The sequence below is a fragment of the Saccostrea echinata genome, unplaced genomic scaffold, assembly GCF_033153115.1.
Source record: "Saccostrea echinata isolate AGI-Se365-2 ecotype Australia unplaced genomic scaffold, CSIRO_AGI_Sech_v1 ptg000014l, whole genome shotgun sequence".
NCBI lineage: Eukaryota > Metazoa > Mollusca > Bivalvia > Ostreida > Ostreidae > Saccostrea > Saccostrea echinata.
Genome location: NW_026889763.1, coordinates 16,534,181 through 16,591,418, shown reverse-complemented (window position 1 = coordinate 16,591,418; position 57,238 = coordinate 16,534,181). Strand labels below are relative to the sequence as shown.

Here is a 57,238-nt window from a genome sequence, read left to right as displayed (position 1 = left end):
TCAAATTGGAGTGCACGTGCACGCGCGTGTTTTCAAGAATTTTCGTATATATTGTATTGTAGAATTGTATTGTAGAACCTTGTAATATATACCTATATTTTAAATATCAAAGTATTTTGTCAAAAAACAATATATTTGTTTTAACCAATCAGAGCAAAGCACACGTGCATGCGCGTGAGTTCATGCTAATTTGACATTTTCATTTTGTCAACACTACTAAATAAATATATCTTTATGTTATGAGTTTGAAAGCATTTTATCAAAAACTATAAAAGTTTCGGCTATATCAAGTACATCAGTCATTTCACTCATTGCACGGCTCGCACGTGCATGCATGTGCGCGCAAAATGACCTTCGTTCCGCACATCTATACACAACATGCCTGTTAACCCTAAAAAGATTTCATCCCCAACAGATGAGTAGTTTCCGAGAACACTCGCGGACAAAAAAGTACCGGAGAAGAAATCTAGAAAAAAGAAAGTAAAAACAATATGTTCCCAAACTTCGTTTGGGGAACATAATTATGTACAAACGACAGACAACGGACATTGAAACAGACTGTGACAAATTACGCTGTTACTTTTGATTAGAACCTTTGTCTTAGAGGAAATAAAAACTTTCAATATTCTTAATTCAGTATAAGCAGTTAACTCTTTGTGCAATTTTTTTTTTCATTCTAAGGAAATGTAAAAATTTTAGTTTTTGACATAATTTCGTAATAAATAAATCAGTCATTCAGGAAATTAAAAAGTGGGATTGAAGCTAGTTCACATGAAAAAAAAAACCCAGGTTCGTAGGAACGGTTTCAAAGGGAAGCCTCGCTAAAAAATCAGACAAGTAAAGAAAAAAAACTTAGTGTCCAAAGAGTAAAAGTTGGGAGGGGGCAACTTAATTTTCCAGAATAATCTGACGAAAACCTAAACTTTCTTAAACCTGGGATTTCCCAGTGCTCGACCTTACAACAAGAAAAAATGGGGGGGGGGAGCATCTAAATGAAAATTTACCAATTTGCTGTAGCAAAATATACTGATGAAAAAAGGGAGGGCGGGCTACGGGTCTGAAAAAGAAGATAAGCAATGATACATGTATTGGTTTCATCATAAGCTTTTGGGAAAAAAAGTAGTATTTCTTTAGATTATCCAATGCGCTGTCCCTTCTACTGTCCCTTCCCAAATATACAAACAAGTGGAAATAAGAAGTGATTGTTTTTTATGCAAAGTCCTACCTCATCTATAAAGGCCGATATTCCGTTTAAGTGATATGAACTAAACTTGGATATATTTACAGCAGTCAATAAATAATTTTCTTTAATTTTTTATGCCCCCGTAATCGAAGATTCGGGTACACAAAGTTTTTGGTCTGTCCATCCGTCCGTCCGTCTGATTGTCTGTTAATCTGTTTGTCCGCGAAAACTTTAACCTTACCCAAAGCTTTTGAATAGTTGGTTTGAACATATTTTATTGTAATTAATAAATACAATGGGATTGGGCACAAGTTCTGAAAACTTATTACGCCCTCTCCCTACATGTAAATTACATATTTAAATCGTCACAGTTAAACATGAAGTTTTAAAGTATACAATAATTGCAAAAGTTTACAAAACGATGCATTTTGCTGATATATAGATACACTTAATTTTGTACCAATGCATATACTGATACATTAGTTAATGCTAACAAGGAAATCTACCAGAATGTTTAATAAATAATTGAACAAAAGAAAAGAGACGTTCATTTTCTGCAGCATTCAATGAATCTACCCCCCCATAATAAGACATGAGTATCTAGAATGTGGATCTTGTCAAATTGTAAAAATTTATTTAAGAATTCTTTTCTGGCTTTCTCATACTTTGGACATACAAAAAAATAATGATATGTATCCTCAACTTTACCACAGGAGCATAAAGGACTTGATATTAAATTGCATCTATAAAGGTCGCTATTCAATACGCAATTATGCCGTAGTCTGGTTTGCAGAACATTTAGTCGTCTGTTACCGTAATCAAAGTATGATGGTGGAGCAGATTTTTTAGTACTAATTTTAGATTTGAATTTTGACATTGACTGTAAATTTCGAATTTCGAGTGGAATTGAGTTCCATTCATTAACTACTGTCGGAATAAATGTAGACTTATAAGTTTGTAATCGACATTTTGGAATATCATAATTTTGAGAATTTCTTGTAGAGTATATAGATGTGTTACAGCGCATATCTGGAAGTAAGTCCATTAAGTATTCAGGCACTAAATTATTATGAAGCTTGAACATAGTTTTTATTCTAGCTTCTTGTCTTCTACAACTAAGAGGTTCCCATCCCGTTTCAAAGTATAGTGAATCTTTAGAAGCTATAGTTGTTAACCCTGTTACAATTCTAGCAGCATAAAGTTGCAGTTTTTCTAACTTATCGTTATCACTATATTGACAGCATCCCCATACCACTGAAGCATATTCAAGTTGCGGTCTTATAAATGACGTATACATGAGTGAGAGAGTTTTTCGATTTACTTTAAATTTTAATTTTTTCAAAAGAGATAATTTTTTGTAGGCATTAGACAGTAGATTTTCAATATGCAGTGACCAACTAGCGTCGTGTGAAAAAAATACTCCGAGGTGTTTGTGTTCAGAGATGAAGTCCAATTGACATTGTTGAAAAAGAAGCTTAGGATATTCTATGTTTTTCTTTGTACTAAACATTATTGCTTTAGTTTTAGAGGGATTAAATTTCAATAACCATTTTTTAGACCAAAGTTCCAGAGCATTTAGATCTTTGTTTAAGTCTCTTTCAATAATTTTCATATTATGAGAAGAATGCTGCAAAGAATTGTCATCAGCAAATAATCTACAAAAAGTAACCATATTATCAGCAACATCATTCACATAAATTAAAAACAAAAGTGGTCCTAAAACGGAGCCCTGAGGAACACCAGCAAATAAGGGTTTGGGTGTTGATAACAAGTTACGATACATCACCCGTTGATATCTACATTCAAGATAATTCTCAAGCCATTTGTACAGACTACCAGAAATTCCATATGTTTTAAGTTTAAATAAAATACCTTTATGCCAAACACGATCAAACGCTTTTGAAAGATCACAAAATACCATACAACAAAATTTTCCATCATCAATAGCTTTTACAATGTTGTCATATGTTTCTATTAACTGGTACACTGTTGAGTGACCAGGTAAAAAACCAGCCTGATATTTATAAAAAAGATTATTGTCATGAAAATAATTATAAATATATTTAAACACAACTCTTTCCATGATTTTTCCAACACAGCTCAACAATGAAACTGGTCTATAATTAGACATTACAGAAGGATCTTCTTTTTTAAAAAGAGGAAGTACATTTGCTAATTTCCAACCGGAGGGAAAAATACATTCATTCAGAGATCTATTGAACAATAAACAAAGCGGTTTAGCAATAGTAAACTTTGCTGATTTTAACATCTTGTGGCTTATATTATCAGGACCAATAGCTTTGTTTGTAGGAAGTATTGATACAATATCAATTATTTCTTGCTCAGTAATACATATACTACTAATTTCACTGTTACATACATGATATACCTCAGGTAATTCTGAGCCACTATCATCAACACATGATACAGATGTAAAATAATTATTGAGTACATCTATTTTCTCTTCATTTGAATAAGCAATATTTGTACAACCAGTATCTGTTATATATTGTAATGGTGGAATATCAGAGGTAACTTTAGTTTTAAAAACATATTTCAATAATTTCCAGTATAGTTTCGAGTTGTTTTTGCTAGCGTCAGTAAGATGTAATTCTAGATTATTCTTGTAATTTTCAATTGCATGTTTTTTCATATTATTAAACTTATTTCTCACTTGTTTAAAATTTGTCCAATCAGAGTCTTTTTTGCTTTTTTGGGCTTTTCGTTTAAGTCTATTTTTTATACGAAGAGTTTTGCGCAATGCGGAATCAAACCATGGTTTATCTTTCGGCCGTATAATAACAGATCTTTCAGGTATACATTGTCTAACTATATTCATGAATGCCAAAGAAAAGTTTTCAGTTGCCTGATTAACATTTTGTGCATTACAAATGAGGTTTGCCCAGTCGGTATTTTCGATAAGTAAATTTAGTTTGTCTATGTCTGCATTTTTATATACCCACACCTTACGTTCATAAGATTGGTCTAGATTAACGCTTGATTTAAGAAAAATATATGTCCCTTTGTGATCGCTTATTGCACTGTCTGTGTGTAACACGCCTGAGTGAAGAACTGAAATATCTGGATTGACTAGAATTGGGTCAATAAGTGTGTTCGATGAGCTCGTGATACGAGTGGCTTCATTGATAGTGTTTGTGAGATTGTATTTTAACAGAATTTCATTCATGATGTGTGTTCGAGGAATGTTAAAGAAATATACATTAAGGTCTCCAACTAAAATTATTTTACTGGAAATATCAGAAGCTTTTTCTATAGACCACATAAGATTATTCCAAAAGGATTTGTTGCTATTTGGTGGACGGTAGACACAGCAGAGAAAAAAATTACAGGTAGGTACACACACTTCTAACCAGATACATTCTAATAAATAGAATTGAATAGTTGGTGGTAGGACTTTCATATTTTACATGTGTATTCCTTGTGGAAGGTTATTTCTTCGGGCACCAGCATATTTTATCTCTTTACTTTGACCTTGGAGTTTGACCTACCTTTGCAAAAAATTACCAAACTTCAACGTTGGTCATAACTTTTGAATGGTTGAAGCTACCGTTTTTTATACTTCACAAGTGTATTCCATGTGTCCAGATCTTTCTTTGGAAACCAACACTTTTTATCTTTCAACCTTGACCTTGGAGTTTAACCTACTTTTTCAAAAGTTTACCAAACTTTAACCTTGGCCATAAAATTTGAATGGTGGGTGCCAGGACTCTTATACATTAATAGGTCTATTCCTTGTGACAAGACCTTTCTTTGGGTACCAACATATTTGATCTCTTGGCCTTGACTTACATTTGAAAAATAACCTTTGTCCTTGCCTATAACTTTTGAAAGCTTGCTGCTAGATTTTTCATATTTCACGTATGCATTATTTGTTACAAGACCTTTCTTTGGTGCCATTATTTTTTTTTTTACCTCATGACATTGACCTTGCGGTATGACCTTCTTTTTGAAAAAACGTTAACCTTGGCCATATATTTTTTTTTTGAATAAATGGTACTAGGGCTATTATACTTCACATGTGTATGCTTTGTGACAAGACCTTTCTTTGGGTATCAATATTTTTTAACTCTTGACCTTGACCTTAGATTGTAACCTTCATATGAAAAAAATTAATCTTGGCCTTGAGCTGTCATTAGGGGGCATCAAATCTTTTTTTTCCTTTTCTAAATAACACCATGCTATGAATGTTACTGGTAAATGTACGAAGTAAAAATAATTGAATGTACTATTATATCCTTATTGGAAAAGGGAGGATAAATAAATATACGAACGACTAGAATTTTTATAGGATTTGATTTAACATTAACTCTGATCGGGATCGGAATCCCTAATATTGAAAAATATTATTGCGTAAGGTAAATAGTCCACGAGGAAAATCGAGAATGAATCCACCTAGGCCACCCTCCCCCTGTTGGATGAAGGCACGGATAACCTTTGCAGTCATTGGATTGTTAGTGGGTGTGTCCGTTTTATTTGTTTTTGGAGTCAATTTTCACAACTGGAACGTGGCTTTGTGGGGACTTTTGTCAGGTATGTCATTGTCAAGAATGTTCCATATGTTGACCCCACATCTAGAATCTGTCAGTAAATTTCTAAACATCACTGACATCACGCTTAGTATATATTACATAACTCTCTTAATGAGATTAACTTATTTGTCCCTACTTCTCTACACATTTTTGTATGCACTCTTCTCTCTATTGTCAGTGATTGTCATTGAGGTCACTGTTTCTTTGCTTTCCCAGATGTCCTATTTTATGTCCCTCCCCTCTTTCTTACATGGACACTGTATTTAACGTTTCCAACTCTGGCGTAGGTGCCTGTCTCCCCTGCTATTCTCCTGTCATTGTCACCTGTATCCTACTATTGCCTACCACCTGACTTCCATATCCATTCTATTCTTGCTGGCACTGTTCCTCAGTCAATCCTTTAGGACCAATATCTTACCCTGTCAAACTCCTTTGTAAAATAAATGTATTTTTTTTTTCATCATGGTAAGTATGCCTTCCAAACCAGAGACCTTCGAGTTTGACCTGGGACCTTATTTGGTTCCTGGCCAATCATCTGCATCCAGTTTGGATTATTTTGCAAAATTGAGAAGAATAGATTGATTATTTACATGTCTGATTTGTAAAGACAATTTTGCTTGGGTTTGATTTTGTAAAAATATTTCCAATTGTGAAAATTAACCTTCCCAAATTAACATTTCCACGGTATCAGTATGCACAGTACCAGAGACCTACATGAAATTAATAAGAAGTTCATATACATTCCTGGTAGTACTGACTGTTCCCCCCCATTCCTCTCCTGTTCACTTTCTTTTGTCTCCTCTTCCTTAACAAAGTTTTGTCCCTCCACTACTGTCACAATTTATTACCTCTGATTTTTCTCTGTATCAGATACTGCCTCCATTCATGAATGATTTTACTGATTTTTTAGATGCTTCCTTCAATACATTTACTTCTCATGATAAATTTGACCAAAAAACTTATCAGAAATATTATAAGCCAAGTTTTTGTAATTGCAGTAAAAACATAACTAACATATATTAAAGCAAAATTGTAAAAAGAGTATTGTTTTGTTTCTTTCCAGGAATAGCAGCAGGGTTGTCATTATTTATACACATAGCATACATAAAACGTTACTGGGAGACAAATCCTTATCCACTGAAGAAATGGATGCTGAGTGGTTGTTTCATACAGCTGGCGGGAGTGTGCGGATTTGTGACATACCTTACTCTAGCAATTGTAAATAAACAGGGTACGACAAAATTCCTTCAGCTGGACTACCATTCTTTTTGCTGTTCAGATATTAATCTCACGACAGCTTTCATGTGTTCCACATACATGTAAACACTTGATTTTATTAATAAACTTTATAGATTTGTCAAACTATGTAGGAAAAAACATGTATGCAAAATTAAACAAATAGAATCATAATAGGAAGGAACAAGATATGTCTTATCATAATATGTCGTCTTTTGTGACCTAGTGTACTCTTAATTATTGTTGTTTACTATTTGACTTTAGTGCACTTTTGATTATTGTTGTGTACCATTTTACATTTCAGGGTTAATTATTGAGGGTCCTGGCTACTATCTGACCTGTGTTTGGTGCTTTATGACATGGAAATGGGGATTCTATGTGTTCTACTTCTCCCGGTCCTATAAACGTTTGTATCAACAAGTTTATACCATACTACCAAAGAATGATGATGATACAGACTACCGATATTATACTTAAGTTAATGAATAGTCAACATATTGATTTTACTTTCATTTAAAAACAGTTTATTTCTCATGCATTTTTATTTCATATTGTACATATCCATAAAAATTTGGTTGATGTAATTTCAGTGTTACAAACAGGTATCAGCTAAATTTGATTCAAAGCATTCTATTTCTTGATGCATGGGTTTATGATTGTCCATGTATTCTAATTGTCGTTGAATCCTTAGATAAGGTGATATATACTGTTTGGTCTACAATTCATAGTGTTCAATATTCTAGGCATTTTTTTTATTAGCTTTGAAACTTTACATTTTATATTGTCTGTGTAATGTTTGCAAACAATTTTAATATTTTATGAAGCTTAAGTACAAGCAGACCAATTTTTATGCCCCCGGATCGAAAGATCCTGGGGGTATATTGTTTTTGTCCTGTCTGTCTGTTTGTCTGTCTGTTGTCAACTTTAACCTTGCCCATAACTTTTGATTGGTTGGAGCTATGACTTTCATATTTCAGATGTGTATTCCTTGTGATAAGACCTTTCTTTGGGTACCATCATATTTGACCTTTTGACCTTGACCTTGGAGTTTGACCCACTTTTGCAAAATTTTATGAGAATTTAACCTTGGCCATAACTTCTGAACAGTTGGTGCTTGGGGTTTCAAACTTCACATGTGTATTCTTTGTGACAAGGCCTTTCTTTGGATACCAACAACTTTGACCTTTTGACCTTGACCTTGGAGTTTGACCTACTTTTGAAAAACTTTATCCTTGGCCATAACTTTTGAACAGTTGGTGCTTGGGGTTTCAAACTTCACATGTGTATTCCTTGTGACAAGACCTTTCTCTGGATATGAACCTCTTTGACCCTTTGACCTTGACCTAGGAGTTCGACCTACTTTTGAAAAACTTTAACCTTGGCCATAACTTTTGAACGGTTGGAGCTAGGGCTTTCATACTTCACATATGTAATCCTTGTGACATCGCCTTTCTTTTGGATACCAACCACTTTGACCCTTTGACCTTGACATAGGAGTTTGACCTACTTTTGAAAAACTTAAACCTTGGTCATAACTTTTAAATGGTTAATGCTAGGGCTTTCATACTTCACATATGTAATCCTTGTGACAAGACCTTCCTTTGGATACCAACCACTTTGACCTTGACCTTGACATTTTACTTACTTTTAAAAAACTTTAACCTTCGCCATAACTTTTGAACAGTTGCAGCTAGGGCTTTCAAATTTCACAGGTATATTCCTTGAGACATGACCTTTCTTTGGGTACAAACATTTTTTATCTTTTGGCCTGGATTTTGACTTGCATTTGAGAAACTTTAACCTTCACCATAAGCTGCCATATGGGGGCATCAGTGTTTCACAAACACATCTTGTAATACATGTATATAAATCAAAAGAAACCCCACATTCAGGGCATTGTAAAATAAAATATCAGAACATTGATGTCTTAACAATCTAGAAAATTTGCATGCTATTACAAAAACCTTTAGTTATGAGGTTGTAAGCATGGAATTGTCTTCACTAGCATCTGTGTGATACACTTCTCACATTTCTTTTGCGAGGAGTAGAATGGATCAGAAGCCTTTAACTAGAGAAGAGCTAGTGAACAGACATTTTCCCTTTTCAAAATGAATTCAAAAAAATATACCAAAGACACACTCACACACAAAAAACAAAACAAAAAAGTTGTTTAAAGATCTTTTCAGTTTCTCACACATATTCTTGTTTTTACATTTTACATAATTTTAAACAATCAGGGAGAAAATATTGCACATACTTATCTTCACATTTTCACACTTTAGCTCAATGCACTGGTTTGTGACAAGTTTTGAATGTTTCACTCTTCTGTCTTTTCAGGCTTGTATTTGAGTGAGAGTGATTATAAGCCCCAGATAGATGAAAATTAAACTGTGAATAGTGCCAAAATTCCATAACAGAATCCCACAATTCTTACTTTGTACTTATCAGCATTATGTGATTGTCTCACACTTGTCTATGTTTCATTTATCACACATTTATGGGCTGTGCAGAAATACAGTAAATTAAAATATGCTAATTATATATGGCAATGGCAAATGGCAATTTTGAGCTGATTTGATCAAAATTTAATTGATGTACATACATTATGTAAAAAGCGACTGTGATATAATTGACTTCTAAGTTATGTTCATACAGTGTGCATCTTCTTGTTTGTAATATATGTGTTGCAGATTGTGGCATATTCAACTACTACATGTATCACAATAATTGTTATTTAAATTATAGAGATTTTCAAAATATAATATATGTTAATTTGTATTTTCTTGTTTTTTTTTGATAACGTCACAAAGTATTGGAAATTTCATGCAGTTAAATTAACAGGGGGCCCTTTGGCCTCGATGGTTAGTCAAGTATTCTTAATTTCTCAGGCCCTTTGGCCTTGATGGTTAGTCGTCTTAATTTCTCAGGCCATCCCAGTCTAAACTGGAACTTTATCCAAATATGATATTAATATTACTATTTGTTTGAGGACTTTCTGTTCACTTAGCAATCGCATGATTTTTTCTCCAAAAAATGCTCAAGAATAATTATTTTTAGGATGGTTTGCAAACATAGCCATGCAGTGGGGTCTGAGCCGTGGAGACACAAAATTAACATTTTGGTAGAGGGCCCATAGCGTAGTCAAAGGGAAATGTTAGTCAAAAATCAATGAATGAAGATTTTCATAGCTGTAATTAATTTCTAATGTGTCCAACTTAGCCCCAGCTTGGGTCCTTATCCCAGAAGATATTAATTCCACAGTTAATGCTGACTAGAAATTCTAAGAGATAAGGGGAAATAAAGCACTTCAAAAATAAATTAAGCTTTAGCCTAAATCCTGAACCAAGGGGACACATTTCAAAGATCATTGAAATCATGTGAACAGTTTGTCTACTAGATATCTATGAATAAAATTTTTCAAAGGTATAATCAACATAGCCTCACCCTTGCGCATGCATCGTGCAAGTAAGGGACATGAATTTTACAATCTTTCATTCAACTCGGAATTCTGTATGTGAATTAAATTAATTCACTTTATTTAATTTTTTTAATTTCTTAAGACATTCATGAATTATCAGTTTTCTTATGGATTAGCTTACTGCATTTCAATACTTCAAAGTGGAGAAGCAATGGACAGTTTGTTTTTTTGGTCCTGAACACCAAGTAAATATAACAAAGAGGATAAAAATTTATTTGTTTAATGAACTGAACGATTTAAAAGCAAACACATAAAATGTATAACAGCATGTATTTAAACAGTAACAAAAATAAATAATATAAATAAAATTAAAAAAAAAAAATTCACAGAAAGTTTGACTTTCCACTGATGAAACAATCCACTGTACAAACATGTAGACCCTGTGAGTACCTGTGTACTTAGCTTTATCCCATCTTAATAACATCTTCAAAGTAATCACCTCCTCTAAATATTAGAGTCTTCATCAGATTAATTAGGAATATTACGTGGACAGAAAAGGATAATGACTAGAATAATAAATAAAGATAGGAGACGTGTACATTTACAGATATATAATGATTTCTTACTCATTATAGGTCTATGGATAAGAGGATTTCCTTAATTACAAAGCATCAAATTTCCACAGCATTGTTGTTAATGATTTCCTCTTAAGCCGATTAAAAAAATAATATTGCACACACTGTTGAAAAAAATAATAATTGTAAAGACTTGAATAAATTACCCAGATTAATACATTAACAAGAGGCCCACGGGCCTTATAGGTCACCTGAGTATCATGCAATAACTTCGCCACAATGGATTCATGTTTTAAACCAGAGGCCATGAAATTCACAATTTTGAAAGAGGCACACTTGCTCATCATAATTTTACATTTAGTAAGCTTACTTAATACCCAGAAAGAGAGCAGAGGATTATCAAAGAATTAATGCATTTTCACTATGTAATCATTAGAGCTCTGCCCTAACACCAGAACCATGATGCATGGGCCATAAAATTCACAATTTTGGAAGAGGCATCCTTACATATCATAACAATACTCTTAGTTCATCAGCTTAATACCCAGGAGAAAAGAAGAAGATTTTCAAAGAATTATTGCATTTTTACTATGTAATCATTAGAGCCCCACCCTAACACAAGAACCCCTGATCCAGGGGCCATGAAATTCATAATTTTGGAAGAGGCACCTTTACTCATCATAACTATGCATCAGTTTGTTTGTTAAATACCCAGGATCAAAGAAAAAGATTTTTAAAGAAATAATGCATTATCACTATATATTCAACAGAGCCCCACCCTAACACCAGAACCCCTGACCTAGGGGCCATGAATTTCACAATTTTGGAACAGGCACCCTTACATATCATAACTATACTCGTAGTTCATTGGATTATTACCCAGGAGAAAAGGAGAAGATTGTCAAAGAATTATTGCATTTTTACTATGTAATCATTAGAGCCCCACCCTAAAACCAGAACCCCTGACCAGGGGGGCATGAAATTCACAAGATAGGAATAGGCACCCTTATTCATCATAACTATGCCTTCAGTTTGTTTGCCCTGGATCAGAGAAGATTTTTAAAAGAAATAATGCATTTTCACTATACATGTATATTCAACAGAACGCTGCCCTAACACCAGAACCTCTGACCCTGGGGCCATGAAATTCACAATTTTGGAAGAGGCACCTTTCATCATCATAACTATTTATTTATTTTGTTTTCATAATATCCAAAAGCACAGAAGAAGCTTTTTAAAGAAATAATGCATTATCACTATATATTCAACAGAGCCCCACCCTAACACCAGAACCCCTGACCCCTGGGCCATGAAATTCACAATTTTGGAAGAGGCACTCTTTCTCATCATAACTATGTACTTAGTTCATCGGCTTAATACCCAGGAGCAGAGGAGAAGATTTTTGAATAATTAATGCATTTTCACTATATAATCATTAGATACCCGCCCTAACACCAGAACCCCTGACCCAGGGGCCATGAAATTCACAATTATAGAAGAGACACCTTTCCTCATCATAACTATGCATATTGTTTGTTTTCTAAATACTAAAGAGCAGAGGAGAAGATTTTTTAAGAATAATGCTTTTCACTACATATTCAACAGAGCCCCACCCTAGCACCAGAACCCCTGACCCTGGGGCCATAAATTTCACAATTTAGGTAGAGGTCTCAATGCTTATTACATTCATGCCAACAGTTTGCCTGCTTGATGCCCAGGAGTAAAGAAGAAGATTTTTAAAGATTGCATTAATTCTGATGGTTTTAGCCCCACCCCTCAGGCCCCAGGGGGGTAGGGGTCATGAATTTCACAATTTTTACTCCCCTTCACATCTAGATGCTATGTGCCAAATTTGGTTGAAATTGGTTCAGTGGTTCCAGAGAAGAAGCTGAAAATGTTCAAATGTTAACGCACGACGGACGACGCACGACGACGGACGAAAACAGATAGCAATAGCTCACCTGAGTAAACTCAGGTGACCTAAAAATATGATAGAAAAATATAAATTGTGTGTCATTAAGTGCGAACACTTTTTGGCAAAACTTAAAAGGATGGGCAACCAAAATTTGAGAAAATTACATCAGAATGCAATTTTTAGGTTGATCTGATAAAAAAAAAAAAAACATAGGTAATCAGAGATTACAAAGCTCACCTCAACGAATGTTGTCTTTAAGTAAGGCAAAGTCCCACACTAAACTAATAATCTAGGAGTGTGCATCCCTAGATGCAACATTTATGCAATTTTGGTCTAATAGGGCTTGCAGTTACTTGGGAATAGACTTATCGAAAACTTAAAACTAGTCACTCATTCAGAAAATGTAAGTCAAATCCAGCATCCGAAGCAAGTTTTGAGATTGTTCATCCCTTGATGCATCATCCGTGCAAGTTTGGTTCAGATAGGCCTTATAGTTACTTGGAGATGAGATCTGCTCCAAAAACTTTAATCTGGTCACTCATCCGGAAAATGTAGGTCAGATCCAGCATCTGAAGCAAGTCCACTAGTGTGAATCCTTAGATGTATCATCCATGCAAGTTTGGTCAATATAGGGTTTATAGTTACTTGGATATGACATCTGCTTCAAAAACTTTAACCTGGTCACTCATCCAGAAAATATAGGTCAGATCCAGCATCCGAAACAAGTCCACTAGTGTACATCCTTATATGTATCATCCATGCAAGTTTGGTCAATATAGGGCTTTTAGTTACTTGGAAATGAGATCTGCTCCAAAAACCTTAACCTGGTCACTCATCCGGAAAATATAGGTCAGATCTAGCATCCGAAGCAAGTCCAGTAGTGTGCATCCTTAGATGTATCATCCATGCAAGTTTGGTCAATATAGGGCTTATAGTTACTTGGAAATGAGATCTACTCCAAAAACCTTAGGCTAGTCACTCATCCGGAAAATGTAGGTCAGATCCAGCATCCGAAGCAAGTTCAGTAGTGTGCATCCTTAGATGTATCATCCATGCAAGTTCAGTCAATATAGGGCTTATAGTTAATTGGAAATGAGACCTGCTCCAAAAACTTTAACCTGCTCCAAAAACTTTAACCTGCTCCAAAAACATTAACCTGGTCATTCTTTAGCTGAAATTGTAGCATCTGAAACCTTGACTGGTACAATGAAACACACTAGAAGCATCCTCCATGCATCTCTGACTAATATAGGCCATAGAAGTACTTGAAAAGAAAACTGCTCCAAAAACCTTAACCTGGGACGCCGAGGGTATTACATAAGCTCCCCCAACTTCGTTGAGGTGAGCTAAAAATGATGCATACACTATAGGCAAGAGTCATTGTGAAGACTTAGGTACATCACCAATCTAAATCAATCATTAAAAGGACTGAATAAAAACTTATTCCTCATGAAGACTTGAAAATTACCCATTTTAAGAAAAACATTAAAAATAAATTTTCTGTCAATAAGTGCGAACACTTTTTTGGCAAAACTTTTAAGAGGTGGGGCTGACCAAATCAGGGAAAATGACATCTGATGACAATGTCCTTAACAGGTTGTTGTTTGATAGGAGATCTATCCAGCTGTCTATTCTCCAACTTTTAAAATGGCACAAAAGGCATCTGTGAACTAACTTTTAGTCCTGAATACCCAAGCATCATTATGTCACATCACTTGGCAAGGAAGAAAAGTGTTCACTCACAGATCTGTAAAAGTATGGAGAACACAGATAATGCTGGAACAGTATAGTTAAAAACAATACATCATATAGCTGTCAGACATTTAAAGAGTACAGTTGATCTTTTGTGTCTCAAATATTGATCAAATACCAAGAATATGTTGAAGTGACTTGGAAGTCCCAACCTTTTTTCTTTTATATGTTTTAACCTAAACATCTCAAATCATTGGATATTTTGCTTTTTCTCAGTCCCATCGAGCTCTGTCAAATTGAGTTTAAGAAAACATAGTTTAAGTGTAAACAGATGTAAGTAAAGTTACTAAATATAAACATTACTCTGATAGACTACCTATCAAGTCTATCCCACCTGTGGATTATGAAATATTCTGAAAATTGTAGACTATTGATTTTTTTTTCTACATTTCTGAGACATTGTCAATAATTTCATGTTTAATGTGAACTACCAATGCTAACTTGATCTTGGAGGCCTTATTGAGCTGTAACGGGGACTGGGTACGTCGGCCCTGTAGCTCAGTGGTTAGAGCACCCGCATGGTTAGTGGGAGGTCCTGGGTTCGAGTCCCAGCCTGGCCGACATTTTTCCCCGCCCGTTACAGAGCAAATTCATATACAGTTTAACTTTGGTATCTCGAACACTGATATCTCAAATACCTTAGATATGTCAAATTGAATTTGGAAGTCCAAACCACTTATTCTTTAAGTGATTAACCCTTGATATCTTGAATATTCGGATATCACGAAGTTTTTTCTCGGTCTCAATGAGTTCGAGATAAAGAGGTTTGACTGTAATGAACTGATTTTTTAAAAATCAGTTACAATGTACAGTGTATTATCATTAGACTTTTATCTCATTCTGTGCTTAGGTTCTTAATGGCGACTAATTTAGTCGCCATGGTGCCTGAAAATTTTGATTGGCGCGTAAAATTTCGCTATAAGTCGCCAAATTGGCAACCATTTTAAATTGACTTGGTAATCATCAAATTCTGAAACTATAAATATTTTCAACATTTTTTTTTCCCAAAGAGGAAAAAAGAAGTTTTAAAGTTGGCAATGGAACACATCTTGTGTTTTCCTTGTCACCTTCTTTGTTTTGACTAACCAAATCGGTCTGCATATCTACATTGGTGCCTAAGATAATTTTGTCTGGCGACTAAAAATTTGCATTGGCGACTAAATTTTTTTTTATTAGGAGCAAGCTGGCACCTAAATTTTAATGGTCACTTAGAGGCCTGATTGTTCTCAAAACAATTTTAAATTGAAATGTTTTCTCCATTTCTTCATATTCACGGTAACAGTTTAAAAACATTCCTTTTTTGAAGGGGATTCATTTCCCTTCATTAGAGCAAAAATGTGTTGTGCCTTAGGTTTATAATAAATACCACAATGAATCTGGAGTAGTCAGAATTGTTAATGTAGATTTTAAAAATATCAACGAATACAATACATGTACAAACTTTGATCAGAGAAGAGAGTTTGAGCTTTCAGCACTGATGATCTGATTATGGAAGATTAGGTATGTACATGTATATGGAAACTAGTTACATAAGAGAGATTAAGCATTATTTATTACATATACTGAGCTAAGTTTATAAATATGAAAATCTAATAAACACCACTGATATTGCAGGTTTCCAGATAAATAGGTTTGATTCTTACTTGAGTATGCATGCATTTAAATGCAAAGAATCAAAAGAAAGAGACAAAAATATTGACCAATTTTAATAATTTTTAAGAAAAAGCTGGAATTATTTTCAACAATATCACCCTCACTGTAGTGGTGTCCATGACAAATTCACAGTAGATTCAGCTAACAAAATAAATCTTATCACAGCCATCATAGACTTTTTATAGAAAATAGTAATTTCAGTACTTTTTTACTGGTAAATTAAAATTAAGTTTTCTCTGGGTATATTTGAGTGTATACATATTACAAGAATGCTCCAGTATTGATATATATATATATTTTTTTTTTTATCTCATATCAGATTTTCATTGTGAATAAATCATATTATGAATTCATACAACTCTTTACATTTTCACATGCATTTTTCAAAGAAAATTTCAAAACAGTATATGAATATCTAAATTAACAAATGAAATAAAAGTGTGTGCTAGAAGTGTAGTGCAAGGACATTCAGCAAAAGGAGTGAATAAAGTGGATATAAATGTGCATGAGATAGCCAATATATATTGAGATAGTACTGGTTAGGATAAATGTGTGCGAGATAGACAGCTGATATAATACTGTTATATTAAGATATGGTAGCAGTTTAGGATTAATGTGTGTGAGATGGAGAGCTGATACAAAATCATTAGCCAATACTATTATATTGAGATGGTGCTGGTTTAGGATAAATGTGTGCGAGATAGACAGCTGATAAAATACTGTTATATTAAGATATGGTAGCACTTTAGGATTAATGCGTGCGAGATGGAGAGCTGATACAATATCACTAGCCAATACTGTTATATTGAGATGGTACTGGTTTAGGATTAATGTGTGTGAGATAGAGAGCTGATATAATATCATTAGTCAATACTGTTAAATTAAGATGGTATTGGTTTAGGATTAATCTGAGCGAGATAGAGAGCTGATACAATATCAGTTGCCAATACTGTTATATTGAGATGGTGCTGGTTTAGGATTAATGTGTGTGAGATAGAGAGCTGATATAATATCATTAGCCAATACTGTTATATTGAGATGGTACTGGTTTAGGATTAATATGTGTGAGATAGAGAGCTGATACAATATCATTAGCCAATACTGTTATATTGAGATGGTAATGGTTTAGGATTAATGTGTGTGAGATAGAGAGCTGATACAATATCATTAGCCAATACTGTTATATTAAGATGGTACTGGTTTAGGATTAATGTGTGTGAGATAGAGAGCTGATACAATATCACTAGCCAATACTATTATATTGAGATGGTAATGGTTTAGGATTAATGTTTTTGAGATAGAGAGCTGATACAATATCATTAGCCAATACTGTTATATTGAGATGGTAATGGTTTAGGATTAATGTGTGCGAGATAGAGAGCTGATATAATATCATTAGCCAATACTGTTATATTGAGATGGTGTTGGTTTAAGATTAACATGTGCAAGATAGAGAGCTGATACAATATCAGTTGCCAATACTGTTATATTAAGATGGTACTGGTTTAGGATTAATGTGTGTGAGATAGAGAGCTGATACAATATCATTAGCCAATACTATTATATTGAGATGGTAATGGTTTAGGATTAATGTTTTTGAGATAGACAGCTGATACAATATCATTAGCCAATACTGTTATATTGAGATGGTACTGGTTTAGGATTAATGTTTTTGAGATAGAGAGCTGATACAATATCATTAGCCAATACTGTTATATTGAGATGGTAATGGTTTAGGATTAATGTGTGCGAGATAGACAGCTGATATAATATCATTAGCCAATACTGTTATATTGAGATGGTGTTGGTTTAAGATTAACGTGTGCAAGATAGAGAGCTGATACAATATCATTAGCCAATCTGTTATATTGAGATGGTGTTGGTTTAAGATTAATGTGTGCAAGACAGAGAGCTGATACAATATCATTAGCCAATCTGTTATATTGAGATGGTACTGGTTTAGAATTAATGTGTGCGAGATAGACAGCTGATACAATATCATTCGCCAATACTGTAATATTGAGATGGTACTGGTTTAGGATTAATGTGTGCGAGATAGGGAGCTGATACAATATCATTAGCCAATACTGTTATATTGAGATGGTACTGGTTTAGGATTAATGTGTGCAAGATAGAGAGCTGATACAATATCATTGGCCAATACTGTTATATTGAGATGGTAATGGTTTAGGATTAATGTGTGCCAGATAGAGAGCTGATACAATATCATTAGCCAATACTTTTATATTGAGATGGTACTGGTTTAGGATTAATGTGTGCGAGATAGAGAGCTGATACAATATCACTAGCCAATACTGTTATATTGAGATGGTACTGGTTTAGGATCAATGTGTGTGAGATAGAGAGCTGATAAAATATCATTAGCCAATACTCTTATATTGAGATGGTAATGGTTTAGGATTAATGTGTGCGAGATAGAGGGCTGATACAATATCATTAGCCAATACTGTTATATTGAGATGGTGTTGGTTTAAGATTAAAGTGTGCAAGATAGAGAGCTGATACAATATCATTAGCCAATACTGTTATATTGAGATGGTGTTGGTTTAAGATTAAAGTGTGCAAGATAGAGAGCTGATACAATATCATTGGCCAATACTCTAATATTGAGATGGTAATGGTTTAGAATTAATGTGTGCGAGATAGACAGCTGATACAATATCATTAGCCAATACTGTAATATTGAGATGGTACTGGTTTAGGATTAATGTGTGCGAGATAGGGAGCTGATACAATATCATTAGCCAATACTGTTATATTGAGATGGTACTGGTTTAGGATTAATGTGTGCAAGATAGAGAGCTGATACAATATCATTGGCCAATACTGTTACATTGAGATGGTAATGGTTTAGGATTAATGTGTGCCAGATAGAGAGCTGATACAATATCATTAGCCAATACTTTTATATTGAGATGGTACTGGTTTAGGATTAATGTGTGCGAGATAGAGAGCTGATACAATATCACTAGCCAATACTGTTATATTGAGATGGTACTGGTTTAGGATCAATGTGTGTGAGATAGAGAGCTGATACAATATCATTAGCCAATACTCTTATATTGAGATACGGTAACAGTTTAGGATTAATGTGTGTGAGATAGAGAGCTGATATAATATCATTAGCCAATACTGTTATATTGAGATATGGTAAAAGTTTAGGATTAATGTGTATGAGATAGAGAGCTGATATAATATCATTAGCCAATACTGTTATATTGAGATATGGTAAAAGTTTAGGATTAATGTGTGTGAGATCGAGAGCTGATATACAGGTAAACTTCGTTATCTCGACATCGACGGGACCATCGGAAAATGTCGAGATATCCGAGGTGTCGAGATATCAGAGTTGAGACTTGACGTCCAAGATTTCACTGCATAACCAAACACATACATGTGTATAAGCTTATTATACGTACATGACTTCAATATAGACTCTAGGTCAACTTATTTCAGCAATCCCTCTATTTTTATTAAAAATCTAAGAAGTTATTTTTAAAAATCTTATTTATAAAACCTGTTCTTTCTCTTTATCGAAATCGTTCTAAATTTTTGTAGTTTTCCATCCAGCATTCGCGTGTTACTTGCATGCTTTTTTGTCGGAACAGGATACGAAATGCGCTCTATAAACTTCGAACCGAACCGTATAAACATGATAAATTCGAGATACGAAAACATATTAAATACGTAATAATTTTTTTTTCTTATTTCATTCAGGAAGAATGTGCATTGATATTAATTTTTTAAGAGATTTGTGTATCTAAACTAACGTAGTGATATTGCAGATACATGAATTACGGATGATTCGGTTAATCGTGTTGTTAATCGGATTATTTCCTGTTGAATGCATTTTAACTACAAAATATTATTAGAACATCGTTTAATTCTTTAGTTTGAATTCATTCAATATGTTTATTATTCTTTGTAATTTAGTTATATTTTTCAATTTTAAAAGTTATGTTAGGTTTCAACATAAATAAACGCCTGTAAATTTAAGCAGAATCGTGTAGATTTATCAGTGATATTACCTAAGCTGAACATTAAGCAATTAACGTCTCAAAGACGCCGAGGGGGCTTTGGATTCACCTACAAACACAGTCTATAAAATTAATTAAGCAGCATGCAGTCAAAACATGGGTGTGAAAGGTGTGAATTTTTGACGACGTCGAGATACCCGGAGCCGTCCGTGCGTGACGAGCGACCCTATCTGACAAACAGTTAGGTTCAGTGGAGCAGAAAATTGCCGATGTCGACATATACCAGGTAAATTTTGCTATTGGGACTGTGAATATACGTCGAGGTAACCAGGGTTGTCGAGATTACCGAGGTCGACATATCAGAGTTTTTGCAAATCATTTATGTAGTAAATACTGCCGGGACCGCGGACGGACATCGACATATCCCAGGTTGTCGACATATCCGATGTCGAGATACCGAAGATTACCTGTAATATGATTAGCCAATACTATTATATTGAGATATGGTAACAGTTTAGGATAAATGTGCATAGGATAGACAGCTGATATCACTAGCTGATATACATATATTGAGATATGGTACCGGTTTAGGCTTCCTGTGGTTCTTGAATGGCTAACTGTGACTTTATCCCCTAACAAACAACACACAACAAACACAGAATACAACACCATCTACCACAGAGTACATAATGTAAGTAAAACACAATAAATTCTATCTATGTTTTAAAAAAAATTGAATTCAGGTATAATATACAAATAATAAAATGTGATGATTGACATTTGTGGATACTTGTATGTCTTGTCAATACTTCAGTGAAATGAGGGTTATAGAGAGTTATCTTCCTTACCTGGGAGTCCTCCTGGAAATGCAGCACCACCTGGTGTCAACATAGAGCCATAAACATTGTAAGCCACAATACAACAGCACAGGAGAATGGGACCGATGATGGCTCCCTCTAACCCTAACCAGTAAATACCCCCTGCAATAGCCAGACCAGTCATATAGGGATGACCACTAAAACGGAAAGTATACATGTACATCGGGAAGAGTGCAATATGAATAAATGTCATTACAACACTGAAAATAGATATTTTAACAAAAATTAAGTAACATGTTTGCTGGTTTGACAACATTTCTCATTCAACATATTATTATACTGGGTACTGAAACTGCACTTTCCAGATGTAGGTATGAATTAAATGTAAATATCACTAATGATTGAGAATAATGGCTTCATTACATTATTATACTGAAAAAAAAATCTTAAAATCATGTAATTTAGATACTGCACCCTTTAATTTCTCCTAGAATACTGGTGTCTACAAAGTATGATGGCAGGATATGGCAGATAAAAAGACTCAGTCCTTTAATTCCCTGTCCTTGAATCAACCAGAGTTCTAACACGGCAGGAAGAGTGGCCCAATACGGACCCAGAAACGGGACAGCCCCTAACACAGCTGCCAGGGCTAGATAGAACAAACAGAAATCAAGATTATAAATCTCTACAAAACTAATACTACTATGGTTATTGCAAAGATAAAAAAAATGCTATGGCCATTATTCTCCAATATATCTCTCAGTCTTGAGATTTTGCTTGAGAATAAAAAAAAAAATCATCCCTTTAATTGTTTCCCCCCCCCATCTAATCTTTTGACTATCAGGGAATATTCTCCTTCAATGCCTCCAATGTGGGAACTATTTCTTAAATAATGTGCATTCTATTTTTGAACAATTTAATATTTACACTAAAATATTTACACTTGCCATGTTTTTTCATGTATTTTCATGTCATTTTCCTGTATACTCACGCGTAGAAATATGCACGGAGAAACCTGCGCTAAAGTGACGTCACAATGAGCTACAGAGATGTTAATAAAAATGTCACGATATAGGGCAGCAAATAATTCAAATACTGAGTATATTTTTTGTGCTTTTGAACATGTAAAATGTAAATATAAGGAATGTTTTTAAGTTTAGTGTGAATTATTGGTGTGTAAATCACACAGACTTGCACATAGGCATATTTTTCATGAAGCGCTAGCGCGTTTCATGAAATATGCCTACGTGACAAGTCTGTGTGATTTACACACCAATATCTCACACAGAACTTAAAAACATTCCTTAATTATATTCTTGATCTGTTTTGTAAATAAAATTCATGAACATTTATGCATGTAAAAATATTAAGCAAATTATCAAGTAAACAAATATGCACAGATGTACGTTATATACTGTAAAATCAGAAATATTCCTTGGAGACTTACCAGTAATTTCATTTATTTCCTTGTTAACAATTATCAACGAAATTAAATTCTAGACAAAATTTTTATATGACTATATTAGTATATTTAGAATAGGGTTTCTTTTGAAACAATGAAATTTAATGGCCATGAAACCTTCTCAGATGACAAAACGAAATTCTATCCCCACAAAATTTTGTGCATCTACAGTATACTTGATAGACAATAACTTACTGGATGGGATAAACACCATGTTGATACCAAATAGTGTGTGTGTCAACCATGTGTAGAGTCCATAGAAGGCAGCCATCTTAAGGGATGCCATGAATACACCACTGTGTGACAAGATTCATAGTAAATAAATGATTATACAGGTAAGACTATAAACCAATTATTTCTCATAACAACTTTTATTTGTGATTTTGTTTCAAATTCATCCATGAGTATCAATTTTCTTAGGTAAAAATCTACATATATACACAATAAAAGAAATGGTCTGTGGCAAGAAATATTTGTACGAAAAATAAGGTAGTGAAATTTACAGATATTTCTAGAATATGTTAGTTTATGATATACACAGCTAATTGTGCCACGTACGTGTAACGTATGGTAGCACATACCATATGTTACATGTATGTGAAACATACGTAACACATACGTGTATTCCAACCGTATGTTACACGTACGTGGTATAACGTATGGATAACATGCGTGTAACAACATACGTTTCACATAACGTACGTGAAACGTGCGGTTGGAATACACGTACGTGTTATGTACGTTTCACATACGTGTCACATATGGTATGTGCTACCACGCGTTACACGTACGTTTATAAACGCATGGTTTACATGTGTATTGTCAACCACACGTTACACATACGTTAATGAACACGTGGTTTACATATGTATTGTCAACCATACGTTACACATACGTTAATAAATGCACGGTTTACATGTGTATTATAAACCACACATTACACATATTTCACACACAGGGTTTACATTTATTATCAACCACACGTTACACATACGTTAATATATGCATGATTTACATGTATTAAAAACCACACATTACATGTACATTAATGACAAGTATGAGTGTTATCAGCTATGTTACATGTAGGTTAATAAAAATTTTTTTACATGTGTGTGAAAAGCTGGCTGTGTTTGAGAAGGCTGTATATTTCCTATATTAATGGTACTTTTACATACATGTACAATAAATGTAGGTCAACTATAATTAAATTCAATCCTTTTTAATTCATTTAATTAATTAGTAAAATTATTAATTTTTGTCAACAAGTGAAAAAAATCCCTAAAAGTTTTATTGTTGCTGGGACTATATAATATTCATAAATTGGTGACATTTTCAAATACTGTAACAGGAACTTTTTGTACAAAAGTACACCTCAGACCAAATACTTTTTTTTACTTAATAGTTCAGAGTGAATTTGGAGAACTAATCAAGATAATGTTTAACAATCAACTGGTCTGGCACAATCTCTTGATTAAGCTTTATAGCTTGAAATAGCTATATAGCTTTATTAAGCTATTCAAAATAGCTTGATAAAGCTATTTATATGCAGGTTTTCACAAAAATGTTATTTGTACAAAATAGACAAAAAGTAGCAAGTATTTGACTATTCATATATGTAATATGGGTTATCAAATCAACAACCCAAATCATAGATAGTTCTAACATTGCAGCATTTGAATACTTTTAAGCAAAAGATGAATTTCCATTGTTTGGGTAACTGCACACTACCTTGTGTGAGTTGAGGCATGGATAAGTATGATTGCTTCTCATTGTACTGAATTATTACCAATCAATTATCTTGTTGACCATAATTGGCCTCCTTTATAATTTCATTGAAGAGGTAACTGTATCAATTGCTTTATATAGCCCCCAAAACTTATAGAACTTTGAGTACAAAGTCTCTTAAGGAGACCCAATTTGATGAGTGATTTTTACATGCATTATTTTCATAAGAGTTCAAGGTTGAATATCATCACTGCACCAAGGTGCGACTTTTTGTACATACTTGGAAAATAACACATTTGAGAAAACAGTGTGATAAAATAGCTAAATCAAGCTATTCTGAATAGCTTAATAAAGCTATATAGCTAAATCAAGCTATATAGCTTAATCAGGAGATTGTGCCGGACCTGATCAATAACCTGTAATTCATGAAACAGAGTATTGCGACCAACTTGGTCCAAGTATAAAATCCCTCTTAAAACGGGACCCTAGATCATAAGTTGCGTGGATTTTAATCATTATACTGTAATATATTTTAAAGATTTAACTATTTTTTTTTTCAAAAAAATAATATCATATCATGATCTATGATAATGATGATTAAAACCCAATCACCTCTGAAAGCTCACAGGTGTGTGCATTGTTGACTTGTGCGTGTTTTGCGTCTTTAATGTTCCAATTTATTTCACATTGTTTACCTTACGTCCACTTGCATGTCTGACATGGAGTAATCAGTTCGCATTGGTGTATAATTTACTCTTAGAGCAGTAAAACATAGTCTACATACAAGTACACCAATCTCGTAATATGTATATCGGATATCGGTAGAGGCACATAAAATTGAACTCGATCATCGGTAGATATAAACATTCCGAATTCAGGAGCAAAAGCTGAATTTGAAAAAAAAAGAAAATCACGATAATTTCACAACAGAACTCAAATGGAATTCACCTAAATAGGTATTACATAATTATACAGTTGGTAGCGTCCGTATAACACTAAATATGTAAAATGTACGTTCCGGAATTTTCACCTCCGATTATTATTTACGTTAACGGGTGACGTCACTGGTAAGAAGTCTGACGTCTGCAAGACAGTGTCTGGAGTTAGGATAGGAGTAACGGTGAGGAATATACAGAACATCTACAGTTATTTATTTACTTTATATTTCAGACTGTGTTGCATGTAAACTAACGGGTGTGTTCCTTTTATTTTAGTGTATAACATAATGTAAACTTAGTTTACCAAATAAGTAAGAAAATATTGACGCAGTCAACTGTCTTGGTCAGCACCCCAGCCCAGGTGTGAATCAACACTGGCACATTATATCAAAATTAAGGTGAGGTATAAAACATACTGTTATAAAAAATATTTATTGTAAGATTTTTTTAGCCTACCAATAAGATGCAATAAACCACTTGATTGAAAAAGTTCCACCCACCCAATGTATTTCTTTACAAAACATGTAGAGGAAATATAAATTATCTTTTAGGGCAATAAGGGTGTAACACTTTTTTTTCAGATGTCTTTTTCATACAGTCCTTATGAGTACATGTATAAATAATGTATTTTGAGATTGTGATTTTTTTATGTGATTTTAAATGTACACTCCAGGATGGTGGCTGAAGCTCATCTCCTATGTAAACACCTAAATGCCAAGTCTGGACTTCAAAAACAGATTCTGAAAGTTTAACCAGCATTATGGTAATACTCTTAAAAAAGAAATCAAATTTTCTGATCCCATTGCTTTTAGACTTGCAATTTAATACATATAATATCATGTAATGATGTGCATTACATTTCAATCACAAGAGGAGAAAATGTTAAATGTTATCAGTAAAATAAGTAATTTTTCATATTGTTTGTTTTGCTTTACAAGTCTGAAATGCAATTTTTTTAAACATATATTTTCTTTTTTCCCCAAGGACAAAAAGTATACACTTCGAACAGACACAAAAACATATAGGTCCATGCCAAGCTATGAAAGATTTATGCTGAGGGTAAGTTCTATTATTATATAGAATTTAATTGTCAGACATATGGTTATGTCTAAAATTTTACTGTTGTATTTATATCAGTGATAAGCAATATTTTGCACCTGAGCTGACTTACATGTAATCACAAAAAAATGTTATAACTAATTAGATAACCTGAGTCAGTCATGACCTATTGCTATCTGTTTTTAGCTCACCTGAGCTGAAAGCTCAAGTGAGCTTTTGCTGATCACATTTTGTCTGTAGTCTGTCTAGCTGTCCGTCTGTCTGTAAACTTTCACATTTTCGACTTCTTCTCCAGAACCACTGGCCTATTTGAACCAAACTTGCCACAAACCATCCTTGGGTAAAGGGGATTCAAGTTTGTTCAAATAAAGGGCCACACCCTCAATAAAAGGGAGATAATTAAGAAATAGTGAAAATTTAGTGGGATGTTTTAAAAATCTTCTTCTCAAGAACCACTGGGCCAAAAAAGTTGAAACTTATAGGAAACCTTGTATGTCAAAGTGTAAATTCAAATTTGTTTAAATCACGAGCCCCAGGGATAGGTTGGGGCCACAATGGGGGATCAAAGTTTTACATAGGAATATATAAGAAAAATTTTTAAAAAATCTTCTTCTCAAGAACAGCAAAGCCTTGTTTAGTCATATTGATAAGGAAGTATCATCAAGTAGTGTAGATTCAAGTTTGTTCAAATCATGACCCCCCAGGGGTAGGGAGGGGCCACAATGGGGGATCAATATTTATACATAGGAATACATAGAAAAAAAAACTTTAAAATTCTTCTTCTCAAGAATAGCAAAGCCATGAATAGTCATTTTGAAATGGAAGCATCCTCAGGCTGTGTAGATTCAAGTTTGTTTAAATCATGATCCTCTGGGGGTAGGATTGGACCATAATGGGAGATCAAAGTTTTACATAGAATATATAGGAAAAAAAATCTTCTTCTCAAGAACAGAAAAGCCATGATTAGTCATGTTTATATGAAAGCATCATCAGGTAGTGTAGATTCAATTTTGTTCAAATCATGAACCCTGGGGTAGGGAGAGGCCACAACTGGGGATCAAGTTTTTACAAAGGCATATGTAGAGAAAAATCTTTAAAAAATCTCTGCTCAAGAACAACAAAACCATATGTTATATTAATATTTCTTATGGCCTGCGGGTGTGTCATCACCTTGACCCAAGGTCATTTGGGCAAGTTCAAGGTCACTGACAGAAAAAAATCATAATTCGTGTTTACACAAAGATTGCTTATGACCTGAAGGTGTGTCATGACCTGACCCAAGGTCATTTGGACAAGTTCAAGGTCACTGACAGAAAAAGTTCATAATTCGTGTTCGGTCTGTATCTTTCCTATGGAGGATAATTTGGATGTTGGGAGTATCCACTTCACACAAAGATTGCTTATGACCTGAGGGTGTGTCATGATCCTGACCTATAGTCACATACTGTAGAAAAAATGGATAAATAATGCACCCATACTTTCCAACAGAGAAATACTTGAAAAAAGTGTTATTAATTTTTCAATGTAATAAAAAACAATATTATTATTAGTATTGCTGTTTTACTAGGCTATGCCAAAGTTTCATTCATTAAAAAAATATAATGAGCAATTACTGGTAAATTTTCTCTCTAAATGTATAAACAATTTTTGAACACCTTTTAGATCCTAAAATACTAGTATTAGTGACTTGGCATCTTCTCTGAAAAACCCAGTGGGGGGTATTTGTTCATATTGGACAGTTCTAGTTTAGTTCTAAAGGGAGTCAACCAGGAGTAATTATATGTAGAAAATAATGTTCTGAAAAAAAAAACTATGTGTTTTTCCATATGCAAATTCATTTAATATTTTCTTTTTCTTTACAGATGAAAGAGAACTGCAGAAGAATGAATTGATGTTAACATCTCAACATTAAAATTGGCTTAAATTTGATTATGTCTTTTGTTGTGATTGCCTAAAGAGCAATTAGGATCAGGAAATTTGAGGTGAAGGATATCCAGATATGTACCTTCAAAATGTGGATCATTCAACAGATGAAAAGAAAATAAGCCCCTGAAGAAAATTATGTCAAATGCATGAAATGAATATTTTAATTGCACATCATTTTTGTTTCACGTATGTTTACAATATATATGTGAAAAAGAATATTCGGTGGTCAAAACATATGTTTAACCATGGTTTGGCACATGTATGGTACTTATACATTTATCATATGAGCAGTGCATTTAACAAACATGTTAAACGCATGTTTCTAAAAACATACATTACACACACGTTGCACGTACGTTATTCATACGTGAACCATATGAATAACGTACGTGTACAACATGTGTGTAACGTATGGTAGTCAATACGTATGTTTAACGTACGTGTCACGCATGATATTCATACGTGTGAAAACGTGCGTTTAACATACGTGGTGCTTTTTTCATGTGATGCGTACGTGAAGTCACGTACGTATCACATACGTTTAACGTACGTGATACGTACGTGGCACATTTTGCTGTGTAAACCAGACTGACAAAATGGCATTGATGATTTAATAATAATAAAAAAAAGGTACATAAATAATTCTCCCTACCCTATAGCCTCCTCTACAGCCAGGCTGAATTTACTGCCTGAGGGGTGAGGGTTAAGGCCAGAAATCCACTCCATTGGTTTAAACTGCTTCCCACTTGATGCCAGCAGATAAAAGAGAGTGGTCAGGAAAATAGCCTGTAAAAAAGGGAGTTAACCTGATCAGACAGCTTAAAAGGGAGTTAACCTGATCTGACAGCTTAAAAGGGAGTTAACCTGATCTGACAGCTGATCAGGAAAATAGTCTATAGCAAAGGGAGTTAACCTGATCAGACAGCTTCCAAGGGAGTTAACCTGATCAGACAGCTTAAAAGGGAGTTAACCTGATCTGGCAGCTTACAAGGGAGTTAACCTGATCTGACAGCTTAAAAGGGAGTTAACTTGATCTGGAAGCTTATAGAAAGGGGCGGTCCTTCCTAGAGGGGTCATGACTTTACCAAACTTCTCTTTTCACCTGACTGGACTGTGCTAGAACTTACAGCTGAGATGATAAAGTTCAGTATGGCTGTCCCTCCACCTAAGATGATTGACAAGGCTGCCGTGGCAATACTGAGCATCAAACTCATGTTACCCTTAAGTACCATCCAAACATTCTCCAAAACCTGCAATATCATTTCCTTTTTACAAAAAATCTCTATGTAAAGAGAGAGAACTTTAAATTATTAAAACCATTATAATTAGCTAGTTTTCTTTACATAATTTACATTTTCAGTGATGTTTAAAGTTTGCAGAATATTATTCTAAACTTTCAAGATTGTTCTAAATTTTTGATGTGCATATCATTCTTGTATTTCTTGACTTTTATTTCTATATTCATCTTCTGTAGATATTCCATCATATTTACAGAAAAATTTCATTTTAGCCAGCTGAAGATCATTTTTCATTTTACGTGTTATGATGTAAATATGTATTCGATTTTGACCATTCTCTTATAGTCATCCCATAATGCAATGCAAACAATGACACCGATCATTTTTAAAGAGAAGATTTTCCTCCTATATTTTCTTACAGATACAAACGTTCCAATGTTGTCTTTAACAAATTCCATCACTTGGGAATAATTGAAACTTTTTCCCTGCATCCCAAACTCATAAATTGACCTCCAGTCTGGCATCTCAGTAGGGACGATTTGAAAGCTTGGTTTTGCCACACTGTGATTGGACGCACCCTGTTATGTAAAAAAAAAAAAAAATCAAATCAGTTCAACTAGCCAACCAGAAAGAAAGCAACATATAACAGGTAATTTCTGCTGTTCTAAATTTTTTGTAAATTCATACTTTATTGGCAGCATTCAAAATTGTTATGTTTGTGATTCATTTGCATCTAAAATGCCAAAGCTATGAAAATTAAATATTTTGCTAATCAAGCTTTTGGTGTGGTAGTTTCAACTACAATGCTATTTTGCAAAAATTAAAGAACTGCAAAAAATTATCCAAAAACACTACAAAAGTAATGCAAAATCTTTCATTATAGTTAAGTAAATTATGCATATATATATATATATATATATATATATATATATATATATATATATATATATATATATATATATATATATATATAAAACATTTGTTATGAAAGTACAAGGTGCTGTAAAAAAAAAAATTAATACAAAAATACATTGAGACTAGCCAAATCAAAATTGTCAACTTAAATGTACATTAAAAAAAAAAAAACTTTAAGATTAATGAAAGCTATGTACAACACTCTGTTCAATTTTTCAAAATAAATATCACAATTTGACTTAGTGCACAAGTTCTTTTTTGTTTATTAGAGTCAAAGAAAGCAAGATGTGTTTGTTAATCACTGTGCATCCCTTGTCCATTCAAACCTACTTACTCCTCCCTATTCTTGTGGATCCACCACATAAATTATTGAATCCCCATAACTCAGAGATTCTGCATAGAAATTTTGAAGACTTTGTCTTAGAAAATTTTAACAGTTATGCTCAATTTAACTGGACAAAAAACATGGACAGGTTCAACTTTTAGAATTAAATGTACCTAATTCAGAGACAAGGATAGTTTAAAAACTACAGATTACGGTACGTGTTCTTATTGTTATAAAACTAAATAAACAAGAGCAATATGGATGTATGTTTCAGCAAAAAGATTTATCTAAAGAAATAAAAAGTTATCATTCATCTCTTGACTTATTTACTTGTCAACCACCAATCATATACACAAGTTACAAAATTTATCTCATCAAACATCAAACCAACTTTGTGTTAAAATCTATATATGGTATAATCACTGTTATTATAAGTAAGGTACAGTACACTGTATAACTATTTTACTACATTGTTAGCTTCTGGTGTACATGTATATTAGTACAATGAAATCTTGACTTCTTAGTTTTTAAATCTATACATTGTTAATGACATACTATCCAGTATAAAGGTATCTAGATGACTTTCTTGACTAAAATCTTTCTGGATTTCCATGAAAAGCCTAACAACAAACATGCAGGGACACAGATAAACCCTAAGTGCCCAATTTATTTGTCACAGAACCATTATAAAGAGTAAGCCTTGGATTTAGTCTATTCCCCTACCAATCAACATTATCCTCATCATGCAGTCTATCATGTACATACCAGGTCCTTCAGAAAGTGTGTATTTAATCATGCATTTTATTTTTCAGCTTTGAAAATCTATTTTTCTTTCATATAAGCACAGTGTATTGAACTCCAATTCACCATGGAATGATAGAGAGAGTGACTAGCTTAGACGTACATCAAACTTTAACTATGAAAATGTACAAGTATATTCAATCTTTTCTTGTATGTCCCTACCAAACTCTCATAGTACATGTATATACTTTAGAAAATCTGCATATCTACATGTATACATAATTAAGCAGAAAGAATCTTCAATATCCGAGTTTCAATAAACTGAGGAAGCAGAATTTTATTTTTAGATAATACACTTTTTCTACGATGGTATTATTGTAAGAATATAAAAAATGAAAGCTAATGTGGACAAAAGATGGACACTACTCCAGTCAATATCTGAGCACCACAGAGTGACGAATTGAGAAGGGCTTACCGCTCGATTGAGCCACAGGCTCGTATCTGAAATCTGCACAACACCAAAGAAAACAAAGCTAGAAAATTATTTTAATATATACATATCTCAGAGCTGAAATTTTCTCAAATTTTTAAATTGTATTTTGATAGTTTTTTCCAATCATGACTTTTATAGCTGTGTGAGCTTACCCTTGCCAGCCAGCTGTGGTAGAGATTATCCCAAACCTCTAGTACTTTGCTTTCTATTTTTGTTGTGTTGGCTCCCTCTTGACCCCCAACCAATTCATGAACCTACAATATGTAGTTCAGAACTTTGAGTCAAAAAGAAAGAAAAGGATTTCATTTTTCTGTGATGTAACATTCTGGTGAAAATTCAAATACAAAATCTTTAAAATGTGAAGAATCTGTTATAACAAGGACTTTTTTTTCCATAATGTCTAAGTTAAAAACTATCATAATAAGGCTAAAAAGATTGAATTTTTGTTTGGAAGAAGGCATTACCTTTGCATCAACTTAGTTTGTCTAAAAGCAATAATTTTTTTAAAGACGTTACAGGCACTTTCTAGGGACTTAGTTGTGAAATTGTTAGTTGTGAAACTGTTTATATCCTTGCCTTTGTTGCAATCCATTTTCTGCCGTACAAGTAAGCATTGCCCACCATGGAATCCATGGCCACCTGCATGTCCTCTCCTTTAGGTAACCACCTGTAATATAGGAACTTGGTCACTTATAAATGTTCATAGGTAACCACCTGTAATTTAGGAACTCAGTCACTTATAAATGTTCATAGGTAACCACCTGTAATTTAGGAACTCAGTCACTTATAAATGTTCATGGGTAACCACCTGTAATTTAGGAACTCGGTCACTTATAAATGTTCATAGGTAACCACCTGTAATTTAGGGACTCGGTCACTTATAAATGATCATAAGTAACCACCTGTAATTTAGGAACTCGGTCACTTATAAATGTTCATAGGTAACCACCTGTAATTGAGGAACTCGGTCACTTATAAATGTTCATAGGTAACCACCTGTAATTGAGGAACTTGGTCAATTATAAATGTTCTTAGGTAACCACCTGTAATTTAGGGACTCGGTCACTAATAAATGATCATAAGTAACCACCTGTAATTTAGGAACTCGGTCACTTATAAATGTTCATAGGTAACCACCTGTAATTTAGGAACTCGGTCACTATAGTTTAGTTTATTAAATATAGAACTTATACTGAAAAAATGCATAGATTTTTATTTTAAATTGAAACAAAATACGTGATAGAGACCAGCTCCTTTTGAAGAAGAATGAGAAGAATCTAACAATTCATTTTATGTGGCCTATCCTTTAAAACAGTACATGTATTAGGAAAAAACAGATGTTTAAATTCCTGTAATGGAGATTTACACAGTTATACCACAATTTGTAAAAGACTGATGGAGACAAGAAAATGGACTCTTATAGTAAAAAGTTTTGTAACACACTTTTATATCAGTCTGAAACAGTCTGGCAACATGTAAGTCATGAATTGTCATGAAATTCTATTTTGTACATGTATAACTTACTTTCCATATTCCCAGGTCTACTGAGTACATTACTGGAGATTTTGTATAACTTACTCTCCATATCATACAATTATAGCCTTTTGATGAGGTCAATCCCTAGAGATATAGACCTTAGAGAAAGCATATCAACCGAGCATGAAGTGCGAGGTCGATCTGCTTTCTCTAAGGTCTATATATCTAGGAATTGTACCAAATCAAAAGGCTACAATTGTTTTATTATTTTTTTTATCAGTTAATAAGAAAAGTCTTTAAATCCATGTTTTTAGAAACATCCAGTCTATTGGGAGGTCAGCACTATTGTTGCTTCAAAGAAGAACGTTTCCAATTTTAGAAACAGCAGGTTAGTTAATTTTTTTTTAGAAGCTTCAAATAGACACACCCAGTTTATAAGACTTTTTATATTTGATCATGTGATCTAGTTTGAGCCAATCAGATAGCTGGCAACAATAGAAAAAAATAATAATCCCTGGTACTGTTGAGTACATTACTGGAGATTGTGTATAACTTACTCTCCGTATTCCCTAGTACTGTTGAATACATTACTGGAGATTGTGTATAACTTACTCTCCGTATTCCCTGGTACTGTTGAGTACATTACTTGAGATTGTGTATAACTTACTCGCTGTATTCCCTGGTACTGTTGAGTACATTACTGGAGATTGTGTATAACTTACTCTCCGTATTCCCTGGTACTGTTGAGTACATTACTGGAGATTGTGTATAACTTACTCTCCGTATTCCCTAGTACTGTTGAATACATTACTGGAGATTGTGTATAACTTACTCTCCGTATTCCCTGGTACTGTTGAGTACATTACTGGAGATTGTGTATAACTTACTCGCTGTATTCCCTGGTACTGTTGAGTACATTACTGGAGATTGTGTATAACTTACTCTCCGTATTCCCTGGTACTGTTGAGTACATTACTGGAGATTGTGTATAACTTACTCGCTGTATTCCCTGGTACTGTTGAGTACATTACTGGAGATTGTGTATAACTTACTCTCCGTATTCCCTGGTACTGTTGAGTACATTACTGGAGATTGTGTATAACTTACTCTCCATATTCCCTGGTACTGTTGAGTACATTACTGGAGATTTTGAAAAGGTGCATGCTCTCTTGGTGAACCTGTATTTCAATAAATCAAAATTTAAAAATAAATAAAAAGTTATTTAGGTAAAAATTACGCTCTTTATAAATGTACATGTAATTAAATATTGATTAATTGAAATGATGATAATTAAAAACCTGCACAGCAAAGAAGATAGTGAAGAGAGTGGATCCAATAAGTAGGATGAATATAAACAGTATACTGGTGAACTTGTCCATAGATCCATCCAAGATTGACATCATCTTAAAAGCAGGGGAGAAAACTCAAATAAGCAAAACAACACTGGTTTCAGTTCTTCATCAATGTTTAGGAATCTTGATGAACTACTTACACTTACAACGCTGTACCTATCAGGTTTAATGGAATATAATAAATAAGTAGAGAAAATCAAAAAGATCCTAAATATACCTTAGCATCTCCACGGCTAAAGAGTTTCAGGAGACCAATCACCCATCTAGGAGCTAACACGTCTTTTCTAGCGGTGTACCACTCCATGACTGCTGTCTTACAAGTTTCCACCTTATCTCCAAAAAATCCCCCAGGTTTCAGCTGGTGTACTATTGAATGATGAAAAAAATACAAATGAAGTCCTTATAACACAAATACTCTTTACTCCAATCTTGTTTCCGCAACATAATTTCATAACAGGAGAGGAGAGGATACAGTAAAATATACATGTACAATTATGTTTCTTACACTGTACTATTGAATTAAAGGCAATCTTTCATTACAAATTACAGCTACAACTGTACATACCAAAAGCTTTAAAAATCCACATGAGGCCTAACAAAGGGACAAGTAGCTGAAGTAACCAGATGTTCATCCAGACTCGGGTGAGTACGAGGGCCCAAAATAAATATACAAAGTATATAGTGCTACCAGGGCCTTTATCCTCCACAACTCGTACAGTCTTCTTTTTGGTGGATCTAACTTTTGGGGTGGTGGATTCTGGTTTAGGGAGTGGCAGGTCTGTTGGTTTTGTAACACCAGCAGATTTCTGACTTTTGTCTGTATAAAAAGATGACCAATATCAATATGATCCACCAAGTACTAATATATGGTTGACATTTTTCCAATTGAATTTAAAAAATATCTGTTATTTATGTTCTTCTATAAAATTATGATATTTATGCACTATTATACCAAAGTGTTTAAACATACATAAACATCACAAATGTAACAAGACACTAGCATACAAAATCACTCAAAATTTTGTGTCTGTTTATGTATTTCTTTTATCATGTTTATAAATAGAAACAAGGTACCAGTATACTGTTTAATAGGAAATTACTGTGACTTGAAATTTTTGTGATTTGAAATCTTCAAAAGTGGCATATCAATTTCTGCACTTGCAATATTTTTCTGAATTTCATTTAAATTTCAAACACTTACAATTCTAAATATGTTGCAATTCTATTATTTGCAATTTTGAAAGAACCACCAGAATTGTACAATTCCAGAAATTACCTGTGATATGTACAGATTAAATAAATGTACAGTGGAGGAATAAGAATTCTACCTGTTTCCTCGAAGCTTTCTGCAGTAGAGATCTCAGAAGACGAGTCCAGGAGGTCAGTATCAGACTCCTGTCCTTGTTGTAGGGCTCTCTCCAAGTCACCAGTAAATACTGTCCAAATAGCCAACACATCAGATATACTCTGTCCTGTAAGACGAAAATATTTATAATCTTAATAAAAATTTTTGTATTATGCCATAAATTAATTCATGTAGGATTTTAAAAAAAATTCAAAAAAGCAATTCAAACATGCTAAAACTTTTCAATCATTACATATCGGTAATGTTCAAATAATTTGGAAAGGCCTATCTTTTTTTTTTGTAGGTCACTTTTTGTATCTGTTTTAGGTAAGTAGGAAATATCTGATTTCTCTTTCTCAGAGGAAAATTGATAAATCAACAAAATTAATTTTTAATTGAATACCATATTTCTGCTTTTGTTTTCTGGAATCTATTGTCAACACCACCATAACATATTTGAAATTTGAGAGCAAAATATCTTGGTGAAAAACATAGCAATTAGGGGTGAAACGATACACCTCCTTCTCGGTTTGATACGTATTGTATAATTTTATCTCGGTTCGGTTATTTTCGATACGATACATTTTGATAGCAGGAAACAAATTCAACGTTGTTTTAGGCTTTCTTTTTCTAAATCTAGTCACATATTTTACGAATTTTATTTGCAAATTGACTAGAAGAAATTGATTAAAATTATTTGACTGTCAAAAATTATTTTACAAGCTATCAGTCATCAAAAATTTACGTTTTCTATACTTATTTATACTGAGTAACGTGTTTACCTTATGCCAAACCCAACTGAATAACGATCCTGACCGAAAAATGAACCGAATCGAAAATTAGAGATTTTGCACGGTGTATCAAACCGAGAAAAAATACCGCGGTGAATCGATACCGCGGTGAACCGTTTCACTCCTAATAGCAATTAAAATATTTTCAGTAGATAAGCACTTTTTTGAGTTTTTTTTCATTTGCAAAAGCAAATAAAATTTTAATATAGGCCTTATTTTGAAATTAAATATAAGATGATTGTATTTTCAATAAACATGGGGACAACCTTGTTCTTCTACTCTTCTCTTTATTTCTTTTACTTCAGTTGCAAATCCAGTGGCAATCAATCCAATAATTAACAGAAAGAGTGGGACACGGAGAGACCCAGCTACGGTGGCTATGTGAAGAATAAGCACACCCCAGATAGGCAGGGACAAAAGACGTAAATACTTCTTAGATTCAGCATTCCACAGAAAGATGACCACAATAAGATATGCAACCACAAGAGTCCATACCTGAAAGAGATAAAATATACAACAATGAATGGTGGTTTCTGATGAGACAGTAGCTCTACAGCTGTTAGTTTATAATAGTGCAGAAAAAATAGTGTAAAAGATAAAGGCTTTACTTTTTTTAGTTTAACAATTATACACATTAGAGAAATTAGTATCTTCATGTTTTCTAAACTTGTACTAACTTTTATGGAAATCAGACCAAAACTGTAAGGAGAGTAGCATTTAAAATAAGTCCACAGATTAAATATTCTTTGTCAAGTAACCATGGAAATAAGGTTATCACAATCAAAAATCAATAACCAGTAATCATTATGTATCTAACTGTAGTATAATAAATAAATGTACAAAGTTTTACTAACATCTGAACAGGGAGATGTTGTGATTTGAAAATCTTCAGATAAAAAGCGAGCCAGACAGACAACCAATACCTTTTCAATGCATAAGCTCTTCTGGTTTCCACCCATTAGAGCTAAAGGTGTGCTTCATGCTCTAAAAATGTTTGCACCATTTATTAAAAACTAATTATAAAGAGCCTTTCACCCTCTTCATTTCCCTCTTTGGGATATGCCACATCACCTGAACATATGGATTAAATATTTATGTAAATGCAAAGCAGCACGCTTACCCAAAATGATGTAAAATAATCCAGAACTTCAGAGACAAAAATAAATACTGCATAACACATTTCCAGTATACTTCTTACTGGGCCAAAATACCACAATATATAAATCAAAAACAAGCTTATAATTCCCCCACATAGTAATTTCCAGTGTCTAACAATAGTACGATCAAACATCATAACATAAGTATAGTCAACAGCTTGTATTGGTAAATATGCTATTCCTATAGCAAAAGGTGTCCCCGACTCTTGTAAACCACGTAACCATCGTCTTAGTATTGCTGTCAATTCACGCTTGAAGGGGTACAAAAATGTTCCACACAACACAGACCACAACAAAGGTCGGAGGAAAGCTTCTAGAATAAAATACACAGCGATAGCTGATCCTCCTGCAAGTAGAACAAAAATATTGGCTGCTGTCGTGTAGAGTGCTTGTTGAAAGGCTTTTTCATGGCCCTGCGAAAGACTTTGCAACATTGAATTCACGAAAGGGGACTTAGCCATCTTGAATTTTTCCACTGGTTAACTCTTTCAAAATCACATTCGTATTTCTAATAATAGAAAAATAGGCGAAAATGAGAATTGAATTTCCTGAAATGCTATCAGACTGTCTATAGACAAATATTTTTATTGATGCAATACATGGCTTAATAAATATTATACAGTAACTGAGATTTTCATCCTTGCTGGAAGCCATCAGCTATATCAGCTAATCGTACGTGTTAACAATTCAACTTTCATTTTGGGCAAAATGGATTTTGTTGACGTGCAAGTTGCCGGCGAAAAGAAATACGCAAAACAAGATGAAACACCTATTCAGTATGGTACAGCCGGATTTAGAACGAAAGGAAATCGTCTAAATCATGTTATTTACAGGATGGGTGTTTTGGCAGCCATTCGATCTGCTTGTAAAAATGGAGCCACGATAGGTGTTATGATTACAGCTTCTCACAACCCGGAAGAGGATAATGGTGTCAAATTGGTGGATCCAATGGGAGAAATGCTTGGTCCAGAATGGGAAAAATACGCTACAGAAATTGCAAATGTATCTGATAATGAGCTTGGATCCGCCCTCCAGGTGTTGGTGAAGGCTCTCGGAGTAACAAGTCTCAATAATAGTCGAGTGGTATTTGCCCGTGACACAAGACCAAGCAGTGTGACCCTTGCAGAAGCCCTGGAGGCAGGGATCAAAACAGCAGGTGCCCAATGTCAGAACTTTGGTCTTCTTACTACACCACAATTGCATTATATTGTCCGGTGTATTAACACCAATGGAGAGTATGGAAAACCCACAGAAGATGGTTACTTCGAGAAACTCACAGGGGCTTTCCTCAAATTGAGAAACATGAGAAAAATGAAAAAGATGAAAATACTGGAATCTTATAATGCCTGTCTTTACTTGGATGCAGCAAATGGAGTGGGGGGAGGAAAGGTCCCTACTCTGCAGGCTAGATTAGGGGAACTTCTGAAGATCAACCTTGTGAATGATGGAAGTGGTAAACTGAATCATGAATGTGGAGCTGATTTTGTTAAAGTTCAACAGAAACCTCCAGCAGGAGTTAGCTTGGCTCCTGGGCAGAGATGGGCTTCATTTGATGGTGATGCAGACAGAATTGTATACTACTTTCTTGGTGTTACAGATAAAGAATTTCATCTCCTAGATGGTGACAAAATTGCAACATTAGTGGCTGGGTACCTTAAAGATCTTGTTCAAGAGACAGGACTCTCTATCAATCTTGGAATTGTTCAGACTGCCTATGCTAATGGCAGTTCCACTAGCTACATCACAGACACCTTAAAGGTCCCAGTGGCTTGTGTTCCAACAGGAGTGAAACATCTTCATCACAAAGCACAAGAATTTGACATCGGGGTGTACTTTGAGGCCAATGGCCATGGTACTGCTTTAGTGAGTGACTCTTCATATGCTCTCTTGCAGAAAGCAGCTCAAGACATCAAACTGACAGAAAAACAAAGAGAAGCGTGTGATCTACTGCTTTGTGTCATAGACTTGATAAATCAAACTATAGGTGATGCAATATCTGACATGCTCCTTGTTGAGATGATCCTAGCTAGCCTGGACTGGGATGTAGAACAATGGAACAAAGCTTACACAGATCTTCCTAACAGACAGCTGAAGGTCAAGGTCAAAGACCGCTCTGTAATCCAAACCACAGATGCTGAGAGAAAAGCCTCCACTCCCCCAGGTCTTCAGAATGCCATTGATGACCTTGTAGCCCAGTACACTAGAGGTCGTTCCTTTGTGCGTCCCTCTGGTACAGAGGATGTTGTCCGTGTTTATGCAGAGGCGGACTCTCCGACTGCCGCTGATAAGCTGGCCTATGAGGTGGCTGCTGTGGTCTACAAGATGGCGGGAGGTGTGGGGGAAGAGCCTAAACCTCCTCAATGATGACAGGGAGTTTAGGACTTTAGAGGTTTCTTGTGACCAAGCAAAAATTTGAGAGAAAAAAAACAACAAGTAGCTTAATTAAGTTTTAGGGCCTGTTACTCTGGATTCTTAGATTCATTATGTAATTTTACTGAATGAATGTGGGTTTATATGTTAGTTTACCAAAGATTAGTGTTTATTCAATGATTTTTTAAAGGTTGATTTGTATTGAACATTGATGAATTGATTGTTAAATTGATAAGTGATTTTATCCACAGATATGTTGAATCCTGATTTTACTATTTAGATATTGACATTCCATAATTAAACAGTCAGGGCATTATTTATAAAATTATTTTATAGAACAATCAAATTGATCTAAGTTGTGATTATCGCATTATGATTTTTTTTCATAGATATATAAATTAGGTTACAGTTGTATCATTTAGTTAGTGCATTTTTTAATATACATTTGGTGTATTTCAGTTATTTAGTTATTGTATTTTTGTTATACATTTGGTGTTTACTAATTATTTCCCATTGAATAAAGCAGTGTTTTATACCACAGGGTCTTCCTTTATTCATTCTCTTTCAAGACATGTCAGAAAGTGATGTCATAGATTAATGAAGCAATGACATGGCTTAAAAACAAAAGACACATGCAACAAAGCCTGAAAAATAATGTCATCAGAATAGTAGAGCAAGAGACCCTTGGACCACATTGGTCACTTGAGCACTTTGGCTAGAGAAAGTAGAAATTGAATCAATATTGAAAAGATTAAATATATAAGTGGTCCTACCTGGGGGTGATGATTTGAACAAACTTGAATCTACACTACTCCAGGATGCTTCCATATTAATATGACTAATCATAGCTTTGCTGTTCTTGAGAATTTTTTTTTTAAAGATTTTTCCTTATAATATTCCTTTGTAAAGTTTTATCATCTTTTGTGGCCTGCCTACCCCAGGGAGTCATGATTTGATCAAATCTGAATCTACACTGTGTAATGAGTCTTTCACACAAGTTTCATCTTTTCCAGTCAAGTGGTTCTTGAGAAGAAATTTTTTTTAAAAGATGCCAATAAATTTACACTAATTCTTAATTATCTCCCCTTGAAAGAGGGGGTGGCGCTTCATATGAACAAAAATTTGAATTTCCTTTCCTCAAGGTCACATCTTTACGACGTTATTTCTCTGTTTTAGTAAAAATGCCACAAGCACCCTTTTCTCATGGGCGCAGTCATATATGGAGAAGATGAAAATGTGGAAAGTATGATAACGTTGACAGACGACAAATTTTGATCAGAAAAGCTCACTTCAGCCTTCGGCTCAGGTAACCTAAATTATAATGACAGAGTCCATAATAATTTTCTGTTAGCTTTATACAACTGATAGAAATGATGTATGGTTCACTATTTCAACTCAAGATAATTTAAAGTCAGCATCCGGGGCAGCATTTATAGCATATTTAATTGTAAGTATCATTACTTGCATTATATAAGCATCTTTGATCAGCAATTAAAAAAAATAAAAGTACTTTTAAAACTTCATTTAATATTCAATGATATCGGAAAATGACATACATTGGCAGCATCTGAAACATGAGAGAGTCCATCTAAGTATAGGTAGCTTCTATTTAATACTGCACAGGGTAAATTATATGGCCACTTGGAAATAAAACTGTCCTAAACTTGTAGAAAAATGCACAACTATTCGAGCATCCAAGTATAACTGATATAGTGTGCATCCCAAAATGCAACATCTATACAAGATTGGTTCAGGTAGGAATTCTATTACTTGATAATGGACTATTAAAACTTCTTCCTGATTACTTTTCCATAAATTGTTTGTTATATACAGCACAGGAAGCAGGAATGATAATACATGTATTATTGATAAAAGAAAACATAGTTTCTTAGGAATGGAGTTCACTCAAAACAGATCTGGAAAAAATACAGGTCAGATGCAGAATCTTAGAATCTAAATCATGATTGAAAGTGTACATAATTATTGCCATCTTGCATGTTTGATCAAGACAGAAATTAAATATCAATAAGAGAAAAAATAATTGCAAAAAAGATTTACTAGTGAATATTATCACTCATAAAAAAATCCATGTTTAAACTTGCAGTATTGATATCATTTTGCACATCTTCAACCTGCAGAGCATCACTTGAAAAAAATAATTATTGCCGCCTAAAAATAATATTAGCCTTTTCTATAACTTATTGCTATTCCTCAAAAGTTATAGAGTAGCCTAAAATTATTTTTGGAACTTAGGCAATAACAAAATGTTATTTATTTATTTATTCATAAAGTTTTTGCTCATTTATTTATAAAGTTTATGCTCATTTGGATGTGCAATAAGATTTGTGAAATTTCGATTTGGCCACGAGGGCGTACAAGAGTGGTTACGTTCTAAAACTTAACCGGTAACAAAATTTTATCATTTTGTTGTTGTTGAGAATTTCTAGATGAGGTAACATTTTGAATATTTGAGATATATTATATTATATTTTTGTTAACCTTCCTGGATCAGTTGTTGATCCGAGCTGAAACCTGAAGGACGGCTGTAATAAATTGGGGCATATATGCACATACATGTAAAAACGCACATTTATAAGAATAAGTCGATATTTGGTTCTTTTTATCTAATCACATGATATCCCCGTCCTTCCGTCAATCTTCCTTGTCATATAGTGACAAAAAAATTAAACTCAAGCTTCAGAGATCAATTACACTCTTAAGTCTCTTCCATCGAATGCATGGTTAAAAATTCAATTAATAATAAATAATACGCCAGGTTAAATATTTAAAATAACTCTTACATGAATGCTTTGATTAATTTTTCTCTTTCCAACTGTTTTTCAATTCATCTTATTATAACCCTAGTGATATTTTAAATAAAGTATGAACCCCCTGACCCGAGAGACATGTTGAGAGATCGTGAAGTAATTACTTCGATTGCCAGGAATCAATAGCAAACCGAATCATTCTACAAATTTCTTTTGAAAAGTCGTCGATATATCTTAATGTCGAAACTGAAGGACACAGCAAGTGTTTTCTTCTTTTCATGTAGAAGATTTTGAATAAATTCTGCTTCATAGGTCTGCTAATAAAGGGGCACAATTAGTACTCATGGTAATTCCCACAGACCAGGCCTCCTAAGACTAATGATAAAAATTTATTGCTGTTTCTTCGATAATGCAATTATTTAGAAAACCCTCGAATCAGGAATCAAATTTAAAAAGGAATGAAATTGATATACGGGCTGAAAAGAGTCTTTAAATGTTCTCTCCCTATCGTCAGATGTAGCCCCCCCCCCCCCCCAATTCCCTGAGTCACTTGGTAATTATACCGACTCTTTCCTTCTATCTATTTTGAATACCGGAATGCAATCCCCCACTTTTTGTTGCGATATAGTTAAATCATGGTAATGTAGTAATTAATGCATTTATATTTGGTTGTGAAAATAAAATTGCCCCCCCCCCCCTCACGAAATAGGATTTTTAACAATTTATACCTTTTTTTGCTTGTAAAGTTTTTTTTCAGGTAATTTTTTTCTGGCTGCCCCCATCCCCCTGTACGCGCCTGCCCTAAAAATATCCAGACGGTAGATTTTCCTGAAACTTTGCATGTTCACTGAGGTCATTTTAGTTTTCACACACACACACACACACACACACACAACCCTGTAAATTCACTTTTAAAAGATCAACAGTGGCGTAGCTAGGCACAAAATGAAGTGCATACTCAAAATTGCAGGGGGTGTGGGGGGCGCTCCGAGGCCCCAAGTGGGTTCAGGGCGAAGCCCTGGTAGGGACACAGGGGGCGAAGCCCCTCGAAGCTCCTGGATTCTGACGATATAAACATTCATAAAATCACAAAAGAAATCGAAGAAATATACATGTATTTGGACACCCTGTTTTTATCATTAGATTTAGATATACAGGGCGGCACAAATAATACTATTAGTAGAAGAGAGCGCATTGAATTTTATATATTGGGGGAGGGGGTTAAAGCGTCTTGATAGCTGCCTTAAAAATTTTGGCACTCGTACTTGAATATTTTTTCAAGAAATAATGAACTTAAAGACACAAAATTCTATATTTACGGATTTATTTGAGAAAAGATGTTATAAAATAAATGGACTATTCAGAACAAAACAGGATATAATAAGTATATATCTCACATAAACTACATATGCATGGCCGTAAGAACCGGGGGGGGGGGGGGGGGGCAAATAATTTTGCCAATGTATAGATTACTATAGTAAACATTGATACTATATGCTTGTGCCCCCTCAATAAAAACGTCTGATGACCTTTTTTTTGATTATTTTTTTTATTTTTATTTTATTTTATTTTATTTTTTTTTTTGCTTGTCAAGGAATTTTTGGTAGTTGACGCCCTTTTTTTTCTTTTTTTGCTTGTCAGGAAATTTTTCGTAGTGCCCCCTCAATTGTCAACTGAAAAATGTTTGGCTCTGCCCCCCCCCCCCCCCCACTGAAATTGCTTCCTACTGGCCTGATATGTCAGTGATAAAAAATGTACGTAACTAGGAAGAAGGTAACTTAATTTTTTACTTATTTATTTTTATTATTCGTTTATTTTGGCAAAATGGCGTGCACGCTTGAGCATACAATCATACGCCACTGATCAAGATCTTATTAAATCGATCATCTAATAGCAGAATCTCAGGGGGATTGAGGGAGAACAAAAACGAAAGCGGAGCTTCTTTTTCGATTAGTTTTCTCGAAATGGATATGGGAAGTAGCTTTGATGTTTTACGGTCGGTATTCCTGATGTCCTTTTCCACTCTGCTGTCATTTGGTCAGTCCCAGAATTCCCGACTGACCGGATATGTCATCACGTCGCTCAGTCCTATAGGATTCCGTGGTTGTTCTAAGGAATGTAGTTCCTACTCAGATTGTAAATCATTTAATTTTAATAGAAGAGATTTATTCTGTGAATTATCTTATAAATCACATGTGGATGCTGAGGCTTTAGTGGAGAATCCACATTTTGTGTATGTGGATAGATCTTCTGAAGAGGTACAAATTTATCATTTTTTAGTTAAATTGTATGCAAAATTTTCAGCATTGTGTAATCCACATGAACTAGCTTGATAGATAGGGTAGTAATTGCATTTGAAATCAGATTACTTTATTTATTGATTTAATTATTACAGATAATTATTTTAATTTATTGATTGTTAATCAAATTTTCAAATATTTTACTGCATATACTGAAAATGTTTGCCCAACGTTTACCAAAACACTTTTAAAATTGTATTCTTCAGAGTTTGCCCAAAATTTAATTTACCAAACTCACTGTATGAAAAGTGCTTATCAAAATCTACTTGATTTGGTACTTTTGATGGGTCAATTTTCTATCTGCACATTAAGACATTTATTTACTAGTATATGCGTTTTCTCAGACATACCGGAAATAAAACTGCTTCAACCAGTATGAAACATAATTATTGCTAGCACTCTCGAGCGCTAGCAACTACGTTAGTCTATATTTCTGAAATACGCATGCTCGACTTCACGGTCGGGGATTCTGGGAAAACTACTGTAGATAGAATGTACGATAACAATTTCGTTTTGTCATACAAAAATAGAAATAACACTGGCCTTTCCTGTCTGATGCGCGATATACATTTCCTAGGTTAGAGACCGGGCTGACTAAGTACCAGTCTAGATCCGGATTATAATTTTTTTTTTAATTTATTGTCTAACCTACACATAAAAGTACAAGAAAAAATTTGGCCATATAATGCCAAGATTCTAGACATCTAGCTTTCCTTACAGTTTTACCACCTTAGTGGATAATTCCGGCAAGCTCGGAAAAAAAACAACAACAACAACAACAACAACAAAAATCTTTTTCAGAGTATGTCGGAAAGACATGTCAATTTAGTGTTTATCATCTGAAAATACATATGATCTGAAGTTTCGTGTTTTGTTGTCTAACCTGCACGTAAATGAACAAAAAGTAACAGTAACTCGGGTCTTATAAAACCAAGACTGTTATTTCTAAAGTTGCAATGAATACATAGCTTTTCTAATCTACCTTCATGGATATCTTTCCGGCAAGCTCGGAAGACCGCGGCAACATCGGATATGTTTTCCGAGCTTGCCGGAAAGGCCCGAAGGTGCTTATTGGTTCTACTGACCTTTTAATTTTCATCTCGAAATTGAAATTACAGTAAAATACAGAATGCTTAAAGCACAGTTAGGAGTTATGACATAGCCGACGTGAAGCACACTCTTAGATTCACCATTCTGAATTGTGACCCCTCCCCCCAACTCAACCCCCAGTGCACCAATCTGCCTTCCTATTAATAATTAATCGATTCAGCAAATTTAACAAATGGTTCAGATATCTTCTTCTGTATTTTATTATGCTACAGCGCTAGCTCACCAATCTTTTTAAAAGATAGGCTTGTTCTTATTATATTAATAATCGACATATTTATGTTGCCTTTACCTCTTCTAAAAACGGAAGCAAACGTTTTTCACGAGTCTTCTAAACTGTCTGAAAGTCATTTTAGCTCACCTCAACGGATTTGGAGGAGATGCTTATGTAATACCCTCGGCGTCGGCGTCCCAGGTTTAAGTTTTTGGAGCAGGTTTCTATGCTCTATATTAATCAGAGATGCATAGAAGATGCTTCTAGTATGTTTCATTGTACCAGCCAAGGTTTCAGATGCTGCGATTTCAGCTAAACAATGACCAGGTTAATGTTTTTTGAGCAGGTTAAAGTTTTTGGAGCAGGTCTTATTTTCAAGTAACTCTAAGCCCTATGTTGGCCAAACTTGCATGGGTGATACATCTAAGGACGCACATTACCAGACTTGCTTTGAATGCTGGATCTGTCCTACATTTTCCGTATGAGTGACCAGATTAAACACAGGATGAACCCAGGCATGTAGCATCGGGGGGAAGCCCCCCCCCCCACTTTTTTCCAAACATAAATTTTTACTATTGAAAATGTTCATGAAAGGGTGGTTGCCCCCCCCCCACCCCCACCCCACCCTTTGTTGCAGTATAGTCAAATAAGGGTAATGTAGTAGTGTATGTATAAAATTGATACTGAAAGAAGTTGTAAACCCCCCCCCCCCCCCCACGAAATAGGATTTTCGAGCTTGGTAGACTTTCCTTTTTTTTTTTTGCTTGTCAAGTTTTTTCAGGTAAGTTGAAATTTTTTTCTTCGACTGCTCCCCCCCCCCCCACTTTCAAAAACGATGCAACGTCCATGGAACCTACACCATTCAGTCAACTGGATAAAAGTGCACCATTCAGTCAACTGAAAGGTGACTGAAAGGTCTGGTAAGGTCATTGAAGGGCAGAGCTCTGCCATTCAGTCACCTTTCAGTAGACTTCCAGTCACCTTTCAGTTAACTGAATGATAGATTTCATCCTGCGAAAGTTTTTAGAGCAGGTTCATTCTAAAGTAACTATAAGTCCAATGTTGACCAAACTTGCATGGATGATACATCTAAGGATGCATACTACCTGGCTTGCTTTGGATGATGGATCTGACCCACATTTTCCTGATGAGTGACCAAGTTAAAGTTTTTGGAACAGGTTTATTCTGAAGTAAGTATAAACCCTTTGTTGACCAAACCTGCATGGATGATACATCTAAGGATGTACACTACTGGTGTTGCTTCGGATGCTGGATCTGACCTACATTTTCCAGATGATTGACCACGTTATAAGTTTGGAGCAGGTTCATTCTAAAGTATCTGGACCAAACTTGCACTGATGAGACATCTTGGGGTGCACACTACTGGACTTGCTTCAGATGCTGAATTTGACCTATAAGTTCTGACGAGCGACCAGGATAAAGTTTTGGAGCAGTTTCTTTCGAAAGGGACTATAAGCCCTATTCTAACCAACAACTTTGCACTAAAGATACATTTATTGATGCACACTACCAAAGATTTGGATGCGGAATTTGACCTACATTTTCCAGATAAGTGAACTGCTAGGTTAAAATTTTGGAGCAGTACCATGACAAAGAAACTATAAGGCCTATACCTGAACCAAACTTGCATGGATGATGAATCGAGGGATGCACACTATCAGAGTTGCTTCAGATGCTAAGGATTTGACCTACATTTTCCGCATGAGTGACCAGGTTAAAGTTTTTAGAGCAGGTCTATTACCAAGAAACTATAAGGCCTATCTGATCCAAACCTGCAAGGATGATGCATCACAGGATGAACACTCTCAAACTTGTTTCAGATGCTGGATTTGACTTACATTTTCTGGATGAGTGACTAGTATAAAGTTTTTAGATACTAGTCCATTCCCAAGTAAAGGCAAGCCCTATATCAGACCAAAATTGCATAAATGTTGCATCAAGGGATGCACACTACTAGATTATCAGTTTAGTGTGGAACTTTGCCTTATTCGGTGAGCTCTGTAATCTCTACCTATGTTTAGACTATTTATCCATTTAAATGGACCGTGGATATCATATAAATAAAATATTTATTTCTTTATCAACCATTCACTATCTAATTTGACCACAAGGTCTGCTTTAAACCTTTACAATTATTTTAAAAAAAAAACCTACTTCCGTTTTCGATGACTATTTTATGTTTGCGTAGAAAATATCCAGACAGTTATCTTTGTTGTCATGTCGATTATAATATTTTCGGATATGCATATAGCGTTTAGTGAACTACATACTCAGCAAAACTATTTATTGATGGAACATTGTGTTCATAACCGTACTTTATAAAGAAAATTTGGGAAAGTTGTTGTTATCCGCACTCGCCTGTCTGTCACACCATCTTCATCCTTAAACTCCTCTTACATTTCAACAATAGCCAATTTATCTTTCGGAATATTGTAGATGTGCAAGGGCGCAAAATTAAACCTTACACCTTTTTCAAAACTCCTTTATAAACAGATTTTATGCTTCATTAAAATTAACTAAATTTCAGACTGTTAATGCATTCATTTTAGGAAATACAGATGAAGTACATGGGCCAAATGCTCACCTGAGTGTTTTGTGCTCAATTTGACACATCTGTATGTGTAATTTGTAAATTATAGATTAACCATTGTGGCTTCTCCGTTAGTTGCCGACATACGAAAGAGCGTGCAAACTCTCGTGCAGATTTCACTGCTTAATGTCAGCATCTAGTTTTTCATAGAAGAAGACTCGACTTTCATTCCAAATGAAAAGTTTTAATTCTAGGTATTACTGCAATAGTGATAGTTTTATGTTGTTTTTTAAATTATTATAATATTCAAATGTATAATTTATTAATTATACATTTATGAATATGCCACACCTGATTTTAAATTATTTGTCTCTGTCAATAATGATTGACACACAGATAGATACATGCACTTCAGAGTTTAAAATCAGTTGTGGAATATTCATAAATGTATAATGAATAAATTATACATTTGAATATTATAATAATTAAAACAACATAAAATTATCACTATTACATAAATGAATAGAAACGTCATAAGAGTTACCCCTATTAAATTAAAAAATACCTTGGAAATCAAGCTGGATCCAGCAAGAATTTTTCCGGGCGGGAAGGAAATGTTCCATAATTCAAAAAAAAAAAAAAAAAAAAAGAACAACGTAAAATCTACTTGTGGGGTGGTGTGGGGGTGGGGGTTGTTAAGTAGGGGGTTTCGGTTGGTCGACTTTCATGAACAAGCAACTTTCCTCCATATTTGTCATTCTTCCTACCAATATGTTCAGAGTTAACGTTATTTGGGGAGTGTTTTACCGTATAAGCAGAATTTTTAGCGAGGATTCAATTTTGGCATTATTAGGGAGGATTATTGATCGCTAAAATTGCATATCGCTAACAATTCATTCAGCACTAAGGAGGCAAGGCTATCGTGCAAGATATTGTCAAATCGCTAAAATTACATTTTGCTAAAATTATATACAGATTTTTACGGCTAAATCACTAATTTTACGTCTCGCTAAATATTCAACTAATACAGTATTTTACTGCGTATGAAACGTTTCCTGTGACGCATGTAATCAATAAAAAGGCTTATGGGGAACCCTGCAACAAAAAGATCGTTTATTAATGATGTAGCACATTTAAAATAATTCAAAATAAATTTAAAATAAAATTAATTTCCTTTTTCTTTGAAAGTGTGATTTATATGACCATTTTCTGCAGGTGCCCACAAGAGCCTGTGGTAGTACTGAAGATGGAAGACGATGTATTCGTTCCCGAGAAAACCCGAACTCTCCGTCCATAGAATATGTTTCCAGTAAGTTATAGTTATTCAATTTCAGATGAAAAGCATTATTGTACATTTTTCAATTGTAAAACGTAAATGTAATGATAGGTGTTTTTTTTTAACGGTTGTTTAAATTTTGTGATTCAACTGAAATTATAGAATGCTAAAGTTTTCGCATCTTTCGTTTACTGATTCAATGGAAATACAGAATTAAAAACACCACAACTGGAAAGTAACTTTTAAGGATTTAAAAGGTACACAACACACACACACACACACACACCCTTGTTTGTAAATCCAGCCAACTGACTACATTTGAAATTTTACCTTCATCTCGCTTCACCGATTTAGAGGCTTGAAAAAGAGAAAGTAAGACCAGAATATACCGAGGTTAACCTTAGGATTTCTCTGTATCTATAGGAATTTTTGATATCTTTTACTTTAAGTATATTGAAATTCGACATGAATCTCACTACATTTTTACACTTATTGAACACACACGTGCAAATCAGTACAGCTAATTCAACCGTCAATTCACTACAAGGTTATAAACACACAGGAAAATCGCTACAGCTAGTGATCATGTTTAATTTTTTAATTGCACCGTTTATTTTATTTTATTTACTGGTATAAATGGTGTATGTATGTACAAGACAGTACACAAGATCAAAGGAAAAGATTGGATATACGGCAAATATGTATGTTATCAGAGCTGTTCCCATGTTGACATATACATGTATACAGCATGTACAGCGCCGGTCTAACATAAACTCTAATAACATTAATCTCAGAGTCGATAATTGAAGATATCTTTTAATAATCATTAATCTCAGAGTCGATAATTGAAGATATCTTTTAATAATCAAGGACATCATCAATTCATTTTTTATTATTAATAATGGAATGAACGATACTTTCTTTTAATGAAAGAACGGAAAAAATCTTTTTTTAAGACAATCTCTAAGTTGATTCTTTGCGAGTAAATTTTCCGCCACTGTATTGATAGGCCTATCTTCGATTCAATTGATAAGCGCATCAAATCAATTATTGCTCTCCTTTATTGAATAGTTGCGCGTATAAATCCAGCTGATGAGAGGAATAACTGATCTGATGCTCTCACTCATTCAGAAAATGTATTTCAAGCAGTATCCTAAGCATTTCTTGTATCTTTTCTTTCCATGTAACATCTGTGCAAGATTCGTTAAGCTAAAAACTAGTCCCCTACTGGTAAAAAAGGTTCTTTCCTCAACTGTCTGCCTGTCTGTCCCTCTGTAAGTCCTTCCCATGGCACTTGAATTTTCCGCCCTTTTTCTACAGCTTGCAAATATTGAACTGATGTTTGGTATGTGAGTCTACCTTTACTAAGTTACAGATCAAGTTTGAATTTCCGCTTTCAAGAGTTTTGACGGAATTACGGGCATTTCAATTTTTTAGGAGAACCAGATAACATTTGCCGGTAGGGTGCTAGCATTGCATATGCAATACTCTCAAAATGCTTGTTAAAGTTACGAAAAAAGCTACTCCCTAAGCACCTAAATGGTCACTTTTGCTGATAATGAAGGAAAAAGCAGCATCCGAAGCAATACTGCTATTATCAGCAGTCAATATTAGCTGCTCGGCATTAAGCTAGATAACTTGCGATTTATAAGTTCTTTCAAAATTTAGAGTAGTGGCATGTTTGAAATATATATTCTTTCAGCATCGAATTTTCTTTAAATTTTTCCCAAAAAATCCCTGTGTGAAGAATCGTGTGGTCAGTTAGTAAAAAAACAAAGTCGAACGTCAATTCATCATAGTTTCAAAACAGTAAATATTCCGTGATCTGGGTAACCAAAAAGTTAGTGGAATTAATTGTATTAATGATAATTCATTCTCATTAATACCCAATGATAATCGCCCAAGTTCAAGTGCAAGTTCAGTTTATTCACCCAACCCAAAATAATAGTACATGGGATACATTTATAACATATATATATATATATATATATATATATATATATATATATATATATATATATATATATATATATATATATATATATCATATAAACTGTTCAGAGGTACAATATCTATATATACAATGCAAAAACATGATAAAACATAGGTAATCAGAGATTACAGAGCTCACCTCAACGAATGTTGTCTTTAAGTAAGGCAAAGTCCCACACTAAACTAATAATCTAGGAGTGTGCATCCCTAGATGCAACATTTATGCAATTTTGGTCTGATAGGGCTTGCAGTTACTTGGGAATGGACTTATCTGAAAACTTAAAACTAGACACTCATTCTGAAAATGTAAGTCAAATCCAGCTTCCTAAGCAAGTTTTGAGATTGTTCGTCCCTTGATGCATCATCCATGCAAGTTTGGTTCAGATAGGCCTTATAGTTACTTGGAAATGAGATCTGCTCCAAAAACTTTAATCTGGTCACTCATCCGGAAAATATAGGTCAGATCCAGCATCTGAAGCAAGTCCAGTAGTGTGCATCCTAAGATGTATCATCCATGCAAGTTTGGTCAATATAGGGTTTATAGTTACTTGGAAATGACATCTGCTCCAAAAACTTTAACCTGGTCACTCATCCAGAAAATGTAGGTCAGATTCAGCATCTGAAGCAAGTTCAGTAGTGTGCATCCTTAAATGTATCATCCATGCAAGTTTGGGCAATATAGGGTTTATAGTTACTTGGAAATGACATCTGCTCCAAAAACTTTAACCTGGTCACTCACCCGGAAAATATAGGTCAGATTCAGCATCCGAAGCAAGTCCAGTAGTGTGCATCCTTAAATGTATCATCCATGCAAGTTTGGTCAATATAGGGCTTTTAGTTACTTGGAAATGAGATCTGCTCCAAAAACTTTAACCTGGTCACTCATCCGGAAAATATAGGTCAGATCCAGCATCCGAAGCAAGTTCAGTATTGTGCATCCTTAGATGTATCATCCATGCAAGTTTGGTCAATATAGGGCTTATAGATACTTGGAAATGAGATCTACTCCAAAAACCTTAACCTAGTCACTCATCCGGAAAATGTAGGTCAGATCCAGCATCCGAAGCAAGTTCAGTAGTGTGCATCCTTAGATGTATCATCCATGCAAGTTTGGTCAATATAGGGCTTATAGTTACTTGGAAATGAGACCTGCTCCAAAAACTTTAACCTGCTCCAAAACTTTAACCTGCTCCAAAAACATTAACCTGGTCATTCTTTAGCTGAAATTGCAGCATCTGAGACCTTGACTGGTACAATGAAACACACTAGAAGCATCCTCCATGCATCTCTGACTAATATAGGCCATAGAAGTACTTGAAAAGAAAACTGCTCCAAAAACCTTAACCTGGGACGCCGACGCCGACGCCGACGCCGAGGGTATTACATAAGCTCCCCCAACTTCGTTGAGGTGAGCTAAAAATGAATAATGATAATGATAAAAATACTTCGCCGTTCCATTTTTAACCATTTTCAAGAGAAAATTCTTAAAAGATTACATATAGTAATATACCCTAATGTATAGTTAAGAAGATGCGAAGACTCCCTGACCGCTTGGAAAAGTGTGTTTTAACATCCTACTACTCAGATCGACCGGTGGGGGAGACTTTCAATGATTTGAAAATACGCTATCTAACAAGAAACATGTGGTTTAGCTAGAAAATGCTAAAATGCATTCTCTAAACGGACAGTGTGTCTCAAGCCGCCTCAATACCCTTGATAGATTCAGGGCAAAGCCCAGATGATGGCGCAGAGGACTAAAGTCCCTGAAAGCTCCGGAATTTTGACGATGCAAAGCCATTTTATTCACAGAAGAAGTTGGAGAATAGATATATTTTTGTTCTTATTCTAGTGAGGCATACTGGGCGACTGATATTTCTCGGTACTACATTAATAAAGTATTTGAAAATTTTTTAAAGAAGATAAATCAATCATAAGTTAATGAAATACATTATAACGTGTACATAAACAGAAAATTTAAAAGGGTGTTTTAGTGATAACATTTTTGTATCGTGTTCCTACAATGAATTTCAGTATAAATATGAAAGTAAAAATTAAGAGAAAATTCATATACGAAGATGGCTTTCTATGCAAACTTCGTGATAATTATAGTTTTGTCAAGGATAAAATATGTACAACCTTTGATTTTGAGTATCCTATGCCCTGAAGGAGTATTAATTTTTTTTTAATCAATTTACTTTGGGGGAGACTAAACGATGTGCATGCTTGAGCATACAAGGAAATATGGAAGCTCTGCCATACCAGCCAAATTAACATACTTTTTATGTTACTTGTGTTAAAGATATATTCAAATAAAGCATGTAAATTGAAATGATAAAAAAAAAACATGTGATAATTGGTTAGAAATTTTAAATATTTCAGCAATATTAATAATGCCATCACATTGTTGGGGCTCGAGTTAAATTCCACTGATGAGAAGAATGACTGAATTTAATTGCTGCTAGCATCAAATCAATTACTGATCTCATCAATTCAAATGATGCGCGCCTTAATTTTTCTAATGTTTGCCAGCATCAATAATTCGCATTAATTCAATTGATGAGAGCAATAATTGATTGGCACTTCAGTTCTTTTGAGAGCAATGATTGATTTAATGATATATTTCAAGTAATTTAAGATGACTTCACTATTTCGTGTTTAAGAAATACAAGAATACAAGAAAACAATGGATAAATGTATTAAAGAATATTCTTTATCTATAACGTCAAAATTAGAAAATTTACAGAAAAGTGATATTAAGGAATATTGGAGAATTTTAAATAGTTCGAAGGCTAGATGTAAAACTGAAGTTGATATCAAAGCAATGTACGCTTTTTTGAAGAAAAAAAAATAATGAATCTAAAGATGATGAAGGTGATGTAGATGATAATGATGTCAATTTCGATAATAACTCCCCTTTAAATTGTCAAATCTCTGCAGAAGAAATCTTGCAAGCAGTTAACAAACTGAAAAATAATAAAGCTCCAGGGTATGATCAATTCTGTAACGAATATATTAGTACAACAATATCATGTTTTTTGCCACTATATGTTGACCTTTTCAATTTGATTTTTGATACTGGTTTTGTACCTGAGGAATGGCTTATTGGTATCGTTAAGCCAATGTATAAAAACAAGGAAGACCCACCTCTTCCTGAAAACTATAGACCAATAACACTATTAAGCTGTTTAGGAAAAGTATTTACCAGTATTTTATGTGAGCGTTTGGATACTTTTTCTGATGAATTATAATTGATTACTGAAGCCCAAGCTGGCTTTAGAAAAGGATATGGTACAAAAGATAACATATTGATATTAGATTTTTTGTGTAAATTTGTTTCTTTTAGTAAGAAAAAACTTTATTGTGCATTTATTGACTTTAAACAAGCCTTTGATGCTGCTTGGCGATCGATCTGGTTTGTGGTCCAAAGTGTTTAAAAGGGGTATAGATGGTAAATGTCTAAGATTTATCAAATATATGTACAGTGGTATTAAATCGAAGATATATATTGATCAAAATATCTCTGAATTTTTCATGTGTAACCTTGGGGTAAGACAAGGGGAAAATTTATCCCAATTTCTTTTTACTTTATATATTAACAATTTAGAAAACTATTTATTGCAGAATAATATTGAAGGGGTTACGAGATTTGATGAAAAATTAGAAATTGAAATGCAGATAATATTTAAACTTTTTAGACTTTTTTATGCTGATGACACAGTTTTATAATCTGATAATCCAGAGGATTTACAAAGATCTTTGAATATTTTCTCTGATTATTGTGACCATTGTAAGCTTCAAGTAAATACAGACAAGAATAAAATAGTAATTTTTTCTAGAGGAAGAATACCAAAGAAAATATTTTTGTATAGAGGTGCACCAATTGAAATTGTGAACGAATTTAAATATTTACAATGTATTTGTTATCATGTCTCGTAGTGGTTTCTTCAGAAGTGCCAAAACACATTTAACTAAACAAGCATCAAAAGCCATGTATGGAGTACTTAGAAAAATAAGGTATTTTAATTTACGGTATACACTTAAAATTTCTGAAATTTGTTTTACATGTTAAATCCAGCACTCCAAATTGTATGGTATATATATGGGGAAACTGGGCGATACCCTTTAATAATACGTATAAAGGCACGAATGATTACTTATTGGGCTAAACTTTTGATGTCACATGAACGTAAGTTTACATATATAATGTATTGCTTTCTCCATAAATGCTTTTCTGAAGGTTTATTTATGCATCACACATATTAATAAGGTACACTACTAACACAAATGTCGAGTCACTATACTACTAACACACATGTCGAGTCACTATACTACTAACACACATGTCGAGTCACTACACTACTTACACACATGTCGAGTCACTACACGACTGAAATATACATTAAAAATAACAATATTAAATCACACGATGAGCTATACCAGAAACACATATAAAATTATACATTCCCAACACATGAGTCACCATACTACATGTACAACTCACATAACAAACAACAAAATTACCACACATAATAAGCTACACTACTAACACACATGTGGAGTCACTACAGAACTAACACACATGTCAAGTAACTACAGAACTAACACACATGTCGAGTCAC

The 57,238-nt window shown here is 34.1% G+C and overlaps 3 protein-coding genes and 2 long non-coding RNA genes across 8 annotated transcripts; 3 read left to right on the top strand and 2 right to left on the bottom strand.

Moving 5' to 3' along the window:
• The first annotated feature begins 5,556 nt into the window (after positions 1-5,556).
• LOC133187290 (heme transporter hrg1-B-like) lies at positions 5,557-9,747 on the top strand. 2 transcript variants are annotated; one of them, XM_061322652.1, is made up of 4 exons: positions 5,557-5,734; positions 6,797-6,964; positions 7,274-7,375; positions 9,307-9,747. In XM_061322652.1, exons 1-4 carry the CDS (start codon positions 5,587-5,589, stop codon positions 9,354-9,356), a joined length of 468 nt encoding a protein of 155 aa, XP_061178636.1. In that variant the 5' UTR covers positions 5,557-5,586; the 3' UTR covers positions 9,357-9,747. The 2 variants fall into 2 exon arrangements, with proteins under 2 accessions (XP_061178636.1, XP_061178635.1); XM_061322651.1 differs by having other exon boundaries at positions 7,274-9,747.
• A 904-nt stretch (positions 9,748-10,651) lies between these two features.
• Positions 10,652-38,542, bottom strand: LOC133186843 (transmembrane protein 245-like). Of its 3 annotated transcripts, XM_061322195.1 has the most exons (18): positions 38,005-38,542; positions 37,151-37,379; positions 36,077-36,220; positions 35,314-35,565; positions 34,966-35,114; positions 34,695-34,799; positions 34,504-34,574; positions 32,497-32,587; positions 32,073-32,174; positions 31,903-31,935; positions 29,866-30,024; positions 29,336-29,458; positions 28,861-28,994; positions 22,756-22,856; positions 21,573-21,747; positions 21,129-21,295; positions 20,864-20,912; positions 10,652-14,624 (listed from the first exon to the last, which is right to left on the bottom strand). In XM_061322195.1, the coding sequence occupies exons 1-18, from the start codon at positions 38,500-38,502 to the stop codon at positions 14,579-14,581; spliced, it is 2,628 nt and encodes an 875-aa protein (XP_061178179.1). In that variant the 5' UTR covers positions 38,503-38,542; the 3' UTR covers positions 10,652-14,578. The 3 variants fall into 3 exon arrangements, with proteins under 3 accessions (XP_061178179.1, XP_061178181.1, XP_061178180.1); XM_061322197.1 differs by lacking the exon at positions 20,864-20,912; XM_061322196.1 differs by lacking the exon at positions 31,903-31,935.
• On the bottom strand, positions 10,652-54,034 carry LOC133186845 (uncharacterized). The gene is made up of 2 exons (XR_009721094.1): positions 53,806-54,034; positions 10,652-13,995 (listed from the first exon to the last, which is right to left on the bottom strand). It is a non-coding gene; the product is annotated as an uncharacterized LOC133186845 (long non-coding RNA).
• Positions 25,202-26,563, top strand: LOC133186844 (uncharacterized). Its single transcript, XR_009721093.1, has 4 exons — positions 25,202-25,405; positions 25,500-25,621; positions 25,897-25,986; positions 26,208-26,563. It is a non-coding gene; the product is annotated as an uncharacterized LOC133186844 (long non-coding RNA).
• On the top strand, positions 38,731-40,866 carry LOC133186842 (phosphoacetylglucosamine mutase-like). The gene has a single exon (XM_061322194.1). It carries the CDS (start codon positions 38,750-38,752, stop codon positions 40,403-40,405), a length of 1,656 nt encoding a protein of 551 aa, XP_061178178.1. The 5' UTR covers positions 38,731-38,749; the 3' UTR covers positions 40,406-40,866.
• Positions 54,035-57,238: the final 3,204 nt, after the last annotated feature.

What these genes read in the sequence shown, in the direction of transcription:
- LOC133186843 (XM_061322195.1), bottom strand. Translation starts at nt 38,502, where the DNA reads ATGGCTAAGTCCCCTTTCGTGAATTCAATGTTGCAAAGTCTTTCGCAG. An exon ending in GAGAAGAGTAGAAGAACAAG is followed by an intron (nt 36,221 to 37,150) that starts GTTGTCCCCATG and finishes TTCGTCTTACAG; the next exon opens with GACAGAGTATATCTGATGTG. An exon ending in ACCACAGGAAGCCTAAACCG is followed by an intron (nt 14,625 to 20,863) that starts GTACCATATCTC and finishes ATACTTTTACAG; the next exon opens with ATCTGTGAGTGAACACTTTT.
- LOC133187290 (XM_061322651.1), top strand. Translation starts at nt 5,587, where the DNA reads ATGAATCCACCTAGGCCACCCTCCCCCTGTTGGATGAAGGCACGGATA. An exon ending in TTTGTGGGGACTTTTGTCAG is followed by an intron (nt 5,735 to 6,796) that starts GTATGTCATTGT and finishes GTTTCTTTCCAG; the next exon opens with GAATAGCAGCAGGGTTGTCA. An exon ending in AGCAATTGTAAATAAACAGG is followed by an intron (nt 6,965 to 7,273) that starts GTACGACAAAAT and finishes TTTACATTTCAG; the next exon opens with GGTTAATTATTGAGGGTCCT.
- LOC133186842 (XM_061322194.1), top strand. Translation starts at nt 38,750, where the DNA reads ATGGATTTTGTTGACGTGCAAGTTGCCGGCGAAAAGAAATACGCAAAA.